Consider the following 72,089-nt stretch of genomic DNA (forward strand, 5'->3'; position numbering starts at 1 on the left):
GCTTATTGAACTGCATTCTCAGAATGTCTACCTGACGTAGCACCATGTATTGACCCAGTGCCGCCATTTTTCTTGTGTTCTTTTCCTTTCTTTAATTCCTTTCGTTTTATCACTGTGACAAATACATAAGAAAAACAAATTGGAAGAGGATATATTTCTTTTGGATCATGGTTGCAGAGGCTTCAGTCCATAATCCACTGGCTCTACTGCTTGGAACTGAGGTGAGCTGAGGTGAGGCAGAACATTACAGCAGTGGCAGGCTGTGTTGGAGGAGGCTTCTCAGCTCACAGCAGCCAGGGAGGTGAGAGAAGAGGGGGAGAGAGAGGGGGAGAGGGAGGGGAGGGGGAGGGAGGGAGGGAGGGAGGGAGAGAGAGAGAGAGAGAGAAGATAAAAACCCTTCCAGGGCATGCCACCAATGACCTATTCCTCCAACTAGGTCCCACCTCCCAGAGTCTATTCAGTTATCAATGAACTAATCTATCAAATGGATTAATCCACTGATGAGAACATGCTTTTAACCCATGCCACTTTAGTGGATATTCCAGATCCAAACCATTACACTTTCCTTTTCTTTCTCCTTGCCTTCTCTCCCTTTATCTTTTTCCCCTGTATAGCCCCTATATGACTATTTAAAACATTAAATTTTTGTCCTCAAGTCTAATTTATCTGATACACCCACATATGTACATGTGTACCTAAACATGCACATATACTCAAATAAACATGTATTTTTCTACATGTCTTTTTAAATAAATTTTTTCATTATAGTTATTTTTCATTCTTTTGTTTCAATATTTTTGAAAACTTTCTTATTTCTTCCGGTCTAGCCATTTTATATATATTTTCTTCTTACGTTTTGGCATTTTTTTGGTATTAATATTTTCATTTTTTCCTACTTTGTCTTGTTAATTATATGCTGTCTTGTTATTCTTTTTGTGACTAGCCCAGATATTAGAATGAACATTCTTGACAATTAAATTCCAGTATAAATTAGTACTTTTAACACCTCCAAGAAGATGCAGGGATTTTAGAATACTGAATTAAGTTTAATTCTTTCATGCTTTTTGTTATTAGTGCCATTGTTCTACCTATATTTGGAACCCTGTCAGGCATTATTGCTATGACTATCTTACATATTCAGTACTTATTTTGGTTTACCACACACTGGTTGCTGTTCCGTTTTATATGTAGTTCTGGCTTCCATCTTGGATGCCGCTTGCTCTTTCTGAATTTCTCCTTTTAGCATTTGACTTAGCTTGGTCTGCAGCATGTAAAATATTATTTTGATTCGTTTGAAAATATTTATTATTATTTTGTTTTCAAGATACTAGATATTTTCACTGGATAAAGTACCTGTAAATTGGCAGTTCCTTTTTTCATAATTTTGGAAGTTGCCATTCCATTTCCTTCAGGCTCCATTGTTATTTGCTAAGAAATCTGTTTCCTTTCAATAGATGAATGGATAAAGAAGCTGTGGTATACATATACAATGGAATACTACTCATCCTTAAAGAAGAATGAAATTATGGCATTTACGGGTAAATGGACGGAATTAGAGAATATCATGCTAAGTGAAGGAAGCCAATCCCCAAAAGCCAAAGGCCAAATGTTTTCTCTGATAAATGGATGCTGATCCATAATGGGAGGGGGCAAGGGAAGAAGGGAGGAACTTTGGATTGAGCAGAGGGGAGGGACTGGAGGGAGAGGAAGGGGGGTTAGAGAGTGGGGGGGGTGGTAGAATGATATGAACATTATTAACCCTATGAATGGTATAACTCTACATCATGTACAACCAGATAAATGAAAAGCTGTGCTCCATTTGTCTAAAAAAAATAAAAATTATTAAAATTAAAAAGAAGTTTGTTTCCACTCTTGCTGTTACTCATTTAAAAGTTCTCTGCCCCTTCAAATTCATTTATTATTATTATTATTTTTCATTTTTGGCTTTTGGCCACTTTGATATAGTGTAAACAGGTGTAGATGTTTTTTGCTTCTATACTGTTTGAGATTCTTAGTGTTTCTTGGGTCGTAACACTTTTTAGTGATGGAACTTTTTCATTTATTTCCTCTTTACTGCTTCTTCCAATTTCTTTTTCTTCTCTTCTTCTAGGGAAGCAATTATAAGCATGCTAGGCTTTTTCTGTGTCTTTTATGTCCTTCATATGATTTTATATAATTTTTTTCCTTTTTATTTCATCTGTGATCTTCAATCTACACTTTTCTATTGACTTATTTTTCTTTGTTGGTTGGTTTGCTTTTGGAGATTATGCTGAAAGTAAAAAGTGAGGCTGTGGACAAATGCAGTCCTCTCCCCTGACACTCTAATACACTCTGGTTTTAAATGTCCCTTCTCTTAATTATAATGAGATGGTTATAGTATCATATATTAGGACTATATATTAATAAAATCAATATAGGAGATAACCATATTCTGTATCTAATCACATTCTATATCTAATCTCCTATTAGTCCCTATTAGTTATTTATTTTTATTTTTCAGTTTCATAATTTCTATTTGATTTTTTAAAAATAGATTCTAGTATAAAATTATCTGTTTTCATCTACTTTCTTTAAACTATTAATTACAGTTATTTTAAAGTCTAAGAATTCTATACCTCCTTGTGCATTTGTTTCTATTTTCTGTTTATTTTCAAGGTTTTGGTTATTTGGTCTTATCTTCTGGCATGCCTGCTAATAGCAGCTGAAATTTGAACATTGTGCATAAAGAGTTTGAGAGCCAGTTGGCTGATCTAGGTGTTGGTATCATGCTCCAAATGGGCTGGTGAGGCTGTTATGATGGTGAAATTTCTTTGATCTATGCAGGGATCACTTACTTACCTTATTTAATTCAATAGAAATTGGGCTTCCATTTTATGGTGAAATCTTTTTAGTTCCAAGACCTTTCATAATTCCAAATAAAAAACTGAGATAATTATAAGAGCACCATTTCCTTCGTTTTCTCTCATTTTCCCCTTAACTAGATATTCCTCGCTTCTGAGCATCTCGGCCATCCCTTTCTGCTCCATTTCCAGATATCCAGTTGCAAATTAGCTGGACTTTGGTAAAAAAGAAGAGTTGACAACCAGATTCACCTATATGAACTTCCTTTCTCCTGAGGATTTTATTTCTTCAAGGTCTAACTGCCTGGGGAGCTTTCTAAAGCCTTCAAACCAATAGATTTTTTATTTCACTCAATTTCTTTTAGCTGTTCTCGGTAGGAGGATTTGTCCGCAAGAAACTTTTCTACAAATACTGAAATTTGAAATCCCTCAAGCATGACTTATTTTTGAATCATATAAGACTTTCACTCACATAATAGTAAGAGTACATATCTGCTGAATGAAAAATGTGAACGTTGACCAAAAATGAATTGCACAATGTTGGCCAAAAATATTATGTCCCAGCACTGTAAAGAAGTTCAGAAATAATCAGAAATTACCAAAATTATAATTCTAAATGGAGCCTATAAATAGACAGAACCTAAGGCCAGTGCCAATTTTTTGCCTCCATTTTCTTTTTAAAAATGCAGAGATGTTCAACAAAATCATTATAATATTTATAAAGTATTAATTTATGTCATTAACATAGATTGGAAGGCAAATTAGAGCTATTTGACAGACATACTTTTCTTTCAATACTTTCAGTGTATCTTTATGACTGTGTGTGTGGTTTTTGGTTTTATTTTTTTTTGGAGATTATGTTAAATGTTAAAAGTGAGGCTGTGGACAAATGCACTCCCCTCTCCTGACACTCTAATACACTCTGGTTTTAAATGTCCCTGCTCTTAATTATAATTAAATTAGATGATTATAGTATCATGTCTTAAGGCTATTGTTAATAAAATCAATACAGGATATAACCACCAAAATTATGAGGAGAAGCCACAGGGATACAAAATGATTCTGTAAATTTCATATACATAGATATGGATATATATTGCATATATATTTCTGTGTGTATATCCAGCTATCTATATATAATGATCTATAGATAGATAGATACCCACAAATATATATAGTATATGTGTATACATATTATAAATATGTAAATGTACATATATGCATATGTATATATATGTATATATATTCTTTTACCCTAAACACAATACACAGTTTATCTCCTACTTTTGTGTTTGCTAATATTACTAACTTGCTAAATTATTGCTAATTATTATCTTTTTTCCACCTTCATTCTCTACAAAGCTTAGCTCAAATAAAATAAACAACATCTGACAAATAATAAGAAACACCCCACCCTTAATAAATATTTCAGGACAGTCAGCCTTCCTGTCATTTTGCAACTTGGACTGTTCATCTTTAAGAGCTTGGTTTTTCAATGCTAGTGTGCTTGAAATGGTTTTGAGGTTTTGCAGGCTGTTGACACCCTGAGGAACTTGGAACACTTCAGCTTCCTTTTGTTGGGTGAGCTGTCCAGGGCCTTTGTGAATGCAGCAGAGCATGGGAGGGCTGCAGTGGCCCTGCTGTTAGCAAAGAATACTATTTGGAAGTCAGACAAGTAGCCCATCTCTGCACTCCACCCTGAAAAAACTGCTCTTCCAGGTAAGTGCAGGAGACTTGGGATAGGGACATGTGAATGACAGTGATGTCTCAAGAAGGCATGCTGAGCTGTGGGTCTGGTTTAATTCAGAATCTTCAGAAGCACTTGCTGTAAAAAGGAAGGTTATTTACTGTGACCATGACTCCTTTCATTAAAGAAAGAATTTTCTGTACTTCCAATCTAGTTTAAATTTGGACAAAAGTGGTTTCAGAAACTGTCAAAAAAATTTTTTTGCCTAAAAACATCATAGATAACCTGGTATTCATACAACTATTCAGATGCTTAACTTTTAAGTGATATGTTAATTTTGTTTTCATTATCAAAATATTTTAACTCTATAACTGGCAATATTGTTGCATGTAGTCTGAAATCATTCTGATAACCCGAATCAATAGAAATAAATAATTAATAGTAATCCTGGTAGTTAGGAAATTCTAAAGAACTGTTTCTAAAATAGCTTGTGGATAGTTATTGTAATTCTTCTCATTTGATTCTTGTTACTACATGACATAAAGGATCTGAAAATAACTTTAAAAATCACTTAAATAAAAATTAAGAACAATATTCTTTCAAATAATTTTACTTTACATAAAACGGCTTTATGCCATTATTTACTATTTATAGAAAGTAATGTTTCAAATATGTGGAATGAAATATAAAGTTTTAAAAATGAAATCAACAACACGCAACCTGAAATTAAGAGTTTAGTTTTGCTTCTTTGTAGTGTGATTTTTGATGAGTCACTAAATTCACTGGACTTCAGCTTCCTACACACCCGCATAAGCATGCTTGTTTATCTGAGAAATTACTTATTAAGCACTCCAGTTTTCTTTTCTTTTCTTTTCCTTTCTTTCTTTTCTTTTTTCTTTTCTTTTCTTTTTTTTTTGGTGGGTTGGGGGTACTGGGGATGGAACTCAGGGACATTCAACCACTGAGCTACGTTCCCAACCCTATTTTGTATTTTATTTAGAGACAGGGTCTCACAGAATTGCTTAGCATCTAGCTCTTGGCTGAGGCTGGCTTTGAACCCATGATCCCTGTCTCAGCCTCCTGAGCACCATCACGTCCGGCTATTAAGCACTCTAGTTTTACAACTCCTTATTTTCTTTTTCATTGGGTTTAAATCAATCAATCCATTAACTATCAATATTTTAGTTAACTAGTAGAAGTAATGAGACCATTGAAGGAGGAATCAGGCAGTATGAATTCTAGTACTGTTTTCTAGTAATTGGCTGAATAATTTGAGAAAAACCGAACTATTCTAGGTCAGAAGTTTGGCAAATTTTTTCAATAAAAGTCTAGATAGTACTTCAGGCTTTACAGGCCAAGAGATAAAATCAAGGATAATATATAAGTATTGCATAGCAATTTAAAAACATGAAAACCATTCTTAGTTCACTGACTGTACAAAAAAGGTGAAGTGAGCCAGGTTTGACATATGGGCCATTATTTTCCAACTCATGTTTTTGGAAATGATTTTCAATAATTATAAAAAGAAAGACAGACTAGATCTGATATGATCAGCTTGAGTTCATGAGATGCCAAGGCAGTTCATGGATGTCTTTAAGGAGATTCACCAGTCCCCTCACACTGTACACAAAAGTGTGAGCATATGTAAATAGTGGGGTTTGTTTTAATGGGGAAAAATTACAGATTACATCATATTTTTTTAATATGGTGCAAAATCTAATTTAGGTAAAGGGCCACAGGACTAGCTGATTTCAAAAACAATTTTTCAAATCTAAAACTCAACTTACTTATGAAGTGTTCATTGGTATCTACTGTGTATAAGCTATTGTGCTAGTATTGTAAGAAATGTAGCATGTTATGACTAATGTGTCAGAAATATTTTTTAAAAGATTAGAATATGTGCAAATAGGTGATATCCTTCAAATAACCTTGAGAAAATTCCATCATTAGGCAAATATTTCTGAAACATTGTTTTGCAAATTTTCTTCAAGGCTAGTTCATTAGGTAGACCAAATTGCTTGCCACGTTTTCTTATCTCCCCATCTTATTTTGTATGTTAGTGATGATTTGTGAGGATCATAATCAAATTTAATACAAACAGAACCTTCTTCATAAAAATATGATTTGCTTAAGGGCAGGAGCCATACCATTCCTACCTTTGTATTCTAGAGTAGTGTTTTGTGGACAGTAAGTACCAAACATCCTTGAAATAGGTATTTGTACAAATGAATGAAAAGATAAGAACACCATCGTGGAGATTGTGTGCTACACTTGCTGAAGGTCTGGAACCCCAAATACTTTAAAAATAGTAGTTGCTAAGCCCAAAGATTGCTTCTCTTTTTAAAGTTGAATGTAACCATCATTTCAAAATACTTGGTTGACTAAAGATTGAAGTTCCTGGGGATTAAGTCACTTTTCTTTAAGGAGTGACATCTGTTGAATTTAACTCATGAGTAAAAGAAATCTTTCCTACAAAGTTTCAGGTAACCCACTTTCTGGGATGAACTGGCCAGAGACTCAAGTTTTCTTATTTGCTTTCAGCACCTTAACATCTGAGCACTTCCTGCCCTGAGCTCTGGTAGAAAGGATTGCTGGCTGAAGGATTATTATAATTATAATTATTATTATTATAGACAATCTAAAAGTCAGACCAAATAGAATGGAGGGCACCACTGCAGTCCCTGATACAGAAGTTCAGACTGAGCTCTGTGGTCTCCTCCATCGACAATGCCAAAGTCAGAGTGCTATTGGTCAGGGATTCCCTCAGCTTTGTGGGGCAGGGGAAGAATCTGTGATGTGTGTCCCTTCTTATGCCAGAATAATCCCATTAAAAAAAATAAAAAGGAACTTAATCTATACTAGCTAGTTTATGGTTCTTTCACTTCTCAGGAGAGATTTAAATGTTCTGATTTAAAATCTTTAGGAAATGTTTATGAAAAGCCTGCACAGCTTTGTATATATCTTGTGTTAGGCCTGTCACCTCTTTGCATAAAAGAGTCCTTATCCCCTCCCCCATTCCCTTCAGAAGCTGTGGGAAAATAGCAATGTACTGCTTACTATGGGATGGAATTGTCTGGTGAGCCTGTGTGGAATCAGTGTAATCAATAACACCCTTTGCTCACCTGTTTAGCAATTGTACTGAGGACATATTCATAGGCCTTCTTAAGGACTGAGGTCTTCCAAGATATGGTCAAAAATCCAAAATCTTCATTGATGAGATCACAGATAAATAACACAAATGTGTCTCATGGTCCAAGGTCTCACTTAAGTGATGACAGGAAGCCTAGTACATTAAACAAGGATTTCAGAAACTCCCTGGGCAGGGTTTGTGGGTTCTTCAGGTCCCAAATGGGTAGCAAGTGTCCATTGCTGGCTGCTTCTCCAATCTCTATCTCCTGCCGGATGACCTGTATACCTCTCCCACGTCTTTCCTCTAAATGGTGGACAAAGCCCTTGTGTTTCCTCACAAACACAACTAATTAAATCTGTGACAAACTATTTTTCAAACGCTTCTTGGAGGAACATAGAGTGTATATTTTAGGTTTCACAAACCACACAATCTCTGTTGCAACCAGTCAGCTCCACAATCATAGTGCAAAAATCGAAAACAACCAACAATAAGTACATAAATTAATAGGAATAGCTATGATCAGATAAAAACTTTATTTAAAAAAACAAGGGCCCCTCTGGGCTGCAGTTTTCAGGCCTCTGAATTGTACTGAAGATTGAAGACAGCTTTTAAGATTTACAGCATAGTAGAAGGAAGTTAAACACATAAAGTTAGAGAATGCCTTCTACAGATATAAGCACTTCATTTTCCTGGAGTCTCCTCACCTCTCACTTTAGCTCTGGCCTGGACCCATGCTGCTGGGACTTACTCACTATTCCTGGTCAGAAATTCTCTCTCCTTTTTGCCTTTGTGTCCACACCCAGACCTGTGATGCCCCAGCTGGAGGGTGCCAAGATAAAAAGAAACTATACAAAAACAACAAAAAATCAAGCTCGTATTAAAATCATCTCTGACAAAAAGGCCCATTAAACAGAAATGTGGCTTCTCTGGGTCTGAAGTAGCTCCATTATATTAAAGTGGCACTTATTTTCCATTTGCCGTATTAAAAGCCTCACCCGAATCAACCTTTCTTTCCTAGAGAGGATCTGTCATGAAGGAAGCTCTTTGTCTGTAAATTTTTATTATTGCTGTGGGAAAGTGCACAAAGTTTACCATTTTAAACATCTTGGATACAGTTCAGGGACTTGAGGACATTCACTTTGTTGTGCAATTCCAACCATCATCCATTTTCAGAACTTTTTAGCATCCCCAAATGAAAGTATGTATTGAGCCACTGCTCTCCTTCCCCAAGCTCCTGGTAATCTCTTTTTGACTTTCAGTTTCTATGAATTTGACTATGTTAGGTCGTTTGTATAAATGAGTTCTTGGAATAAATTGCTGATTTGTGTAAAGACAAATTTCTTGCTTCTATTCTTGAAGTCACATGGAAAAGTAAATTACTCATATATTCTGGCTTCCAGCCACCTCTGGTTTGGAAGAATTGGAAACTAGTGTGAGAATGCTCCTCCATGTACTTTTCATGCATCATCTATTACTGTTCTCCAACCTGTTGCCCCTGAAAACACACTGCACATTCTGTCCTTTAGAATGTCATGATCAGTGCCTACAATGCAGCTACCTCTTTTTCTTCTGTGGAGCTCATAGTCATCTGCCCAGCACAAAAACCACTGATATGAGCAGATGGAGTTGCTGACATCTCTCTGTGTCATTCAGTACAATGATACTCACATGTTGCATCTATGCTGCCTTGCACAAAAGATAACTCTAGTGCAGGTCTTATCATCTTGTTGTAATCTCCTTGCAGAGGAGAGCTGGTATCTTCAGGAGTACAGCCTTTGTCCTATTCAGTGACTTCATGAAGACATTTGGATGTGAGATGCAAAGTAGAAAAAACAATGGTCACATTGAATTCACTCTCCTGCATTCTGTCTCTCTCCTCCCCATATCTGTGTTCCATGTATGTATAATCTATCATATAAACATCTCTACCAAGAGAAATTGTTGAATTGATCATTTCAGATCTCTTCCCAAGAAGCAAAGTGAACAAATACATATTTAGTTTCTTTTAATTGAGTTGTTAGGAAAAAATTACTTATTTTAATAGTAAAATAGGATTATTATTATATCAATTTTATTCTTTAAGGTGAATACACACACATGCATACACACACACACATACACACATACAGGGTGGGAAGGGAGAGATTCAAAGATTCATAATCTATGTGTCTCAGGAGACTGTAATCTTATTGGAGGGACACGATTTATGCCTGTAAAACAGATGTATAGATCATGTGTCATCATGAAAATCATACATTGTCAAGTGCTTTATGGTTTATAAAGAGCAGGTGGGTGTAGTAATTCTTGTTTACCTTTGTTCCCCCAAAAAATTAAATAAGAGAACATTCAAGTTTAGTGTTCAATTTTCTTCGCTGAAAAAGATCTGAAATGGGCCAATTCAAATCTTTGCCCTTGGCAAAGACATTTATAGAAAAGCAAAGTGGTTAGATTATCTTTGTCAGATTGACATTTGTTAGCATAAACTTGGTTAGCAAAAATATGAAGAATATAGAATAAATACCATTAGCCAAAGGAATGAGTGTGTAGCTTGTTTGTAGCTAGTTTTCTAGAATAGGTCTTAATACCATAAAAGTTTATGGGGAAGAAATCTAAAGCCTTTTATCAAGAATGTAAATTGCTTCCATAAGAAAGTGTTGCTGAGTTGAATTACACTGTACAGCTCTGACCCAGACCAGCTTTGAGACCCTTTTCCCTTTACATTACAAATGAGATCAAGGCTGATGGTCACCTGGCTGGTCTTGCAGATCAAGAAAGTGAATTGTGACTCCAAGTCTAGAGTTTTCCCTAGCAGCCCCATACACAGGCATGAGTTGCCCAATGCAGCCCCTGAGTGCTGTCATAGTTCAGTGAGGTGGGAGGTCAGCAAACAGAGTAGCTGGAGATAATGACTCTGTGTCTGGAATTATGAATGAACTCTGAGTAAACAACAAGGAATCAGACAGTCAGATGTGTCATGGTAGCATTCTTAACATACGTTTGTATCAAAATCACCTGAGCTACTTGTTATCAACACCCATTTCAGAGTCTTTCCATGGATTACCACAAAGTGGTCTGAAATGAGCCTCTGGGCATCAGTGGCTTGACTGTTTCCTCAGGGGTTACCAAAGCTGGTCGTTAGGTGGATGGTTCTCTCTCATCCCATTTTTTAAACCCTTCGTAATAAGTGCTATTACCAAAGATATAATTAATAGCTGTTCTGAGGTTTTATGTTTAAGATAAGGAGGACTAGACAAGTTTCTAAGATGTTCAGAGAGACAATCTTCATGTTCTGGTCCTAGTGCCCAACAGTGTGCAGTATACCAGAAGACACAAGAGTCACAGGATACAAGGCCAGTCCCTGTACTCTGTGTTGCCTGTCCTTTCTTTCTTAAAACAAAACAACAAGAACCAGTAGTGATTCTCTCTGCTCTTGTAAACTTCAAAGAAACAAAAATATCTGTCATGTCCCAGATAATGTGGCTTGGCCAATTTCATCAAACCTCTGCTTCCTGTGGACACAGTGATATCCAACTTGTGACAATTGTGATGACCAAAAGGAAAAATGTGTGAAACATGCCTAGAATATGGAATTATTAATCATTATTTCCCTTCTTTCCTACCACCAGTGTACAGTTAGATGTTTTGACACCTGCAAATGTAATCAAACTGAAACATCCTATCTCACTTTTCTGACCATCAACAATTTTCAGTTAAAGACCACAGGGACACCAGTAACTGAACAGGTAAGGGTTTATTCTTCATTGCAAGAAGAGAGAACACACACTATGGGAAGCCATGGGGCAGGGGGGTTGGCAGGATAGAAACAATCTACTACAGAATTGTGTTTTCAGCTGGGTGAGTTAGAAAAGTAAGCATTCACTCTGTATTGGATGATGTCAGAAAGCAGAGACGTTTTTATGACTGGGTAAAGAAATGGCAATCACTGCTTTTGACCAAGAAAGGAGATATTTGGTCTTTTATGGATGTCCAGTAATGTCATTTTTTTTTGTCTATGCTTAAGATAAAAGTATGCTATGGCCTTGTTTGAGCTCATTTTATCATGGGCTCAGACTGACCTTACCTGAGCTTTCCATACAGCTGGACTGGACCAGAGTGTAGGGAAAAAGCAGCTATTTACTTAAAATTTTAGAGGTAGAGAAAAGTGGAGAGATTAAACATTTATTGAGCTGTTACTGCATCGATCAAGCTAAGCTTTGATCCTCCCAACGGTCTCACAAGTATATAATCTACATAAGGTGGGATTTGAAGCCAGATCTAGTTGACTTTAGCAACAAAATCTTCTAGCCGATGCCCTGTGGAGCTGTACTTTTAACACCATTTGAGCACATGGATGAATTCCCACCTCTCACTAGCAATGGCTTGCCTTTGACTTTACTTAACAACCAGAAAAAATAATTAGATCTAGAGCCAAGGACTGAGGATTGTTTTCTGCAAAGAGTCACAACTACTCAACTGCCCAAGTCGCAAGAAAGCAGCCATAGATCATATATAAATGAAAGGGTGTGGTTGTGTTCCAACAAAACCTTATTTACAAAATCAGGTGGCAGATGTGATGTGGTCTTGGGTTGCAGTTTGCAAACTCTTGATCTAGATTTTAAGTAACCAGAAATTCCAAATCAAGAGGGATGTTTTTAGAACGGTATTTTACATATTTAAAAGATGCTTTGAATAATTAAATATGTGTAAATTATGAATATGAATAATAAATGTGAGTAAATATAAATCTTACAGGCTTTTATTTATTCAAGCCTCAATTTATTTATTTTAGATAAATGGCTTGTTTCTAAACATGGCAGAAAATCAGGATGGTGCCTCATGCCATTTGCTTCTCAGGCTCTGAAGAGTGGCCAGGGGAGCTAAAATGCCTATCTGATGGTTATTCTGTGTTTCTGTGCCCCTTCTTTTCATTATTCCTTAAAGGACAAATCTTGTTAGTGAAACCGAGGCTCTAAGAGGTTGAGCAACTTGCTCTCAGTTTTTCAGATATTGTGAGTTAAGCCCCACATCCTTTCCACTACTCTCTAGACCTCAATTTTAATAAATGACAGAATCTGTGGATGGTCTAAGGGATCCTTGGATTGCCTTCTGAACCATCAAAGTGAGATGACGTGCTCAGAATAAATTTAGTGCAGAGTATATTTTGTTACATCTTAACTTTTTGAAAAATTAGGACAAGAGGGTAATAGTTGAGGTTGAAATTCAATACTGGAGCTCTTGAGGCTCATGGTCTGCAGGGCCTCAGCAGGACCACTCTCTTTTTACAGATACCACTTTCACCAAGCAAAACATAATGTCCCAACTGAATGCAAAGAGCACCTGCCATCACCAGGACAGATTGTCTCCCCTTCTGCCCTCAAGTGACGTATGTCCTGGGAGAAGTTCACTCAAACTCTCTGACACATGCTCTGCTACTTCTCTTAGTCAAAAGGAATTTTCAGTTAGAATCTCCCCATTCTTCAGACGTGGAGAACCAGTACAAGTGTATATTTTTAGGATTTAGAGTTGAATATTTCCTAATGACATTTTTCATGCAAATTAAACAAAATGATGCAGAAATTAAAAACATTAAATTAAATGCAAATTAAACAAATTCAATGCAGAACTTACTCCAACAATCTTACATTATCTACCTAAGATGGGATTTGAAGCTAGATTTTCAAATCTTTGATATTGACATTAAGGTAAAATACTCTGTTATAGGAAATCCAGCTCATCTTTTTCTCCTATCATTAAGCTTAGTTTAAGCCTCACTTGCTCCAGCAAATCTCTGATTAACCTCAGCCTGGATTGCTTTACACTTCCAGTCCAGACAGAATTTGTGTCCTTGGTTTATGCTGCAAAGCAAATAGAGACCTGATGGTACATGGAACTGTCATTGTGGTGGGACAATGTTATAGTGAATATACTCCTGGAGTCCCGTTTGCAAACTTAAGAGCAGTAAAGCTTGTTATTCACTGTGGTTTAAAGAGGATAAACAAGTCTTCTAATGCTGAAAATGGAATATGGAAGAAGGAATGTATGAATATTTTGCTATGTCTCTTTCCTTCTCTAAAACCTTAATTTATGACATATTAGTAATATTAAATAATAGTAATAATAAATATAAATAAACAATCATAGGAAAATGGTTGTGTATACATAAATTTTGTACATAAATGCATATACATGTACATGTGTGTATATATTTCTACTTGAGTGCTTTGTTGAGAGAGGCGTGGAGGAGGGACTTGCTTCTTGACCCAAGCGGAGATCTTTCAGAAGCATCATTATATCTCAGCTCAGCTCTGTCCTCTCTCTATTTCACCCCCTGCTCAGTGCCAGATTTAAAAATAAGACAAAAGGACTTCCAGTGAAATTTGAACTTCAGATAAATGTTAAATAATGTTTAAAATGAGTATGTTTCAAACATTGCATGGGATACTTGCAGAATAATAATTATTTGTTGCTTGTCTATATTTTAAATTTAAACGGAGTATCCTGAATTCTATACAGAGATCTTTAAGGCTCTGAGTTTTTGTGTGGCAAATTTTCTGGCTTGACAAAATTGCACTCAATTTCCTGCTCGGGCACATAGGAAGCTTTCGACAACCGCACAGCCTGGAGGTAGTAATTCATAGCCTAGTGTCATCAGAGTATTAAAAGGAGAGAATGTAAATAAATCCCATAGATTAGGGCCAGGAATAGGCAGATGCTAAGTAAACATTGGTCAAAAATTTTTTCCCCCTGCAATTTATTTCACTTATTGACCTTTTTAGGAAGAACTGTTTTCTGTTCCCCTGACAACAGACCATACCTATTTCTATATCTGCGGTTGTCACATGTAGTTTAAGGCCTATTCTATAATAATGACAATGTAGACACATCAGCTACTTTACTTATTTATTTCATTAGTACTTGCCAGGCATAGTTTTATATATATACACATACATATGTGTGTGTGTGTGTGTGTGTGTGTATATATATATATATATATATATATATATATAATACATATATATTAAGCTTTCTAAGTCTTTTTATTTAAGATGCTTCTAAAGCATGGATTTCTAATTGAGATTTAGACATAAAAGTCTGATCATCTTTTTAAGAAAAACTATAGAAGTTTGTCTACAAATTACGTATTAATAAAATATGCTTTTATTTGTAACTTTTAACTTTTGGCTATTTTATACATTTTTGTCGGTTTCATTTTCTTTCCCTTCCTTCCTTCCTCCTCTCTCTTTCCTTCTTTCTTCTTTCTATCCTTCATTTTCTTTGCTTTTGAATTAATCTAATTTTTTTCATTTTCTTTTGTATTTGTGTATTTTAATGTTTATATGATACATATTTTATTTTTATCCTTTTAGTGCTACCAAATAAATATGAAATTTATATAAATTTATTTAAAGGAAACTGGAGTTAAACAATGTCTTAGTTTCTTTCCCAGTAATATACAGAACTTAGAATCTATAACACTATGGCCCAATATTTTAGTATTGTATTTTAATCCTATGAGGAAGATGTTATTATTGTTAATTTTAAATAAAATAAATTTAGATTAATCCATATATTTGTAGTTTCTTTAACTTATTTTCTTTATAACTTAAATTTTCCTTTGTGCCCAGCGACTCAGAAGGCTGAGAGACTAGAGGATCCTTGAGTTCAAAGCCACTCTCAGCAAAGGTGCGTCACTGAGTAACTCAGTGAGACCCTGTCTCTCAATAAAATACAAAATAGGGCTGGGGATGTGGCTCAGTGGTCAAGTGACCCTGAGTTCAATCCCTGGTACCCTCCCCCCCAAAAGATCTTTTTTCTTTGTGTATAACTTCCCTTCTTTCTTCATATGTCATCTACATCTTCCTCTAATAAGGGCAGACTGGTTTTATTATCCTTCCATTTTCCTTGCTTTAAAGATACCATTCCACTGCCTCCTGGCCTGCATGCTGCTTTTAAGAAGGCAAATGATCTCTCTGCAAATGATTTCTTTTTAGTGATCTGTCTTTGTAATGGGCAGCCTTTATTATTAGCATCTCTTCTTCTTTAGGAGTCTACAGCTTTGCTATGCTGAATCCGGGTATGATTTCTTTTTGTTCATTCCACTTATGCATTTTTGACCTTACTGAATCTGATGACTGATGCGTTTCATCAATCCTGGAAAATTCTCAGCCATCATTTCTCAAAAATATTTTTTTCTTTATTTTGCTCTAAGATTTATTTGGGGACAAATTTAACCTCTATGCAACTCCCCTTTTGTGATTTCCATTTTCTCTACAGGAACATAGCACACTTGTTAAAAGGCAAAACTAGAGAGAGCCAACTCTCTGGGTTGAAATTACAGCTTCATCTCTTAGTAGGTGTATGAATTTGGGCAAGTCACTTAACCTTCCTGGGCCTCAGGGTCCCCTCCCTTCTAAATGGGGACGTAACAGCATCTACTTTACAGCAGTATTGTAAGGGTTGCAAGAGAAAATGTAGCATGTGTCAAGTGCTAAGGAGCTGGTACGGTGTGCTTACCCCTACTTTTTTTTCTGTGTTGTGTCCTGAGCAATTTTTTTCATCTCTGTTGTACATTTTGCTGATTTTCTCCCAAAACCCCAGAGCCTTCATGCTATTGATACAGGAAAAAAATAATGACTTCACTTCACTTTCCTCCTCAAATTGTCATTGTGTCACCTTTTATTTTTGGAGGCATCAAGAGTAAACCCGGTGGCTAGGAATTCTAGGGGATGCATAGAAGGGTAGAAATGGTTCAAATCTTTCTATAGATGGAGGACCACCTGCTTTGGGATGGGTGAAATTCCAGGAAATTGCTTGTCCTGACCTTTCCTTAATGTGTTAGGAACTATTTACATAACATTACATAACTCTATTGTACAGTTCACTAATTTTTGTTTTATTTGTCTAGTATGTCCTTTGAAATTCTAGTTCTATTTGTATATTTTTCATTTTCGAAAGCACAAATTTCCAAAAGTATTTTTTTTATTTTTTTAAAAGCCTGATCACTTAAAAATAATTTACTTTAAATGAAAGTGTGTGTGTGTGTGTGTGTGTGTGTACGCACACACGCTTCTACCAGGTACCTTCTGCCAGATACCCAGAAATCCTGAGCCATGTCAAACTGAATTTTCAACATGAAATTTTGGGGTCCCACTCATTGTGTAGTTTCCTCTCTCCAAATGATGATGGTGTTGGCTGGTATTGTTTGGGTCGAATTCATTTCCCTTCCACCCAAACCTAAAGTTGGAACAAGGAAGTAAGTATACTTTGTCTTACTCTGGGGTGGGATTTTCTCCAAGAATTTTTCTTTCTTTAGGTCATGTGTTTGTGTGGTTGAGTGCAATCTGAAATACACCTTGTGTGGAACTCTGACTCTCTTTGCTATGTACTGTGTACACACTGGACTAATAACATGAGAGCTCAAGGTTCTCAGGATCTCTGAGTAATTAGAGTATCACTGCCTTCAGTCTTCACTTACTAGCTTGCCCTTCTAGATTTATGCTTTATAAAATTATTTTTTCATCATTAAGACTTTTTAAGACCTATTTTTAACTCATCCATCAAATTTTAAAAAATGCTCTTTATAGACTAGAAATATAGCTCAGTGGCCTAGCATGTTCAAGGTCCTGGGTTCAATCTCAAGTAGCTCAAAAGTTTAAAATGATATGTGGCACTTCAAGTTACTTTCTACTGTGAACTAAGATCTACTCTTACTACCCTGCACTACAAATTCCACAGCTGAATTTTTATTTTGTTCTCGGTGACAAGCCCAATACTTGGTAGGAATAGTTGCTTTGATGATATTTGCAAAATAAATGAATATGTATAGTTGAACATAATTTTAGTATTATTTAGATACTACTTTAAAAGACTGAGGAATGGGACATTCTGTCAAAGCTCTGAACAGAACATCTCAATCTACAACTTTACGAATGTTTATTGATTTAAGATAGACAGCCCACAAATTTGGGATAGAATAAATCCTCCAAATTCGTCTGAATTTGTGGTTTGCTCTTTCAAAGGATATTTTCCATAGAAAAGGGAACAGTTGGTTATCCAAACCTGCAGATTCTACATCCTTTGATTAAATTGGAGGCAGGTTGAAAACTGCAGGGAAAACTATAAGGGAAAAAACTTTGTACTGAACAGGTATAGACTTTTTCTTGTCGTTGTTTTATAGTATAATATAAAACTATTTACATAACATTTACATTGTTTTAGGTATTACATGTTATCAAAAAAATGATTGTATATGGGAATACATGCATAGGTTATATGCAAATACTGTTGAATTTTATATAAGAGATCAATAGTCACAGATTTTGATATCCCCAGGAGGTCCTGGATCCAATTCTCTGTGGGTAACAATGGAGGACCATATTCTGCATGTTGTTATGATCACCAAACTTGTATCACTGATAAATTAAATTGCAGCATAAATACATCTAGTAAATATACTATATCCATTTATAATATTATTTATATGACCTCAGTAGAGAGGAAATTCTTGGAAGAATAATATAGCAAGTGGATTCAGGTTTGTGTTAGTCTTCTTAAGGAAGGTATATCCCTAAATCTAGGGTTCTTACATTAGAAATTGTTTTTCCTGACCTTTCCTTAATGTGTTAGGAAGACATATTGAGGGAAAGAAATAAAGAGAACTCTCTGACTTCATAAACCTGATTTATGAGATAAGAATTCTACAGAAAATAGATCAAAGCCTGGGACTGAAAATTAGAATTTGAGATTGAGAAGATAGTTTACATACATGAATGTCCATGGAAAGTAATTGGAGAGCTTTTAAAAACTCATTGTTATATAAAATTACATATAAGAGGAAGTGAGGGGAAAGGGAAAATAAAAAAAAAACGAGAGAGAAATGAATTACAGTAGATGGGGTAGAGAGAGAAGATGGGAGGGGAGTGGAGGGGAGGGAAGATAGTAGAGGATAGGAAGGGCAGCAGAATACAACATACACTAGTATGGCAGTATGTAAAAATGCGGATGTGTAACTGATGTGATTCTGCAATATGTATACGGGGTAAAAATGGGAGTTCATAACCCACTTAAATCAAATATATTAAATATGATATGTCAAGAGCTTTGTAATGTTTTGAACAACTAATAAAAAAAAGAAAAAGAAAAATGTGAACTCATAAAAAAATAAAAACTATGGGTGGTTGGCTGGAGTTGTGGCTCAGTGGCAGAGCACTTGTCTTGTACATATGAGGCAGTGGGTTTGATCCTTAGCACCATATAAAAATAAATAAACAAAATAAAGATATTGTGTCCAGGTATGACTAAAAAAAAAGCTATCTATCCTTAGGCCACACTCTCAGATGTGAGAACCCTATATAAGAATTAAAAAATTTCCCATGCAATTCTACAGTGCAACCAGCATTAATGTATCAGCCGGGGAGAAAACAAAATTCAATCCAGGTATTTCACACAGGAAGGACTCTAACATTGGGATTCATAGGCTGCAGTAGTATTGGGAGGGTCAAGAGAGGGGAGATTAGGAAAAGCTATCCCTCTTGTTTGGAAGTACAGGAATCTAGGAAACCACCACTGAAGATTATAGTTTCTTAGCTTCAACTAGGTGGTTTGGAGGAGATCTGAAACCCACCAGCAGAACTGCAGGTCTCCTTTCTCCCAAACCCCAGAGCCTTCATGCTATTGATACAGGAAAAAATAATGACTTCACTTCACTTTCCTCCTCAAATTGTCATGTGTCACCTTTTATTATTGGAAGCATCAAGAGTAAACCCTGTGGCTAGGAATTCTAGGGGATGCATAGAAAGGGAGAAATGGTGCAAATCTTTCTATAGATGGAGGACCACCTGCTTTGGGTTGGGTGAAATTCCAACATTCAGAGCATTATGGACTTGGGACTATCAGTAACCTCAGAAAATTGAAATGTTTGTAAAAGCATTTATCCAGATTCAAGAAGACTTCAGGTTAAACTCTCAGTGGAGAAAATGTTGTTCAGTTTTCCATATTTCTGTAAGTACCAAGAAGAAGTAGGAATATCTTTTTTTTTAAACCTCCTGTAGCTCCTTTATGTTTTATGTCAGTGAACTTTATTTAAAGTTCACAGATCAATGGCAAAAGAATCTGTGCGAAGATTCTAGTCAAAAGAATTAAAGGCTACACTTGGCAGAGTCTCAGTTGAATCTGTTATCCAAAGGGAAAAGTTTTATATTGGGCATCATGAAAATTTAACTGTGAAAATAGGAAAATATGTTATATTTTATATCTGGTTATACCAAAGTTCATGTTCTTTGTTCTCCACACCATTGTGTCTCTATAAGCAATTGACAGCATGAATTTGGTGGATTCTTTTTTTTTCCTTTTCATATAAAGACCATAGACCCTTGCAAAGAGGCAGGGCATATGTGAAGGGAAGTAAGAGATACCCCTCTGTGTAGGGGTGGCTCTCTACCTGCGCTCAACTGAGAGCAACCATTCACCCACCGGGTATGTTCTCCACTTCTCCTTCACTTCCACTCCCTCTCCTATTCCCTTCTTATGCTTCCTTCTACCTCCTTCCTGTTAAAGGGTCTGGTGGTTGAGCCAGGCAGAGCTGTGGTCAGACCCGTGTGAGATTTCTCAGAGGCAACACAACCTCAGGCACTGTGCCTGTGGGGAAAATATCACCTGACAGGCATCATCCAGCTGCACTCTGTACCTTCCAGAACGTCTCACAATAATATCTAGTGTTTAAAATTAAAATAATGTTTAAATTTAGTACTTAGTACCTTGAGTCTCACATACTTACTACCTTACAGAGGAGATACTCATCATCCCTGTTCTTTACATGAGGAAAGCATGAGATAGAGAGATCAAATACCTTGCTCAATTTCAGCCAGTTGATACCCAAATGATAAACATTCCACTATATTCTGAGATTTTCTAATTACCACATTTGTGTGTGTATGTGTGTGATGTTGATGGAACCCAGGGCATTGTGCATGCTAGGCAAGTGCTTCACCACTGAGCTATATCTCCAGTCCCCTAATTATAACATTTTTATGTTTCTAGTTTTGGCATTATAATTTATGAAGGTCATTGGAAAACTCAAGTGTCCAAATAGCCTGGTTATATAATGGAAGCACTAGAAATCACATTATCTTTATCACTCTCATAAAAATCCATTGAGTGTGATGTCTTTGCAAAGTTCTATTTTGTTTCATATAGATTATCCATATGTATATAAGATAGTACAACAACTATGAAATAGGTAATCCTATAATTACTTCAATTTAAAGATAAGGAAAATGTTAACTATGAAAATATTAAGTAACTTGCTCAAGATGATCCATCTATTAAATGATAAAAGCAGGTTCTAGAGCCAAAGCCTATAGTAATAAACTATGCTGGAAACCTTAGTTACTTGCTTGAATAAGACAAGTTATCAGGGTCCAGAGGAAGACAGTGGCTGAGAGCAAAGAAAGAAGATTGGGTGTTCAGTTGATGAGCAAAATATTAGATGTAAAGAAACAACATTCACGTTGTAATGCTCCTAAAAACAGGATTATAACAATAGTAGGGCTGGATATACAGGAATAAATATCTATATGATGTGATACAAACCTTTACAGCCTTATTTTTGTTTAGCAAGACCACAGGTAGCCTCTCAAAACATACTGTGAATACTTTGGCCCTGAATGTTTCTAGACATTAAAGAAATTTCCTAAATTGAAGAGAACATTGGAGTGTATATGACCTCTAAGCTAATAAGTGATCTCCAAGATGCTTTGGATGCACAAGTTAGCTCTTTTGAACTATCACAGTAGCTGAAGAGATTTAAAGATATAATTTTTAAGTGCTCATGTTGAAGCATAATGAAGATAAATGGTTGGATCCAGGTAAAGAATTAATTTAGTCATTGAGCTGAATTTAGTCTCCGCATTTCTTTCAAACCATCTCCTAAAAAATGTCTTAGAGACAAAGCTGGCCGAGAGCAGTCTACATCCTAATTAAGTAGAGAGTTGTTGTTCTTGAATTTATTTTTGTACTTGGAAGACACATTTCTTCCTCTGCAGCTTAACGGAAGTACTGGTGAGGTGGCAGCAAAGCAAGATAACCATTTTCAAGGAGTAGCAAACGCTAAAGCTGACCTTGTAAGATCTGGAAAAGTGAGCAATTGTGTCATGTTTGAAAGCTGTAATCGTGCACTGTGTATGCAGAAAAGCCTGGATTCCTCCTCAGAGAAGGCCTATTGCTTCAGAGAACTAGTGAGGGAGAGCATGGAGGGGCTGAAAGGTACTGACCCCATACAGCTCAGGTCCTTTCCTTGCATAACCCTTAGCTTCAGTATGCAGGAGCTCTCCAGAATGGTGGGGCAGTTAGAAGATGTCAAAGTGCAAAGTTTCAAAGAACACATTTGACTAAGTCTTAATAATGGCTCCTGGGCTGAGGCTGTGTCTCTGCGGTGTGGTGCTTGCCTAGCACCTGCGGGGCCCTGGGTTCGATCCTCAGCACCACATAAAAATGCATGGATAAAATAGGGGTATTGTGTCCATCTACAACTAAAAAATAAATATTAAAAAAAACATTTCACAGAGTACAATGCATGTTTAGGATGGCATCTCATCTAAGCCTTCTCAACATTTGATACACAAGGGAAACTCTGACTTTAAAGGTTTACAATGGTTCTTTCATAGATAGTATCTTTTTATGTATCTTCTAAATGACCCTGAGATGGAGATGTTATTAAACCACATTTTTAACTGAGCTCAGAAAAACTATGTATAGATTTACATGCTAAAGCGTCTATGCCAAGTGAATCTGGGCCTGTTGTTTTGTTTTTGTCATCAAAGTTATTATAATCAATTGAGAGATACAGGGCAATTTTGTATAGTAGAGAAATATTGGGAGAACAAATAGTTTAGAAATATTTTAATGATTATATTATGAAAATAGTATTCTGGTTATTGCAGGAAATGTGGACCACATTGAAAAAAAGCCTACATAAAGAAATAAAAAGCATTTATTATTCAACCAAAGAAACCATACTTAAATTTGTGGTACAGTTACTTTCAATAAATGCATACATTCAGATTATATAGTTGAGATCATAATGTATACAATGTTATCTTCCTTGTTTTTCATGGGAATTTTCTATTTTATTTAATATACTTGGTAAGTATCATTTTAATAAAAGACTAGAACATATGAATATAGTATAATATACTAAACTTATTATGGGCAAATCTCCTTGCATGAAGTGTACACATTTTGTATATATGGCTGGTATTATTCTTTGTAATTTCTGGAAGAGGGAATGCCTATAGCAAAGAGCACAATTACTATTAATGAACTTTCCACACATTGCCAAATTGATTTCTAGCAAAGTGGTACCATTTCATCTTTGCAAACATTGAAGATTGTCGCAATAGTTTAATTCACTGATTTGATAGATGAAGATCTTATTACTTGTTTTAATGTTTGTTTATTTGAAAAATAAACAAACATTAAAAAAATTATTTGACAGCCTGGTCACTGTACCTTGTCAAGACAACTCATTGAAGACTTGAATGAAAGAAGTATCTGTCACGGGCAGTCTGCGATACGAATTTCCCTCCAAGGGCAGAGACCCAACAATCACAAGTAACTCCCAATGGGCCAAGGTAAGTACTTCAAAGTGAGGGAGATTTGGCTATTGAATACAGGGCAGGGAGCATGGCAGGGGCCAAAGCGTGCCTGCCCTTTGTCAGCTTGTGTCTCTTTCTTCCACTTTGAGTATTTTTTATTGAGTTAAGCAGTTTCAAATGCCTTCTGTGTGCCCTGCATGCCTGCATCAAGCATTCTTCCAGCATTTATTTCACAGCATGGATTCTCTGTTCCAGAAGCCTTGTCTGCACAGAGCAAAACAAGAATGGGTTCCCAGTAGAGAAACTGCGGATACTTGGTGACCCTGAGGAAGTGCCACAGCCAGTGTGTCTTTGGAGGCACTGACTTCAGTCATGTGTCACTTTTCACAATAGAAAAATCCAAGTGTCATTAACTTTCATCATTATTTGCTTTTTTTCTTTTAAATTTGACAGTTTTCTGCCCTTATTCTTATGTTTTCAGATTAGTAATTTTAAAATGTTATTATGGAAAATTTTAAATACGCAGTAGAGAGTAGTGAACTCCTTATACCCATTACTCAGCTACACTCAGCTACACACATTCCACTCAAGGGTGCTCTGGTTTGATTTATTCTAGCTCATCTCCAACCCCCACGAATACATAATTTCATTCATATATATCTCTAAAAGATGACTTTAAAAAATTGTAATATTATCTTGCCCCAAATAATTCTTTAAAATCTTCCAATAATTAGATACTCCTTAAATTTTCCCGATTATCTCATTTTTTCCCAAGTAGAAGTCAACATAAAATTTACACCTTACAAAGTTGTTGATTTGTCAAGGACACGTATTTTTAAAAATTTTTATTAGGTATTGATGGACTCTTATTTATTTATTTGTTTATATGTGGTGCTGAGAATTGAACCCAGTGCCTCACACATACTAGGCAAGCACTCTACCACTGAGCCACAACCCCAGCTCCAAGGACATATATATATTTTAAAAGTATAGTCTCAACTCTCCTTCTTTCTGGCAGGCATACTGGGTACTTTCAGTGGGAAATGATTTTTAATAAATGCTTATAGTGTGAATGCCAAGGGTGCTTATTGTCACTGTGATGGTTATTATTTCTGGATAGAACTCACAAGTATTAGAAGGATATTTTTGTTTTGCTTATACAGTTTTAATTGCTATTTATTTATTATTTATATAAGTCTTTTATTCCTCCCGCTGGGCATTAGGACTCTGTACTTGCTTAGTCCAATAGTCGGTGTGATTGTTATAACTAAGGGCATTTCAGGTCCTTTAAAGTGTGAGAGGGGGAATGTATCACTGTATGATATGAGTCTCAAAATATTCCTTTACATTCTGCAACATCAATGAATTAACAAGAAAAAAAAGAAGGGAAGAAGAGACTGATATTATTTGGAATAACACTGAGGAATAATGGAGCTACAAGAATCTATTGAAATCATTCAAGTTGGCTTCTTACTTTTTAGGCAGATGCATCATGGCCAGAGAGATGACTGGCTCAAAGTGACCTACATCACTGATTCTTAAATTTTAACATGGCCAGGATGTACCTGCACCATATATTTAATAATACCAGACTGTTACGCCTTGCCCCAGAGCTCCTGATCAGCAGGTCTGGATGAGACTCTAGTGATGTTGATGCTGCCAGCACATTGACTGAGTGCCACTGGTCTACATGTTGTCTTACGAACAGCCACAGTAAGTTTTCTCCTGAGCTGAAGTCTTGTTCAAGTACAGATGAACTCACTTTATGCTACCTGGGAGAGGATGCTGGAATAATCAAGGGAATCAGGAACAGATAAACAGTGGGTTGACCCAGTGCGTACCTTTCTGGAGTGACTTTTTAGGGAGAAGATCTGCCTGCTGTTCTGAGTCTAAATCTACTTGGGATCTTCAATTTTCCATCCCATATTCATTCCTTTGGGTCAACTCCTCTTAAAAATCAAGCCCTTTAGAAAAATTCTACCTCTCCTGGCCAATTTAAGTCATTGATCTCAACGTCTGCCTGTTTCAAACTTCTCCTGGGAGCTTCCTGCAAGTCTCCTAGCTGCAGGCAATTTTTCTCTGAAATCCCACAGCCTCTGCCTGTCTCCTGGTTTTTGCCAGAAATACTTCTTACAGGATTTATTTAAATGTTATTGAATAGGAAGTGATCTAGCAAACTAGGTGTCTCAGAGATGCAAATTTTTAACTGCAGACAAAATATTACACTGAATTTTCTGAACAACAGCCCAAGGGTTTCATTAAATGCAGCCAGATTGCTGGAGGTTTAAGAACTCAGTCTTCAATTCCAGAATCCCCAACTAAAAACCACTTTAGGACTTTGAAGTTTCTAAATATTTTGTAACTTTTTCCAGAAATCTATCTTTCATATTTCTTGTCTATTAGTTAATTAGTGGTAAAATCTCAAAACCAATGGGCAGGTCTTAGGAAGACAGACTCTGCCCTAGAGAGAAGCACCAAGACAAAGAGTGGGCAAGACACTGACTGGCCTTGGGACACAAGTGAGCTTGCAGTGACTGGGGTCCTGCCTGTGACCCTCTTGGAAACAAAGGTTTATCTCCTACCTTTCCCCTGGGTTTGCCCTAATAGGTGATGTATGCTGCTGTAGAGAGAAGAACCAGAGGATTGAGAGTGGTTAAGGGACTCAAGACGTGTATGCATGGGGAACACATGGGACAGATAATCCAGATGATGGAAGGAGCAAAGACAAGAAGGATAGCAAGAGGATTTCTTTTGCCTACTTAATATTGCTTTTGTTTGAATCACAGAAGTTAGAATGGCATTCAGCATACACCCCATCTCTCTCTCTTTCTCTAGATATATATCAGTGTGTCAGGTCATGCATCAAAGGCCTTTTTTTTTTCTTTTTTTATTTTAAAAGCAAACCTGATATCTGAAAGATGACAAAGAGTGAATGCCCTTCTGGGAATTATTCATGAGCAGATGGGGACAATAATTTAAAAATCAAGATGCCTCTTAAGAACATTGTGTTCAGTTAGCTACTGCCACCAAAATGCTGTGTAATAATTTATCCCAAGACACAATAGCATGAAAGAGCAATTATTTATCTTCATAGACCTGTGCCTTGGCTAAGGGTCAGTCATTTGGTCTGGCTCAGCTGGGTGGCTCTGCAGATTTCAGCCTGCTCCCATGTCTGGTATCAGTGGACTGAGGCTGGGCTCTTCTGAATGATGGAACCTCACTCCCTGAATCTTTTGTCTTCTCCTGGGACCATGGCTAGTCCAGCATGCTTTTCTCATGGTAATGAGGGAGACACAGGGGTATGTGCACAAACACTAACCCGTAAGGCCCATAACTTCCACCTTTGTCTATTGGCCAGAGCAAGTCACCTGGCAAACACAAAGCCAAGGGCCAGAAGCACATGCTGTTTCTGAAGTAGGAGGAACTGCTAAGTCTCCTGTGGTGGTAGTGGTCAAGTTATGCAATCAGGGATGGATAAAGAATTGGGCAAATCAGGCCCCTGAGCACAAACGTACACAGGTTTTATCAATTAAGTTCAACTTTGTTACATTTAAGGAAATGCAGATAGAATATCATTATATTCTAAGCTAATTAATAATGCTTTGATATGAGTAAACTGTTAAAAAAAGAGAAGTAACTTTTAGCCCATCTGTCTATATCTGTTTGGTCTTTGTTCAAATTTCTTTTCTTCTTTTGCTGTTTAGATCGTTCTAATTACTTTTTCTGTGTTCCACATGCTTCCAATGCTGTACTTGCTTGCCTAGAGTGTTATTAGTCAATTAAAATTCTCAGGCACTGTATTTGTCATTGCTTCATCACATTAAATATACACTGTCTTCAGAGTTGCTGCTAAAGAGCCTTTAATTCACTCTGTAAAATACCTGTCAATCACATATTTGTATAACTGACACCTTATTTCTCTCTCTCCTTGACTATTCTGTGTAATTTGTTAGTGTTTATTATGGAATTTCCTAATGCAAGTTTCTAAACTGGATCCCTTGCATCTCTTTATTGTCTCCTTTAATGATCACAACAATCCTGCAATATTGATAATGAATTTTCCTTTGCACAAACTATACTTAGGGAGATTAAATGAATTGCTAAGACCAAAGAGGTAATAGCATTGAAATTCAAACACAGATTTTTCAGCTGCAAAGTCAATGGCTTTTCTACTATTTTTCCATGTTTCTTGCTTCATCTTCCCCCACCTCCCATACACATTTCGTTTTCTAGATAGTCCGCTGAGACAGAGTGCTGGACAGATTTTTATGCCAGATATTTTGGTAGCAGATCCTTTGTACTCTCTTAAGAGCCTATGGGTTTGGCAAGGCACACATTATTATTATTCTCTCCGAAGCTGAGTGTACTAATATTTTGAAATGAAGAGATTTACACAGCCATTAAGTGGTGAGGCTGGGATGCAGGCTCAGTATATTTTTCTACTTTATCATTTAAATTACTGTATTTAATCATGGCAATTGAAAGTATGAGAGTCCACAATTTTGTTAATGGATTTAGTCAGTTGGTTTGGACATTAAAGGACTACATTTTCTTTATAAGATTCTATAAGAACTTGAGAATAATGAAAAAGTGGCTGTTCCTTATATTTCAACAACCTAAAGATATATTAGTAAAGGAGAATTACTATGCAGTCACATAGTCCACTATGTTCTATAGCATTAGATTTATTATAGGAATTTTTAGTACATTAGCAGTCTTGGTAAATTGTTGCTGATTGCATAACTTTGTGAACAACTTAAGTTATAAGAACAGTCTAGATAACTTAAATTTATCTAAGTAAACTTCAATAAAGAAAATTGCAGCTTCTTCCCTTATATTATCTTCATTTTCCAATGAACACTTTGCATTGTAAAGATATAGCCCAAGAAACCACAAATTTCTTTTGTGCTGTTTTGATCTTCTACTAGTGTAGAAAGCAGTGTTACACCATGCTTTGCTACTGTGATGTGTAGAAACAGGATGTAAGCTGTTAGATTTTTTGCAACACCTTCCCATTAATCTGTGTCTCAAGCATTAGGAGTTTCAAAGAACCCAGTAAGTCCTCATTTGAATTAGTGTTATCCTCATGAAATTTAGAAGCTGTTTATCCTAAATTCTTCAAAACATGTTATTACCAGAACTTTTGGTTATTGATACATTTCTTTCTTTCTTTTTTTTTTCTTCTTCTTCTTCTTCCTCCTCCTCCTCCTCCTTCTTTTTCTTTTTTTGACAAAGACCTCTAGATGTGAAGGAAACGACAGGGAAACTATTTCTGTTTATGGAGTGGCTGCTTTACCTATTTTATCTCATTAGTGGTTCCATATTCAAATATTCCTGCGTAGGAACGAAACATGAACTGGTATTAGAATCCCATCCACCTCCATTTAAGTCTTGGCTTTTCTGAGATCACAAGGGTGAGAAAGAGTATGAAGATCTTTCTGGATCACTGAATTGTAGCTAAGGGGTCTTGTTAAATCATAGCATTTCGATTAATTAAAGCTGAACAGACTTTATTTTAACCTTATTTAATCAGAATTTTAAGGGTTCAAAACTTGGTAGATTTTCCTTCTTATTTTCTTCCAGTTCTTAGATACCTACATATCTGCAACCAAGAGATATTAGCATCATGAAGTGAGTATTAGTTTAATACTAAACTAATACTATGTTTAATGTTATGGTCATAACATAACTGACTGCAGCCTTGCTAGGCTTCAAATATACATATCCCACTGTTTTAAGACAAGAGAATGTGTCTTTGTGTAGCATTTCCAGAGAGTTCTGATATCATTCTGATTGGATCACCTTAGGTCATATATCCATTATAAGTCAATAGTTATGATTATGATTAGTGGTGAGGTGGGAGATAAAATATTGTGATCAATTTAGTTTAGTCCAAGTTGAGTACCCATTCATGGGGCTGAGACATGGACTCCTTCAGAACGACAGGGACATATTAAAATGGAAATGGGTTTTGAGGAATTATGTATAAATTATGCATAAATTATGCATAAATGGAGGCTGAGGAGACCAACAAACACAACTGTCTACAATATCATTTATTATTCCATTGAATCAAAGAGATATCTGTCCCGCTAAGAATTGTGGGGGAAATGGAAAGAATAAGACATAGTTCTTACCTTGGGTATCTGTATTTTGTTATGGAGAAGAGCTAAATTAATAGCTGTAGTCAAAACTTGAAATGATATGATATAAAAGAAGTATGACTAACTTTTAAGGCAGGTAGGAGAGTTACTTTTTTGGGAGGAATGATGAAATGTTCTTGGAGGGGTGAAATGATAATAGAGCATGAAAAGCTAATTAAGAATATTTTGGCCACGTGTATTAAGTTGGTGAGGGAAACTGGGACACAGAAAAAAATAAATCTTGTCAGGTAACAGGATAGACAGAGAGTTTAGAAAAACAAATAACGCTCAAGTCTTAAGTAGAAAACAAAGGACTCCAAAGAGTCAAAATGACTCTTTTATTTGGAATCAGTTCACCTTGTAGGCATAGTAAAGAAGTGAAGAAAGTGAAGACCAAAGTATCATTTCTTTTTTAAAATGTTTTAATTGGTATGTTATAATCACAGTAGCAGGATTCAGTATCATATCCTCATACATGCACATAACATAATTTGCTCAATTTCTTGTTGGCTGAAAGTGGTAACTTCTGTATTTTTCGGTGAATTAATACCATTTGTTCAAGAAACTAATGCACTGCAATGTTTGGGGATTTTTTTTTCCAGTTTATGTGGTTTCCTCTTAAGAATTTCTGTTTCTAAATGATGTTTCAACTACTTTCCTTATATCTCTTTTGTTCTAAAATGGAACGTGACAGCTAAGTTTTCAACTGACATTTTTTATTTCTAAATATTTAGGGGAACGTTTTCCTTCATATGCTGTAGAGGGATAACATGCCTGCCAAGAGGCTGAGAATATTGTGAACACTGACTAGGGTCTAGATTTATATAAGAACAGTCTAGATAACTTCCCAGGAAGACATAGGCGAGTTCCTTGGCCAGAGAGCCTCAGATTTCCATGATGGGGAAAGAAGGCCATGTTCAGCCCATGACTGTCTGACAATAGATGGGCCTTGCTAATTATGCATGTCTTCAACTAAGGTTCAGATTTACTTTATATCTTGAACATAGAGTAGATATCATCAGGGAAAACATGGATGAGTCTTTGTGAGAAGAAGAATAAAAATCTGTTTCCAAGTAAATGAAAGGGAAAGCTATACTTTCTTTGAGTCTTAAGCAGACGGTCTAAAACAGAACTAAAAAGAGGAATAGCAAATATATTTCTCACGGAAATATCTCTTCCCCCACAAAAGTTAATTGGATTGAGGATGTCTCTGAAAAACTAGGATGAGATAGTCAAAGTCTACATGGAGATTGTATATTTGCTGATAGATATGCTTTAGACTGTAACAGAGAAGATCACATTGATCATTAACATGCATTTGGTATTTGCCCTATGAGCTAATTCAGTGCCATCCCCTGATATTTCCTGTCTCCACTTTCTTTCTCACCCTTTCTCTATCTGCCAAGTCCTTTCCACCCTCCTGCTCTACTTTAACATCAGCTTCTCTTCTGAGGCTTTCCTGGGTTACTCCTTCTCATAGGTTGGCTTATTCTCCCACCACTCTGCTCTCGTGGCATGGTCTTATGCTACCTTCATGTATTTCTACTCCATGGGTCTGTCTCCCTCACTAAACGATAAACTGCTTGAGGATAGTTGTTCTTCTTTATTTTGTATCCTTCATTCATTTACTGTACAACCTTTACACATCAATTAGGCTAACACACGTATCTTAAGTAAAATTTTTCATATGGTTCCTGAACATAATTGTGTAATAAAATATGCACCAGGAAGTGAATGCTCTGGTCTCAGCCTGAGAAAGTACTTATGTTTCTCTCTCTCTCAGCTAAAATAAATCCATTATATTGAAAAGATTATAAATAGCCAGGGATATGAGAAGCCTTAAGCAAATAGTCAATAAAATATTTAGTATTTTCTATGTGCCCAGAGACAAACTAGTGATGGTCTAAACGGTCATGGTCACCTCCCTTATGAATGTTCTAGTCTAATGATGAGAATTTCCACTTAATATGCAAATCTACAAGTATATTTATCACTTGACATCATATTAAATGCCATGAAGAAAGCAAACAGTGATTCAAGATGAAATAGAAACTTTAGAGAAAATATGAGTCAGAAAATTGTTTTTGCTGATGAGCTTGATTTAAGACAGAGAGAGTGACTTCTGTTCATGCTGCTTCCTGAAAAAGTAGCTAGTTGTCAAAGGAAACATTTCTCAGCAGGAATGATAGATGAACTGGTATTAGAACCCCATCCGCATCCATTTAAGTCTTGGCTTTTCTGAGATCACAAGGATGAGAGAGAGTATGAAGATCTCTCTGGATCACTGAAATGTAGCTAAAGAATATTGTTAAGTTTTCAATGCAGGCAAGTAGTACAGAATTTGAGGATGCAATGTCTCAAACAGGGCTCTGATTCACCGTACTCTGCTATCTTAGGCTTCCCTGATCAGGGTGTGGGGAGCAAGCATTTTGGAGGCATAAAGAGTAAGCTTTACAGTTTGTATATGGGGAGTTTCACCAGATCATCTGAATTTTCTCCTATACTCCAGAAAAGCTGTGATATAAGCATCAGCAATTTGTACTTCAAAATGTCCACATAGCCTTAGCTGGTTCAGATGTTACAGAATCAGAGGTGGGACCGCGAAACAATGCCTTTGGCTTCTTGCTAACTAGCATTATCAGACAATAGTTCTGCAATTTGAGTACAAGATGGAAGTTGGTATGAGCTAAGAAAAAGAGGAAGACAGGGCTACAAAGTCCAGGCCTTTATCATGTCATAGAATCTCAGCATTGGCCACCTTATCTGACCATCAGATTTGGTGATAAGTTTTCTGTACAAAAATCTGTCAAAAAATTTTCCAACCCATGTTTGAATATCTGCATAGAGAATTGATGGTTGTTAGCTCTTTTAACCATTCTATCATCTAATATGGATCTCACTGTGTTTAATAATGGATCTATTTTGGTTCTGGCCTTCTTGTACAGAGGCCAACATGTTCCTAGCAGCTTAGTTACTTTCTGCAAAAATATTGACATGCACCCCTCACCCTTTGCTGCACATATCTGTCAATCATGAGTCACTGTTGTCAGATGAGAACACACTGTCTAAACTGAGTTCACTTTGGCTATGTTTAGAATGTGCAGCTCAGAGGCAGCTGGAGTTGAGAATTCAGTGGGAAATTGAAAAAAATTAATGACACAATCCTTCTTGTTTCCCAAGATTTTTGCCAGAAAAGACTCCAATTCCTGTGTATGGGGGCAAGAGCTAAATTTTTGGAGGGAAGAGGTGAGGAAATGCTCCTGAGAGCATCAGAGCCAGGCTAAAACCAGTATCTGAGGGGTGGCTGGTGTTGGGATGGTCCTTGGTCAGAAAGGAACATCTAAGCTATGGCTGGATCCATGAAGTAAGAGAAAGGAGTATAGATTGAGGGCAGTTGGGTGAGTTTCAGTGAGGCTGATGTTACAAAAGGACCCCGGGGAGGTGAACCAGGAGCCAAGAAGAAGGCAGGAAGAGGAAAGATGACACGTCTCAGGTCTGGAACTTCCATAAGGGGGCCATATCTGGCCACTCATGTGTGGATGGCTGGGCACAGGGTAACAGTCCTTGTGCCTCTCTGTGGCTACATGTGGTCCTCCTTGGACTCAACCATCTGGGGCTAAGCAGGTGGGTAGGGCCTATTATAACAATCTCTCAGCATGATTTCCAATCTCAAACAAGGGGAGACAAGGACCTAATGTTAAAAAAATAAAGAGAAATTAAGAAAGGCTCAGTGTTCTCTCTAGGACAAATTTAATTTTGGTAATCAAAATTTTAATGCAGTTTTGTTTTTCTTCTTACATTGCAAGCTGATGAACTGCTTTTCAAGACATTTATTGGCTTTAGAGAATACCAAGTGAACCAATTCTAATTATTTCTCCAAGACTCCTGCTAATATTCAAATTAATTGCCTTTAAAGATCCTTTTAACTGGTCATACAGAAATAAACACTGCAGTGAGAAACCAAGGACTGATAAGCTGAGAATTCTCAGCTCAGACAGAGAGTATGGATGAAGCAGGGAAGGAATGTCCATTTCTTTCTTTTCTTTTTTTTTTCCCCCAGCAGGGGATGGCAATGTCAGTGGCTCTGACATTGTACCTGTCAGGTGATACAGAACATAGGCTTCAGAGTCAAATATCCTGATGGTCTCATCTCAGTGCTGCCAATTGTTAGCTGAGAAAATCTGGGAGAATTGCTTAACTTCTCTGAGCCTCAATTTCTTCATCTAATATTTTGGATGAAAAGATGGTTTGAGAGGATTCCAAGTAACATGAAATTCCATCATAGTGTCAGGAATGGACAAGGCACTCAGGACCTGACACTCTATAATTATCAACCACTTATGCTGCCACAGATGCACTCATTATGGGTGAGAAATGATAAACCCAGAGGTATCTGGGACTAGGAATGGAATAAGAATGATCCTCAACAGATTTACTTGGCTACTTTCTCGGGAGCTTTGATTTGAAGAAAGTAGCTTTGATCTGAATGAGCTGATTTATCAAGTTCACTTTGGGAGTGTAGTGCTTTCCTATCATGGATTTTGGTTAATTCTCCAAATGGAGTGCCTTCTTTCCCTCAATAAAGGGGTTCACATTTGCTAAAATCACTTTCCATTTCTGGTCCTCCTCAGCATTTCTGTTTGCATGACATCTAAACTTACTGGCAGCTTATATTTGCCTCCAAGATGGAAGCCAGTGGTACTACCTGGGCACTTTCTGGGTGTGAAAGAGAGGCACCATTTGAACAGAAAAACACCTTTAGAACTTTTGTTTACCCTTTGCTTAGCTCACTGAAGCCTGAGAATTTAATGTATGTCTCAAGGGCTGATGAGTTACTTGAGGATGGTACTTTCCTCTTGCTCATTTTAGAATTTTTCCTACAAGAACAGGGAGTAAAGACTGTTGGCTGATTGAAGTCATCTGGGTTACATATTTTAAAACCACTTAATATGAACAACTTAAATTAGAAAGCAGGAATAAACTTTTGACTTTAAGTCATATTTTGTATTTTTCAATGGAAATCTGGCACTATAAATCTATATCTATAAATATTTCCATGCTGGATGACCACACTTTTCTTGGACATTACCTTCTGGAAATCATCCAAAATATGTAAAATGCTTAAATTGCAAAAGCATTTATCATAGTTCCTTATAACAACAGTAAGTTGGAAACACACCATCCCTGCCAATTTGATTAAATAACTTTGGAAGCATCTACTTGATGAGATATTATGTAATCATTGAAAAGTACAGGGACATCAAGGCTCAGTACTTTGATAAATTGCTAGTGAAAAATATTTGGTTGAAAATTGAGGTACAATGTGATTATAACTATCAGACTAACATGCTTAGAAAGAAACTAGCAGGGAATATACGAAAATATTTGAAAGAGTGGAAAATTCTTCTGCTTATTTAATTTTTCTTTATTTAATTGTGTTGCCTCGTTTTGTAATAAGATAAAAGACAGAAACACTGAAAAGAAAAGGAAATAAAATTCTGGGAGTCGCTAAGGGGAGATAAAACTGCTGTTGAAGCAGATAAGCAGGTGGACAGGTAAATGCATGAAATAGTCTAGTGATGAGTCTAGTGAAATAGTCTAGTAATAGTCTACCATGATTCTGTGGATGCTCATGAAAATAGCATTCTTTCGTGATTTCCTGTTCTTGCTTCATTATGTTTTGGTGCCTCATGGAGTTTATTGCTGAATACAATAGTCCCCTCCTGAGGGGATTCGTTTGGAGGCTCCTCCTGGCTGGCTGAAACTGCAGATACAGCAAACCCTATAACTTAATGCCTTTTCCATCTTAACCAAGTCCTTGTCACTCACTGTTGCAATATATTTTGCAGTTTGAGGTGTAACAGGCAGACTAGTACAATATTTGTCCTTCTTCTTCACAGTTTCAGAGAGTGAAAATGTTTTCTAACCTTAGATGTCAGCAACTTCAACCTTGGCATAAGTTTTTCTTTCTATCCTTCATAGGTCAAGAAGTTTCTTCTTTTTACTTCAAGGAAGCACTTTATGACCTTTCTCTGGCGTATGCAAATTACCAGCATCACTTTTCTTGTGATTTGGAACTGTTATTAGACAAACTAAGGGTTACTTGAGCATGATCACTGTGATACTGTGACATCTGAAAGTATATATAACTACTCAGTGACTAAGGAGTGGGTAGTATAAACAGTATGGACACATTGGACAAAGAAATGATTCATGTCTTGGGAGGGATGGAGTGTAAGATTTCATCATGCTACCTAGAGTGGCATGCAATTTAAAGCTTATGAATTGTTCAGGTTGGAAATTTTCCATATAATGTTTCTGGACCACAGTTGACTGTGGATAACTGAAACTGTGGAAAGTGAAACCACAGAGAAGGGAGGAGTACTATATCCACATTTGTCTGTCTGAAGCCCTTCTCCTTTAAATGTTTACATAAACATGTTTCTCTGGCATATTGCTTCTCTATCTTTTGAGATTGGGGATTAGGTAGGCGAGACGGTATGGCAAAGCTGGTAAATCTGCCACAGCATCACAGGTCACCCAAGAATTCCAGACACCACTTCACAGACTTATTTCTTAAGAACAATTCACAATCTCTGGAAATCAAGAAATTAATTTGAAGCAATAGTTCTAGTAGAAGTCTATTTTAGTTAGCTTTTTTGTCACTGTGACCAAAAGACCTGACAGAAACAATTAGAGGAGGAAAAGTTTATTTGAGGCTCACAGTTTCAGAGGTCTCTGTCCATAGATGGCCAAATCCATTGCTTTGTTCTGAGGTGAGGCAGAACATTATGGCACAAGGGTGTGGCAGAGGGAAGCAGCTCAAACATGGAATTCAGGAAGCACAGAAAGAACTCCACTCACCAAGGACAAAATATAAATCTCAAAGTTATGTCCCTACTGGTCTGTCTCCTCCAGCCACACCCTACTTGCCTTCATTTAAAAATTAATCCACTGATTAGGTTACGACTCTAACAAACAAATCATTTCACCTCTGAACCTTGCACTTGTCTTATATATGAGCTTTTGGGGGATACCTCATATATAAACTATAATGGGCTAGGGGACATCAGTGAGGATCAGAAGTCACTGAACATCTCCATACTTCTAGACCAAAGATCTGTGCAAAGCTCTTCCCAGGAATGGAAAGTTCGTGGACTGGTCCTTGTAAAGAAGCAGGTGGTGAAACAGGTGTTAGATGTGTCTTGCCGAGCAATTTAGGCTTCTGTCTATAAAAACACAAAGCCTCCGAGTTTCAACCTCACGGAGTTTAGACCTCAACTTCTGCTTCTCTTCTAGTTAACCAAAAGACATCATCACCAGTTACAAAGTCAGCACCATGTTTAACTCCTCAAGTGATAGGAGAAATAATAGAATTGAATAGAGAAATGGTAGAATGTTGTTCTTTGGTGGAAATGGGTATTTTGATTAGCTGCAGGTCTTTCATTCAAAGGTGCCTAACTAAGCAATTGTTTGCCACTGTAGTGGAAGACCCAAGAGATTCCTTTCAAACTTCTGTAACAGTCTGTGAATAGGAAGATGACTATGACAGAGTGCAAAAAGGAAAAGAAAAATGTCGTGTGTGGGGGGAACTTTTTGTATGCTACTTAGGCATATCATTCTCTCAAATGGATTTCTGCAGTTGATTTTTATTGTTGTATTTCACCTGTTCCTGATATTTTTAGACAGCTTTGTTTTTCTTTCTTTCTTTCGTTCTTTTTTTTTTTTTTTTAGCTACCCTGAGATGGTCCTTAATGTGGGAGCTGTCATCCCAGAGTCTTTTCTCAATACATTTTGGATAAACTGCTGTTTGATTTTCCCATAGTGAGTGATTAAAGTGACTGCTGCTATTCTTTTTCAGCAAAAATAACAAAATGTAATTGGCTGTAAGGCTATTTTGAAGGCAGGGTTGCCGTTTATCCACCAACAATCTCATGTTAGGAAATCTGTTCTGTCTCTTCTAGCTGTGTTGGATATTCATCCTGGCTCTGTCCTGGAAGGGGGAGTATCAGGGTGGACTTAAATCAGGGCTCTGCCATATAGATGCTGGCTTCCACCTACAGGTGGTCTCTGGAGTCCACCTGTAGCAGTGCCACATCATGGGAACAGTTCTGGAACGGAACCCAGGACCTGAGATTTAGCTGACATCCAATTGTGTTAAGGTCCTTGCATGGGCTCAGTGTCTTCCTCACTTTAACAGCAGTTGTGATCACCATGCTTCACTCTATCACTATGCTTCTGTGATTTTTGCCTTCTGATCTATGGGACAATTGTCCATTCTGCTTTGGAGACACAGTGGGAACAGGGATGGGTCTGGAGAAGGGTGAGAAAAAAGCAAGATGATAGTGGGAAGCACTGTGAAGACTATGAGTAGGGTTGGTTCCCTTGTATGGAGTGCTCAGGGGTAGGATCCATGGGCCCATCTGTTCAGCGTGCAGTAGGAGAAAAGGAATCCAAAGACAGAGTCAGGAGCAAAGAAGAATGAGTGATAAGTTCAGAAAGACCTTTTATCTGGGTCTCCCAGAGCTCTTGAGTACTGCCACTGAGCTGTCCAGATAGTACTTCTCTGCTCTGCCCTGAGGGTAATCATTAGTACTGTTGAGTCTCTGTCTTTTGGGGGGGATGTGGGTGCAGGAGTGCTGGGGATTGAACCCAGGGCCTTACGCATGATAAGCATATGATCTACCACTGAGTTACCTCCACCTGCTCTGTCTTAGTTCTTTATATTTTTTCCTCTCCTTCCTCATCACCAAGGTTCAGGTTAGACACAGTCTCTCTCTTTCTTTTTAAATGATGACTTTACTGAGATGACTCACCAAATATAATATTTATCCTTTCTTTATTTTTAATTTATTTTTTATTGGCACATTGTATATAATAATGAGATTTGTTACATATTCCTACATGCACGGGGAAAGAAAACTCACCCTTTTAAAGCATACAATTCAATTGGGATTTAGAATATTCACAAACCTGTAGAGATAATTTCTCCTTTTTATAAGTAGAAGAAGGAACAAATTATAAATCATTCATATTGAGCATAATTTCAGATGTTGACTTTGTATTATTTTCTTTTAAAACTTGTTTATGCACTATGATTGCTTGTTTGTTTTCTGTTTTCTTTTTTCCTTCCTGCCTCTGATTGGATTGATTGGGTTTGCTGTGCTTCATTTTTTCCTTTGAGTAATTTGTAAGCCAGATACTAGCTTCTGTTCACCAAGCAATTGCCCTGAAATTTTCATCAAGAGTTTAATCTCACACTTTCCGATTTCTCGACAATTAAATGGGAATATCAACTTCCTTCCTGGTAAAACAAAAATGTTGGCATACACCCTTTGTTTTATGTTCCCCACTCTCACTATGTTGAAACCCATAGGAATTTTAATTTTGTGTTGTCATTAACATTTTAGATTTAGTTGTGTTGTTTCATTTACACTTTAGCTTACTACTGTATTTTTTGGCATCCTATATATTTTCTTTTTGGGTTTTTTTTTCATTTAGCTGGAATATATATTCTTAATTCAGGGGATATCCCAGAGAGATAAATATTCTGAGTATTTGTGTGTCAGAGCATGCCTCTCTTCTTCACTCTCTTGAATACTAGTTTGGTAGAAAGGAGAATTTCCAATTCAAAATAGTATTTCAAAACCATTCAGATATTTTTCCAGCATTCAATATGTCAAACTCTGATGACTGTTTATAATTTTTTCATAGATTTTCTGATGTTTCTGTGCTCTCTGGGAACTTGGAAGAAGTCTGGTTTCGTTCATTCAGCAATTGTTTATCAAGAGGCTCTTACACAAAGGCACTGTTCCAGATTCTAAAGGTAAAAATGTGAACAGAGCAGATGTCTTGTCCTCATGTTGCTTGAATTCCAGTGGAAGGAGCAACAAGGAAAACAAACACAGGAGAAAAACCATGTGCTATGTCATTAGCAAGTTTATTTTGGTTCTTGGTTTCAGAGGATAGTCTGCAGTTAGCTGAGTCCATAACTCAGGGCCCAAGGTGAGGCAGATCATCATGGCTGCAGGGAAAGATGGGGTGTAGGGAGCACAGGAACAGCCACAGGAAAGATAAACCCTTCCAGGGCATGCTCCCAGTGACCCACTTCCTGCAGCCATACCCACCTGCCTACAATCACCACCCAGTTAGTTCATTCAAACTGGGATGGATGGATTCAATTCTTTAGATGTAAATCATTGTAAACGATTGTAAAAATACAATCATTTTGATTCCAAACATTCCTTCATTAACCCAGGAGCTTCTGGAGAACACCTCATATCCAAATCATAAGAGGTGTGCTGGTTAGAAGTGGCTAAGTATCAACATTAAAGAAAATTACTGAAAAAGTGATCTGTGACTGGAGGCATGAAGGAGGTGAGCATGTAAGTAGTGTGATTTCTGGGAAAAGAGGAGCCACATAGGAAGAACTTCATGTGAATAGAACCTGAGGCAGGGCATGCCAGTCCTGTTTGAAGAAAGCAAGTAGTTATCATGTTTATTTGGCATATATTAATGAAGGGGAAACTTATAGGAGGTAATATCAAAGACATAGAGAATGAGAAGGATCACTTACATCCAGAAGGACTGTATAGACCATTTCTAAATCTTAATTGGACTCTGAGTAAGATGAGAAGCCATTGAGGATTGGGAGAAGAAGGATGGCATTTTCTGCTTTACCTTTAGAGAGATTACTCTGGTTATAGAGTTGTGAATACACTGTAAAAGAAACAGTTCAGTAAGAGTAGAATAAGAGAGGATTCCTGAGTTTGCTGTTATGATCCCAGGAATCAGTGATGTGACTTGAACCACAGTCATTGCAATGTGCGTGGTGAGAGGTACACCAATCCCAGATTTACTTAATTTAATATTTTGTAATATTATAATTTAGAGATAATTTTTACACAGGACATTTACAGAAATGTTGTAAGCATGGGTATAAAGAACTTCAATGCCTGCTTTGCCTAAATCCCCAATTTTAATTTTTACCACATTGACTTTTCATGTTTATATACATATTATATGTAATATGTATATTATAATTTCTTGGATCAATCTGAAAAGAAACCAAGAACATGATGATTTTTATCCCTATGATATGCAGTGCACATTTTTCTAAAGACAAGATATTCTTTTATATAACTGCATACAATGATCAAATTTAGGAGAGTAGCATAGATGAAATTCTATTACTTAATCTATAGGCTCTGTTAATATTTTGCAATTATACCAGTAATGTCCTCTACAAAAAAAAATCCTACCTAGAGATCCTATGTGGACTATTATGTGTGACAGGGGATAGAAATGGTGGTGAATTTGGGAATAAAACAAAAAAATCAGGGAGGAATGCCAAGCTTTCAATCAAGCAACTGGAAAATAAAGTCACTACTACCAGAGGCTGGGAGGACTTTGAAGGAACAACTTTTGTGTCTCTCTGGGAATGTGGGAGTGGTATCCAGCTTTGAAGTTTGAGATGCTCATTAAACATCAATGTAAATATGAAAATGTGTTCTCTGTGATTTGACATTCCATCTTCATTTGTCTAAATATGAGAATTTTCTATTAGTTTAGCACACTACTAGTAGGCTCTTTCAAAACAAAAATTTCATCTTTTTATGCATAGTAAATATTCTTACTTAGTTAAGTATTCCACTTCATTTTTCTGTCTCCTGGTTGTTGGAACTTCTAGTTTTGCCCTAGGAGTTTCTTACCTTTTCTTTTTATCTTTCATCCCTTGACCTTGTTGTTATTATTATTCCGTCTTTGTAGATCTCTTTGAATATTCTTGTAAGCTCACTGATTGTGAAGTAGGACATTTAAAAAAAAATTCAATAACAACGGAGTCTTTTTTTTTTTTAACATCATTCTCTTTCCTCTGAGGGCATTTATAGATGTTTTGTCTTTTTAGCTTACTAATTAGTCTTGGTTCTTTTGCCTGAGGAATTTGGTCTCCATCTAATGTGGCATTTATTTTCCTAAAACATTTAGTGATTATTTCTTGTCTTTTTATGTTTGTACTTGATCTGATGATCTCACCACTTGCCATGAAGAATCTCGAGCACAATCTTTCCTTTCCAACCCGTGTTTTTAATGTTTGTTTGGTTTGGAACTGGCACTGACTGATGCTAATCCTTATACTATTTAAACTTGACTGACATAATGGCCAGCTAATGATATCATGCTTCTGTCTCGCCCTTCTCTAACTCTTCCTTTATTATCAAAATGTTTTTGAAGTTGAAATGTTGAATGCTATTTGAGATTATAAAATCCACTGCATCTCATATTTTTTCAGTATAGAATAGGAAATCTTGAGTGTGGCAACATAGTGGGTAAGCCTCATTTGCAGACACTCGTCTGTATTTCATTAATATATTTTAAATTTCAGGTGTTTCTGGCTGTTGGTAATCCCCTAAACATGCATCCACTCTTTACTCTGACTCTTTGATTGAGTGCTTTATCTTGTCTCTATGTCCAGAACTTCAATTCATCCTTCAAGATTAAGTACCCATCAAATACCTGTACCCATTTTGATACCTTCACTGTGACTAGATCTTAAAATAACTACCCTCTTTTCTGAAATTTTACAGCACTTTTTTACTTCCCTATAGGGGTTTCTTTAATAATCTACGTATCCCTATCTCTCTTGCCAAATGGAAAGAGATATAAATGCAATGATGTTTACTCCATTTCTGAATCTTTCCTACCTACTATACAATAAACATTTAAAAATTATATTATTTGTTTAATAAGTGAAGTGAGAAATCCAAGATTATAGGTGCTCTTTTGTTTTGAAAAGGGTAGAAGTCCTGGTAACTGTGGTCTATACACTTATAAGGATGTGGATTGCTTAACATTATTTTGGAGGATTCTGAAAACTTTGTAGGACTCTAAATTAGTAGGCTGGTCTCTGATGTTGGTTCTATCGTAGATTTTTGTAAAACAACCACAGAAACCAGTTCCATGTCTCACTTCCGAGATTGGGGTAGTCTTTGGGCAATGGGGAATGACCACTGAGGCCCAAGAAACATTGTGGGCACGGCAATGGGAAGTGAACTGGCAAGACACAAGGAAATTGCCATTAACCAAGTCTTAGGTAAATCCGAGGAGCTCTCCTGTGTGTGGGTTGAAGTTAGAACAAAACAAGAAAAAAATCATGCAGGCAAGATGACAGAATCCTACTGCTCTACCAGGATTGGGAGAGGCTGGTTTAGAGCTACAAAAACCAATGGACCCTGTTCCAATATATTGTGCTAATAGGTAAATCAGGAGATGGATCTATCTATCTATCTATTTATCTATCTATCTATCTATCTATCTATCTATCAAGATATATACAGAATTAAATATGTTATTTTAGAAACCAAAGTGTTTTAAGTAGGAAAATGAGAGTGGACGGGACTCAAGCAAACCTGAGTTTGAGGCAAGACTTAATTCTAGACTTCTGAATTCAATTGCAGAGAAAAAGAAGAGATCCCTGCCTAGGAGGGAGAGGTTCATGTCTAGGATGAGGTGGTCGACACATTGCCAGAGAGGTAGCCATGCTTCCTTGGGAGAGCTTGCTCAGGACCCATCATTTATTTCTGGGATCCTGACATTAGTTACTGGTCTAGACCCAAATGTGGCTCTATCAAAGAAAGTAATGAGGTCAATAATTTTTTCATCATTATTTTATTCATTCAACTAACAACCTGTGTCCACTATTTTAGAAAATTATGCTAACATTGAAAGAAATTCAGAATCAAGAGGTCCATAAGGGACTAAAATATGAAATAAGGAAGGAAGAAAGCAATTGAAAATGTCTGCAAGGCTAGGCAAGGGCTCCTGAAGGATGTGGAATCTGAGCTTGCACATCAGGGATGTAAAATAGCATGAAAATAGGGCAGAATATTTTGGAAAGAGGAAATACAATGAAGACACATGGGTGAGATATCAAAACTGAATGATAAAGTAAATGTTAATGTTTTGTTTTGTTTTTTTTAAAATCCCTGGTTCCTTGTATTGGTAATAGATTGTTTCTAAGACATCCATTGCCTTCTTACAAGTCTTAAATGAGTTGGCTGCCTTTGTTGGAGAATGGTTCATATTGTATTAAACAGCCAACTAGGTAAATAGGTAAAATGTTTTCATCACTTCTTGGTGTAAAGACCCAAATCCAGGAAAATACCATAGTTGGCTCAGAGCCTGAGAATGACAACAGCATTGCTGCTGGGACCATCAGAGCCTCTCTTCCTCTATCCTCTTCCTCCTCCTTCCTGCCCCTTTCCTTTGTTTTCCCCACCTCCTCCCTTTTTCTCTTGTCTTCCTTCTCTTTCCTTCCATCATCTTCTTGACATCCTATTTTTTTCCTTTCATGAGTTTGTTGAATCATTACAGAAACACTAACCACTCACCTTGTGCCAAATACTGGGTTAGTGCATATGTTATTATTATTTTTCTATGAAAATTGGGTGTGAGGTGGAGTTTTTAAGTAATAAAAGTATGTTTAAAACATTCTATTCTAGATGCCTCCTAGTTTTTTTTTAATTCCCTTTTTTTCCTCTTCAGAGTCTCTGTATCCCAAAGCTCAGGGAAAATAACAAAATTTGGGCCTAAATATTGAAAAATTAAAATTCATATAATCCAAACTTAATACCCAGGAGAAGAAATGGCTTCTCATTTAAGAGAGTGTTTGTTTCATCACAGTTGGCAAGTTTTGCATATATTGCACTTATAGTTGTTCCGAGTACCCAGGTCCTGATATTCATCTCTCAGACCTGTCTGTCACATACCCAGTAAGTCACTGCTTCACAGCCCATGGCATCTCTCAGACATTGTGGCTTTCCCACAGCCTCGGTGCCTGTTCTCATTTGCAAGCTATTATTCTGAAGCGAAACATTGAACACATTTCTGAACAGCATTTATTGTTTTTGTGTGTGCTCAAATTATTGTAATGAAGACGTTTCCTTCCAAGGTTTTTAAGCTTTGAACTTTCTTTTATGTGCAGATGCTTGAAGTTTCCTCCATCCTTTGTAGGCATCCAAATCTATCACACACGCAAAGTAACAGATAACGTAATATTTAATAGTTTAGGTTCAAACGAACACGTTCATTTTGGTTGAATTGCTGTTGTTATCAATTGCTATTGAAAATGTCTTTGTATCACTGTACAAAGAAATTTGACCTTCAAGATCAATATAATGCAACTAAAATAAAAACCCAGATTAAAATTAGTTTTGTATTTCAATGTTTCAACTTCCATGTGGAAAATACAATTCTTCAAGGCAATATTGATAAAATAAGGTTACTGTTAACACATGCCTATTTCTTCTTGTGGATGAGAGAAGAGGCTTATGTGAAAATGTAGCAATAACCTTGAATCTTCACAGGTAGGGAGGTCACCATCCAGCTCTGTTAGTGTGTTCTTGGACATGCTTAGTCATGGCTGCAAGCTAGTCATCCATACAGAAGATTAAATCATCTCTGAGAAAGAAAGAAGAGAGAGTAATTTCAGGTCCAGTAATTAAAAAGTCCCATCAATCCCTAGATGCAGAGGAATACTTTTTGCACATATACGTTCTTGTTTTTTCTCCTGTGGAAGAAATTGGGCTTCAATCCTTATCTGGCTTCCCGGACTACCTGTGATCTCCATAGCTTTTATTGCATCGTCTTCCTCCTTTGGCCCTATTCTACTTCCTGCTTGGCTTTCAAAAGCTTGTGAGTCATTTTGGATGTAGGGTGTTCATTATATAGGATAAAGTTGTCTCCAAGAGAACAATAAAAGAGTAAGTTCCTTGTAGAAGAGGCAAAGAAGAAGAGACTTCTTTTTTTATAAAAAAGGGAACATGCTCTAGGCAGAAAGGACTTTTTAACTTCCCCTCTTTTTTCTCACTGTGTTACCTAGGAGAGTCAAAGCCTGGCTTCTTAGGAGTGATGTGAAGTGAGAGTATGCCCCCAGCAGGCAGAGTGGAAGAGCGCAGGCCCAGTTTAGCTCAAGGATTGTTTTAGCTGAGATCTACCAGGCAGAATGAAGAAGCTGACTTGGAGGCAGATCATCTGGGAGTTTTACACAATGTCCTGATTAAGTGTGGGCAAAACAACATAAAAATAGAAATAAGAACATAGCAACAAGCTAGGTCCATTCAGGTTCATAGGCAGCATCTGGAAAAACCTGTCAGGACCCAGCCTCAGGGGAGGTGTTCACAGGCAGGTGGGATCAAGGAGCTTGGCCATCAAGATTATAATTCAGGGACAAACAATAGGTTATGAAGATCATGATGGCCCTTGTACAGGTAAACAGAACAGCTAATGGGTACCAGTAATAGAAATGGGATAAGGAAGCAGAGTAAGACTTTTTTGCAAGAACTGGATGGGCCATAAGGACAAGATTGGAATAGCAAATGGCTCCTGCAGAATCTCCTGAGATGTGTATAAACCCTTCCTGATTGGGAACTGGTTGCTCCAAAATTGGGGGTGGAACTGCAGCCACAGGAAAGAAGCAAGAAGGAATGTGGAAGCTGAGACTTGAAAGGAGTATTATCTAGTAAGATAATTTTGAGAGAAAGTACCGACAATAAGTTTACTTGGGAAACACTCAATTGTGAGGTGAGGATTGCTGAATCTGAGTCAGGGTTTTGGTGGGGAGTGAGCCAGAGTTTGTCAGGTCAATCAGAGAATAAAACCAGATGTTGGGTGGCAAGTCAACAATGGGTAACATAATATGTGGATAGGTCTGGGCTGGAAAGATGTGGTGCTGGTTCCAGGTAATTGGCTAGCTGAATGGTTAGCAAATATGGCCATACCTGCTTTTATTCTCATGCTGCCTGGCAAGGAATGTCCTAGGTTTTTGGAAAGGAAGACACATTAGATCCTGGGAATTACTGTGAGTCACCAGAACACATAGCATTTATCCTTGCACATGAACTAGGGACATTGGTGGGGACAGCCACAGAAGGATGGTGTTGTGATTGGCATCCATGACTGTTGTTGTTTCAGCTGTGTCAAATCAGTTTTCTGTTCCTCTCAGGAGAGCAAAAAGTTGCAGGGTTTTAGCAGCCAAAGAGGATAGTTAGGCTGGAAGATATTTCCGATTCATACTTTGGGTTTATTCTTATTTCATAGAGCAATTGATATTAATCTGTGATCATGTTATATATATTTTAACTTTGTGCATAAATTATCTAATTTGTCTCATAATTCTATATGAGATAGGGATTACATTTTAGATGAGCAAAATAAGCCTCATACAGATTAAGTAATTTCCTCATAGAAACAATGCAAACAGTAGCAGATATAAGAATTGAAGCAGTACACTGTGCTCTTAGATGGACCTTTAGTTATTCCTTCACTAATAGTTAGGGACCATCTTTTGTGTATTGACTACTGCTATGAAAACAAAAATGGGAAAAATGCACACTGTTCTTCTCTTCATGGAATTTATAATTTGAGGGTAGGGGTGGAGAGATGCCAACAACCAGTACTCATTTACTTATGTAATTATTTACTTTTAGAGAGAATTCTGAAAGAGAAGGTCAGGCAGACCTGACCTGGTATGTGTGTGACACACAGCATTCCTAAGGAATTAACAATAGCTTTAAGGTCTTTTAGATAGCTAGGTAATGGGGTTTGAGAGAAGAGGTAGTACTCCTAAGGCAAAGAACAAGGAGGAGAAGGGAGAAGAGGGAGTGAGGGGGGATCGGAGGAGGAGGAGGTGAACGAAACTTGAGGCATTGGAGCACCTGGAACAAGATCATTGTAACCAAAGCTCAGAGAGTGAAATGAGGATGTTATAGAGAATACTTACTGTATGCAGGAGATAGTATACTTCAAATTTCCAAAGTACATTACTATAACCTATTCATTTCATAAAATATAAATTTTATGAAACTTTGAGAACTAATCTTTGCATGTTTGCATGCAAATTACCTTTTTTGTTGAATTCTTGAGTTCAAGACTGTAAGGATTTATTGCACTTTTAAAACATTAAAATTTATATTAATTTCTGTATCTTCTTGGGATAGAATGGCTATTGGCTGATGAAAGCTTCAAGCCAAAATAATCTTAAAAGCTAAATAAAATACAGAAGTTATTTGCTTGAAGACAGCAGGCAGCGGAGGCAATGAATGAAGAGGTTGATTCCAGAACAAAGAAAACCTCAAACAGGTGAGCTGCATTAAGCAGCTCCTTTTTACAAGAGTGACATTTTTAAACTCAGGGCTGTGATTGGAGAATTGAAGTTGTTCACCAATTTGTGGGGACATTTTGATGAATTCTGGAACTTTTTGGAGTGGGAGACTAAGATCTTTGACCTGAAAACTTTTGGAAAGCATAGCAGAGACATCGGAAATTTTATAAGAAAATGATTAGATGCCAGTCCATATCTATCAGAAAACAGGGATCAAGGACAACAGTTTTAATGACAGTTGAAAATATAGGATGGCCAAGGAGACCTGAAGGTAGATTAAAACTTACCAGGCCTGCAAACAAACCTTGATTCAAATCATCTGAGTATATTGGAGAAAAGGGTGATCCTTCCTAGGAGGAAAAAAATATTATTTGGAAACTTTATCTTATTAGAAACATATTATGCAAAACATAATAGTGAATTACTAGGCGTGCCAAAGGTAAGATCAAGAGAAAAAAAATAGAAATACATCTACAGATGCTATTAACAAAGCTTTTAAATAAATATGGTTCACAAATTTAAGAAAATAGAGGAAAAGATAAAGAAAATGAAACAGATTATGAGCAAATTCCATAAGCAAAATAAAATTTATAAAAAGTAATAATTACACATTCTAGAACTGAAAATACTTTATATCTTGTATTATGAACCCACAAGTTGGTTTTACAGCAGCTTAGCCACAACCAAAGACAGGAATACTGAACAAGAATAATTGAAAATATCCAGGGGAAGCAGGGATGGAAAAATGCATTATAATTTAGCAAAATGTAGGGGTTAGAGAAAGAGTGAAAATCTAGTATAAATATAATTAAACTCTGATAGGAGAAAAGAGATTGGGGCAAAACAATATTTGCAAAGAGAGTACTAAAAATTTCCCCAAAGTGACTAAAGACATCAACCAATAAATTTAAGAAACCATGAGGACCTCCAAGCAGCATAAACAGAGAAAAACACTACAAGCACAAAACAACATAAAACACTATATATATATATATATATATATATGAGCTAAAGTAAAAAAAAAGACAATCATAATAGAAGAAGCAGTAGCAATGTTAATGACTGAAGTCTCAATGGTGAAAGCTAGAGGATAATGTAATAACATTTTCAAAGTATTGAAAGAAAGTGTGAACCTAAGTTTTTATACCCTGCAATTAATCCTAATAATGTATATAAAATGAAAAAATTTTCACAAACACACACACAACCTGAAAGAATTAACTTGCATTAGACGAAATAGTGAATGGAGTTCTTCAAAATTGTCCTGGATGGAAACACAGAAATGCAGGAAGAAATAGAGCAATGAATAAGGACTAAGTGGGAAAAACACATGACTGTGGATTAAATGTCAATATGGGGTTTAAAAGACATGTAGAATTAATATGCGTGAAAACCATAAAATGGAGTGGTGGGATAAATGACGTTAAGTGATCTGAATTTGTAGGACTTGTGGGGGAGAGGCATAAGTAATTTTTGTTTACAAATGGCACATTTTAAGTGTAAGAATCATAAATACTGCTATTAGAAGGATGGAAAAATATGTAAAGTATGAACACTAAACAAAAAAGGCTCAAGTATGTTAATAAAAGTAGGTCTTAAAGAAGAATCACTATTAGAAATAAATGTGACATTTTATAATGAATCTATTGCTTTTATTGTGATTCTTACATTTTAAATATCTTTTGTAAACGCCATATAGCTGGATCCTGATTCTTGAATTCAGTCTACAATCTTTGTATTTTAATTGGACTGTTTACTCTATTTACATTTGATATAATGTCTGATTGAAGTTATATTTAATATGTTATCTTAATATTTGAAATCTGGGCTATATACTAACGAATATAAGAATTATGCCATAGCTGTCCCAGAGTAACCAATTTCACTACTATCTTGCCAAACAGTCTAATCTCTCTGCACGTTGACATTCTCATTTGGCTGACATCGGCCTCCATGTTTTGCAATCCAATAGCTGACCAGTAAATGAAGTCATATGCAAGCACTAATGCTGCAAAAAAAAAAAAACTATAACAAAAGCAGGCAAGAAAGAGAATGATTTTGATTGAGCTAACCTGTGGGATCTGCTAAAAACCAAGAAAAAGGGGTAGGAGAGTTAGGAATCCAAGAAGCAGAAAGAGCTGCTCTGTTGATATGTTGGCAGACAGCCATGCAAGCAGAGCAGTTTCTTGATGGCCTTCCCTCCTGCTTATGTTAACATTTAGAAACTTGGAATTGGCATATTCACAATGCTTCTTCATGACACACAATAATGTTTTGGAATGTGTGTATCGTGTGTGTGTGTGTGTGTGTGTGTGAGAGAGAGAGAGAGAGAGAGAGAGAGAGAGAGAGAGGCAGACAGACAGACAGGCTCTGAAAACCTTAGTCAAATGGCATCCTTCCCAGGACTCAGTTTTATCACCTAGATTTCCATATGATAATACATTTCACTACTCACAAGATTATCATGAGGGTTAAATTAAATATGGCAATATAGTGTAGACTTAGCAGAGACAATTATTTAACATGTGTTTCTGATATATGTGAGAGAGAGATTGCAGCAGTTTACAATAAAGAAAGAGGATTTAAGTGATGTGCTATTGATTTTACTCCCTTCTTTCAGAAGTCAGTCTGACTAGGCCAATGTCTGAAGGAAATGGTGAGCAGAAGTCATGGCGGCACAGCCGTTCTGACTCAGAGTTTAATGCAGGGTAATCCCTACTTGATGAACTATTTTTCCACAGAGAAAAATGAGAGGCAAAGTAGAGATGACACATCACATAGATCAAGTCTACCACGAGGCAACCCCTAAGGAAATACCCAGTCATGATTCTTTGAAGTTGTATTCCATGCTTACAAAAATAGAAGTTTCCTGGAGTTAGGTTATTATTACTTAAAAAAAAATGTATTGAGGTATAAGTATATGCAAACAAATCTCTCAATTTTAAGTGTGTAATCTAACAAATGTTGTCAAGTAACTGTGGTGGTAACCAAATATGACATAAAATATTTCTATAACCTCATAAGCCTCTCCACCTGCTTGGAAGCGGATCTCTTTCCCCATGACCTGGGCCAGGGCCTACATGGATTTGTTTTCTCTCACATTAGTTATGCCTTTTCTAGAAAAAGAAATCAAACAGTATGCACTTTTTGTGGCTGGTATCTTTCATTGAGCACAGTGTTTCTCAACTGATTATAAATTACTGTCCCATTAGACAGCACTTTTAGGTTTTTTTCCCCTAATTGTCTCTCACCTCCTTCTGAAATTTTAATATCACAGATATACCTGTGTGGTTATGTGCCAGGTGTGTGTGTGTGTGTGTGTGTGTGTCTGTCTGTCTGTCTGTCTATACATATATGTACATATATACATTTCCATACTTTATATACATAGAATGATATTTTCTCACACATTGTTTTAGTTAGCTGTTTCACTGCTGTGACCAAAAGATCTGACAAGAACGATTTAGAGGAGGAAAAGTTTACTTAGGGCTCATGGTTTCAGAGGTCTCAGTTCATCAATAGCTGACTCTGTTGCTCTGTGCTGGAGGCAAGGCAGAACATCAAGGCAGAAGGGCATGAGGCAGGAAAGCAGCTCAGGACATGACAATAAGGGAGCAGAGAGAGACCTAATCTCTGCTCACCAGAAATAATATATATACCCCAATGGCACAATCCTAGCAACCCATCTCCTCTAGCTACAACTTACCTGCCTACAGTTACAACCCAGGTAACCTGTACCAGGGAATTAATGAACTGATTATGTTAAGGCTTTCATGACCAATCATTTTACCTCTGAATGTTCTAGTATTCTCACCTCATGAACTTCTTTGTTTGTTTGTTTTGTTTTTGGTACCACGATTGAGCTCAGGGGCACTCAACCACTGAGACACACCCCCAGTTCCTTTTTGTATTTTACGTAGAGACAGGGTCTCACTGAGTTGCTTAGGGCTTGCTGAGTTGCTAAGGCTGGGTTTGAACTCCTGATCCTGCTGCCTCAACCTCCTGAGCCACTGGGATTACAGGCTTTCGCCACTGCACCCCACACTCATGAATTTTTGAGGGACACCTTATATCTAAACCATGAAATACATCAAGGACAATATTTTTTGCACCTTTAGGGCACTGTCACCTTCTTGAGAATATATATGATTTAATATGTTTTTGTGATTCATCAGTGTTATGTATATCAAAAGTAGGTTCATTTGTATTGCTGGGACATATTCCACTATGTAAATGAAGAAAAATAATTGCAAATATGTTCCAAAGGTGAAAAATTCAATTTGAATTTATTTGAGTTTCCCTGGTGTCAGTACATAGACCTCTACCAAGGCAATTGTTCAAGTCAGAAAGCTGGGCGTGATTAAGGCTCTTCTGTACCACTCACGTCCCCATGTGCATTCCATCAAAGTTTGATTATTTCTTGAATCTGGTCTCAAAGGATCAGACTTTGCCATTGTAACCCAGAACATTCTAGACATGGAAAGATATCGATATTTATCTTAAATGGGAAGCCATTGAAGGCCTTTAAGTAGGAAATGTGATATAACTTGTTAGTGAAATTGAAAGACTTCTAAATCTTTAATAATAACTAAGTTGAAGATGGAGTATGAGGGTTTGAATAATTTGGGGGGAGGATCTTTCAGGAGTCTGGAGGAGGAATGACAATTGCCCTCTTATACGTTTGAATGCAGGGACTAGGAGAATGGGAAGGGCATGCCCATTTTGATAGGGGCTCTGTTAAATTTAACAGTCAGATCTCCCGGTTACATGAAAATATAAGTACGATGAAAAGTTCAGATAAATCTTCCTATTTCTTGTTGCTGCCTTGACTTATCTAAATTTTTCTCAAATAAATCAGTATCATAAATGAATTAAGTGTGAATATTCTCTGGTCATTTAAGAGCAAGTTAGAAGGATTTAAAGAACTAAAATCATGCTCTTAAAATATCTTACATCATTTCATCCATCCATTCATCTTTCAATCCATCTCCATTGTATGAGGAGATATTCAAAGAATGAATAAGAATAATTGCAAATGTATTACAAAGGTCAGGTACTGAGTGAACAATTCAATTTGAATCTCTTTGAGTCTCCCTGATGGAAGGATTTAGAGAACTAGAATCATGCTTAAAAATATCTTGTATAAAAATATTTTCTATTGATTATTATAATACTAGTATTTCCCCATGGTCTGTAATTCTCTTAAGATTTATGCAGATTGCCTTGTCCGTGTGTGTGTGTGTGTGTGTGTGTGTTTCTGGTAGCATCTATCATAAAGATTAAGATTAGATTTTTATTCCTATTAAAAATTAAGAATCAATGACTGTTATGGTTTAGATATGGTTAGTGCACATTCTCCAAGGTTTCACGTGTTCAAATTTCATCCCCTTTGTGAGGTATTAAGAGGATGGAAACTTAATCCAATCATGTGGTTCAGAGGTGGCATCTTTGGGGGGGATTAGAGTTAGATAAATTCTTTAGGGTGGCATCCCTATAAATGAATCCTACTGGTGCTTTATAAAAGAGGGAGAGAGACCAGGAGAGGCATAGACATATATGCATGCTCCTTGTCTCCGTGACACCTAGAAAGTCTGCAGCAAGAAGGCCATCACTAAGGGTAACACCTTGACCTTGGACTTTCAGAACCATGAGCCAAAATAAACCTAGTTTCTTTATAAAGTCACCTAATGTGTGGTATTGTATTAATAGCAACAGAAATGGACTGAAACAATGACTTGCTGTGTTTTAGGTTTAAGATACACAAACATGCATATGACATAATCTTCATTCTTAAGGCACATAAAGTTTACATCATGTAAATAGATAAATTGCAAGCCACGTTGTTGTCAGTGCCTTAAAAGTACTCTGAATGAAACTCTGGAAGTTTATCAGTGTTTTTTCTTTTCCAGGCAATGTCTGAAGAATGGCTGGTTACAATATCTCCAGGAATTCCTCTTGTGATCCTATACTGACTCCTCATTTAACCTGGCTCTACTTTGTAGTGCTCATTGGCGGACTGACAGGTGTCATCTCCATTTTGTTCCTGCTGGTGAAAATGAATACACGGTCCGTGACGACCACAGCAGTCGTTAACCTGGTGGTGGTCCACAGTGTTTTTCTGCTGACAGTACCTTTCCGCTTGTCCTACCTCATCAAGGAGACTTGGACATTTGGATTGCCCTTCTGCAAATTTGTGAGTGCCATGCTGCACATCCACATGTACCTCACGTTCCTCTTCTACCTGGTGATCCTGGTTATCAGGTACCTCATCTTCTTCAAGCGCCAGGACAAAGTGGAATTCTACAGAAAACTACATGCGGTTGCTGCCAGTTCAGGCATGTGGCTTTTGGTGATTGTCATTGTGGTACCCCTGGTCATTTCTCAGTATGGAAATAATGAGGAGTACAATGAAAACCACTGTTTTAATTTCCATAAGGAACTTGGTCGTGAGTATGTGCAAGCCATCAATTACATAATAGTCATTATTGTCATAACCACTGCAGTGATTCTCTTGGTCTTCCAGATCTTCATCACTATATCCATGGTGCGGAAGCTAAGCCACTCCTTACTGTCCCACCAGGAGTTCTGGGCTCAGCTGAAGAATCTATTCTTCATAGGCATCATCCTTATTTGTTTTCTTCCCTACCAGTTCTTCAGGATCTATTACTTGCATGTTGTGGCACAAACCAAGGGCTGCAATAACAGTGTTGCATTTTACAATGAAATCTTCCTGAGCGTCACAGCCATTAGCTGCTGTGATTTGCTGCTCTTTGTTCTAGGGGGAAGCCATTGGTTTAAGCAAAAGATAATTGACCTATGGAATTGCCTTTTGTGCCGTTAGCCATGAACCACCATAGTCATTTCTTTGTATTGGGAGTGAAAATAGTCCAGGGAGGTAAGTGGAGGGCTATGGAAAATAATATTCCAACCAGATAGCCCCAGAAGAAAAGCGGAGAGATGGTTCAGCTCCAGAGGAGGGAGAGAAAACTAGCCAAGCATTAACCTACTGGTAAGTCCTTTCCCAATAACAATGGGCCCTGAAGGAAGGGAGTGGCTTCTGAATGCTGGGCTATGGACTTGGACCTTCCCCCATTGCAAATTAGTCCTAAATGGAGACTCAGTAAATATGGAAACTCTGGGAAACAGTGAATCCCAGAGAAAGAAAAGCAATGGGTGAGATTTGAGGATACATCTCTCAGGATCTGGACTTCCATCCCTCCAGGTAACAATGAGTTTCAACCTTTTTAACCACTGCTTTCCTGAGTTAAAGTTTTAACCTGCACCACTAGCCCCTGACTGTCCAAAGGGCACATCCACAGTTTCCAATGATTAAACCACCCTCACTGTATCCTCTGTAACTGAAGGCCACTTTCTCATCCAGAAAATGAACCCCTATGGTGCCTGAGTCTGTGAATGAATAAAAGGCATCTCTGAATCTTTTGAGGTCTGCATCCATCATTTTGTGCTTACAATAAGAATACCATTCATTATTTGCTCCAGCCAAACAAAAGTAGTATAAAATTACAGAGCACTCATCTCAATCTTTACTTGATCCCTGTGGTCTCCAAAAGATGCCCATACAAAGACCACTGATGATGACTCCACATGGAGTTGCAATTATGCTTTTCTCTCTATAATACTGTGTTATAATAAAAGGCTGACTAATGGGGGCCTACAGAAGAAATATTACCCAAACATGAAATTGCATTATTTTCTAGCATGAAATGTTTGCTTGGTCTATCCAGGCAACATAGGTCTAACGGGTACTAGTTTCATTAGCTCATTCTAATTTCCTCAGCTAGAAGCATGGTCTTTTCTTGGGGTTTGGACTGGACTCAGCTGTCTAGTTCTTTTCATGCCTCTTCACCTTAGGTAGGTTAATCTTGGTTATAATTTAGCTCTCAACACACCAGACAAGATGATCCATCCAATTCATACTGGCAAAAAGAGATGAAGGGAGAAATAGTATGAAATTTCTCTGGGTAATCATAACTGGTGAGAATTTCAGTATTTAGACATGAAGAGAAACAGATCTCGTGGACTACTGCTAGAATAAGGATTTCTAGATATGTCCTTTTTTTCCTAGAACATCACTTTATTTATTTATTTTATATTTGTTTTAATTAGTTATACATGACCGTAGAATGCATTTTGACACATTGTACATAAATGGAGCACAATTTCTCCTTCCTCTGGCTGAACATGGTGCAGGGTCACACCAGAAGTGTCATCATACATGTATATAAGATATAATGTTCATCTCCTTCCACTGTTCTTCCCATCCCTCTAGATTTGTCTATTGAAAGGTCAAGTTTAAGGTCATAGGGGTCTGTGTTCAGGATCACCAATTGTACTGTTCCTCCAAAAATCATTTATAAGGTTACTGAATATATCTAAACAATGGTGAAACTGTAAAGTAGAGAATATTCCTGATCAATGTGCTGCTAGGCATTAAAATGAGTTCCCGAGAGATGATTAACATTTTTTCCTTTTCTGTATTTTGGAAGAATTTCTAGATGTCTTGGGCTACAGTTAATTTAAATGTTCTTTTGATACAGAAAGTTCTATTGAAATTTTTGAAGTTCATTTCATTCTTAAAGTTATATATATTTTTTAAAAATGAAAACTACATTCTTAAAAACTTTTGGTAAATGTATGGAGTAACCATTAATTTAGACTGTATGAGATAAGACTTTATCAAGAAAGTTTTCTGAATTTGAGGAATGAATGAACAAATGTACTGAAAAATAATAAAAAATGTAACCTTCAAAATATTAAATAATTTGAAGTTTTTGCAGAATTCTGATTAGCATTTTGCCATTGTTTTGTAACTTGTGATATGTGCCACATTTTATTTCACGAATGTCTATTAATGGCTAGGTTGATACTATGCTCGTGGATTTTAGTTCCTTCCTGCTGATATTTCTATTGCCTTCAAAATTTTATAATCTAAATTTGCCAAGAAACAAATCCAGTTGCATGTTTTTAATGCTGCAGAAAACCTGCAGTAACTAATGGTAAGAATAGAACTACTATTTTGGTTATAATTTAGCTCTCAATACACCAGACCAGAATGAATTGAGAACTTTTTTTTTTTTCAGCAAGGTATATCTTCATGATTTAGCAGTTTTCCATAATTGGCTGTCACCTTATGGATCCACAAATACATCAAGGGAATAAGAATTAGCTCTGTGAGTTTCTAGCATTAAAATTGCGATTCATAGAAATTAATTCTGAGGAAGAAAAAACAGCAACATACTGGGAACATTTCTAGTTTCCAATTTTTTTCCTATTTTAAATTTCTTTTATCTGTCATGTTTTTCCTCTTTTTAATTATATTGCTTTCATTTATTATGTGATTTCTCTTCTAACTGATTTTCCTAATTTTTTATTTCTCTCTTTGTTCCATAACATTTACGAGACAATTACTAAGACATGAACACTTTAAGAAAATTAATAATGTCCAATAAATGTATAAGAAAATAAAGAAATAGAGTAAAATATTTTACCTTCAAAAATTATTTGTGAAAATTTCATTATGTTTCTCTTCTTATATTATTAGTATCATAATATCTTCTACCTTACAGTTTGTGTTATGACCTTTTCCAGATTTTAGATATGTTGAGGTCAGGCAACTATGCTTCTCTCTATTATAATAAAAGACCTAGTTATGTGGGCCCATAAAAGAAATATTATCCAAATATGAAAATGCACACTCTGTAAAATAAAACATCTTATTCATCAGTGTTAATGAAATAAATAGAATAATTTCAAGTTGCCTGTTCTTTGTCTTTAATTGGTATAAGAGCTGATCTAACCCAGGTATGGGGATTACATTGATCCCAAGGACCATTTTTGGATATCATCATTTTAAGAGAGGATTACTAGTACTTGAAGGTGGAGCCAAGGACAAGTATCTTAGCTTGGATACAGTTGTCTACATAGAAAAGAATTGTGTAGGTCTTGCTCTCTCTCTATTTTTTTTAAACTTAATGGTTATACTTGCTCTCTATTTGAATGATCTGTCAAAACTTCATAAATTGAAATGCACTGAAAATAATCAGAACATTTGATTTTTATTGTTTTATAAATGCATAGTATTTTTTGTATGGTAAGAATTTTTTGAAGTTAGAATTTTTGAAGTTTCTGAAAATCTTATGTCCAATGTGGCATTAACTTCAGCCTCAGATAGATCGTCAGGTGGTTCTTTAGATTCTATCTCCAACTGAGGTTTAACTTCTCTCAGATAATCTGGATTTTTTTTTTATCATGGATTGAATCCAGGGGTGCTTAACCACTGAACTACATCCCCAGTCCTCTTATTCTTTATTTTGGGACAAGGTCTTGCTAAGTTGCTTTGGGCCTTCTTAAGTTGCTGAGGCTGGCTTTGAACTCACAATCCTCCTGCACCAGCCTCTTGAGCCACAAGTGTGCCCGAGTACTCCTGTACCAAATCCATGAGTTTTGAGGAAAGATTTTATTCTGGTTCCCCCAGAACTTTACCAATAGTTGTTCATTCCTTGGAAATTTACACAATTGATAGCAATGTTATGTATGACAATAAATACAATGCAACATACCTGCAAGCATTAATTTCAGTTGTATTCGGTAGGTATTCCAATGCAGATGACAACATCAGGATGCTTTGCTTTGTCTGTCTTTGTGATTATGCCTGAGTATACACTGACATACATATTATTTTATTATAAATCATTTTCCTCTTATCACTCATTTGTAGTTAGAACACTGTATATATAGTATATATATATATATATATATATATATATATATATATATATATATATACACTGTGTACCTTATTACTATAGGAAGGTTACAAAATTCATTTTTAAATGGCAGAATTATCTATTAATTTCATTTGAGAATGGTGCAAGTGTTACTTAATATTTGTGGTAAATAACAAGACATCTGAGAATTTTGAAAACAACTGAGCCACTACAAGCAGGGTCAATTTAAAAGGGAGATTTACCAACTTTAACATGATGAACAGGGAAAACATTCTTATATTTTGAGAATATTTACCTCAACTTGATTCGATTCTAAATTATTTCTTTTGTTTCTGAAGTGACTAAATCCATTTTTTAGGAAAATGCAAAGAAAACATGTATGTGTATTTTCTCTTTTGATGAGTAAAAGACGTTTCTCTGAACTGAACTATAACTCTTAGATTGGCTTGAGGTCAGTATCAATCAGATTCTGAACCCAGGGATAATGACAGTTTTTGAGGTCTGGGCAGAAAGATTGCTTCTAGCACCCATTACAAGATTCTCTACCCAGCAGTTCATTTTTTAATTTCCTTGTGAAAGGGTCAGTGATTACCCCCATCATGTCTTTCTCTTCAACTTCATATAAATTACAGACAAAGGAACTCTCTTCAGTTGTAAAAATTGTGAAGTGACTTTTGTGCAGAGTGATTCAAGAGATGCCAGAAAATCCCTTCTGGCTTCCAAATTCTCCTCTATGAAGCTGCCATTGAAATGGTATTCCTGGTTAAGAGGTTGATCTTCCTGAAGGAAGGCATTAAGCTAATCCATCCTTGGTCATCAACTCTGGGGTGGGGTGTAAGATCAATGAGATGAACAACTGTGATGCTGTCGTATCTTAGGTTAGATAGACTTTGCTCACTTACTTCTAATAAAATAAGGCCCAGGGAAAGGATTCTCCTACCCACTGGTACCAGTGGAAACAGAAAATTCTCATTGTGAGAGGGGCTGACTATTCCAGCATTCTTAAAGTAGTCAGTGGTACGAGTTCTATGATAAAGGGGCTCAGTGATGGCAGATATACTTGGATAATGCCATAAGAGCTCAGCGTGCAAGGGCACCTTCAGCTATCAGAGATGAGGGGAATCTGGATAACCAGCAGGAACTTTTGCAGAAATGAGACCCAGGTCCCAGGAGCCCTGGCTGAGAGCTGGAGAACTTCAGTGAGTTTCCTTCAGGAATTTCCAGCAAGAAGAAGTCAGCTCTTGGCAGGCAGATAAGGCAATAGAGGCAGAACACAAGAAAGTTTTGAATGGGAGGTAAGAAGATTCTAGAATCCATTCTTTTTGTTTCAAGTCTCTCCTAACTTTTTTTGGTAGCCTGAGTCACAGACCTCACCCAGGGCAGGATGTAGGAGCAAAGACGTGATTGTTGGTTGCCTGAACAGTGATTTTGGACAAGCTCATCCCTAAATTAAGTAAGAAATGAAAAAAAAAAAAAAAGGAATTTAGAAGGAAAAAGTTTTCCTGTTTGTTCTCAGGAGGGTATCACCTATTTATCAAATATAGACAATCATCAAAGTCTACAGCAGCCTTCTGCAGGTCTTCTTAAAGTCTCCCCACCTTCTTGCAGGTTCACAGGATTTCAAATTCAGAAGGGCATAGAAAGACTCTAGGCTAGCTCCTGCCTGAGGTGCCATTCTACACACAAAATACTTCTCACCACAGTCCAGCTGGCTGTCACTCTCTCTGATCTGTCCCCTGTCTTTCAAAATTTCATGACTTTAATTGCATTCTGCTTGGCAATGAGACACACTACCCAACTATACACCTAAAAATGGTTAAGATGGAAAATTTTATGTGTGTTAATGATAGTCAAACTTTTTTTATTAGAAAAAAAATAACGTTGTATCTGTAACAGGAACATAAATAGGCCATGAACTGATGGAGAAAAAGTATAGAAAGAAAAAAGATATTCGAAGACATAGAAAACTTCAGGTAGTCCTCTTACTCAGTCCTGTTCAGAACCTCAGGGTAACCTACCAAATACAGGGCAAGCAAATGGAAAGACTTACATGTCCTAGACAAAGTTTTAAATTTTAAGGACAAGGGCTGGGGATGTGGCTCAAGCGGTAGCGTGCTCGTCTGGCATGCGTGCGGCCCAGGTTCGATCCTCAGCACCACATACAAACAAAGATGTTGTGACTGCCGAAAACTAAAAAATAAATACTAAAATTCTCTCTCTCTCTCTCTAAAAAAAATTTAAGGACAAAAAAAAAAAAAAACAATTTCACAAAAGTCAGGCCAGGGAAATGTTTACCACTAAGAGGAAAATAATTAAAAACAATTAGGAAGGCATTAAGAAATTTCTTTCACCATGGAAATGGCAGAAGATGAAGCATGAAGGTGGGTCAGGGAAGGTCAATACCTATTAAATTTTGATGGAAAATACTGTGCCTGTGAATTTCATAAGAAGACAAATTATTGCGTATTCATATCTGTGTAAATAAGGGAACTTCAGAGGATTTTCCTCTCAAATTCTGAGATCCAGAACCATTGCTTCTCAAACACCAGCATCTTCCCCAGGTAGAAGAGCAGCTCTGCTTTCTCATCTTGGGTCCAAGGCATCTTTTTAGGAGGTGAATTGCTGGTGAATCTTGCTTCCTTTTAGAATAGGCTCTATTAAGCACTAAGTCCAGGAGACTGTTGTAGTAGGAAGGCAGCCGGCTCCAGCTCCTAGCTTCTTGTACTCATCTTCTGTGCCTCCCCAGCTCCCATTATATATAAGTTAATATTTCCTTGGTCCTTGCAGTTAGAACTGGAAGAGAGCCTGTTTTGAAAGAGTTATCTTCCCTCCTTCCCTTTTGAATCATCTTCAAAATTTTGGTTTGCATTTAAATTTTTATTGCATGTTGACTTTTACAACATTATGACCTGAAATTTCTTAAAATTCATTTTTTTACCTCTTTCATTATTTTCATTTTTATCATAACCCATCGACCTGTTCCTTTACATCTAGCTTCTTTTTGTATAGGAAACGTGTGTTTTTAACCTTATGAATGCTTCACTATTGACCAATATGGCCCACAATTTCTTTCTATCTTGTTCAGACTTCTTTTCGAAAGTGATTTTTTTTTTCTCTGCTACTTGGTCCCACATTGTCTTTTGTCCCTGTTCATATATTTCTCTGTGATAGGAGATCACCCAGGTCTTCTCTTCCCTGTGTCAGGGATTTCTTCCTAGCAACTGCTTATTAAGGTGGGAAGCTGATTGCCAGCTTCTGGAGTCAGCAGCCCCAGGGCAGGTGAGAGGCTGCAGGGATTACAGAAAACCAGAGCCAGCTTCTTGATTATGGTTACTAATGCTGTTGTGTTAAATGACCAGCCCTGTGTACTCACCATGCCTCTTGGGGGTGGGGTGGGGGAACTGCCCTATCCTTTTGTATAAACTTCCTCCACCAATGGTAATGAACCTCTGGGTAACCTTATCAGTCTACAGATGAGTAGTGCTGATCCATAATAAAATCTTTATTTATCCAGGGCAATAAGAATAACAATAATAACATAGTGAGTTTATCTTAAAGTGAAATTTATTCAATGTTATATTATGAAATATATTTTTATGATTAACTTTATTTGTATTATATCGTAATAGAAATATAAAAAATGATAATTATAAGGCTAGAATTATGTCCTCTTCAAGATGATGTTTGTGATAAGAACCACACAGGGACAATTTAATTGACAGTATTAGTCAATTTTCCACTCCTGGGTTTTAGATACCCTTTGGCCCATCTTGGCACATTTATAGAGATAAAAAGAGCCCTGTGTCTGCTGTTGCTGTTGGTAACATCATCCTGGATGACACATTGTTTCATGAAGATCTGCCAAAGTTTAAAATTTTTTTATTTGAGATTTAAGTGAGTTGTGAACATTCAAGAAGTGAACACACATTGAACCGCTCCAAAAGCACTGACTTGTGACATATTTAATTTATAAGATGAAATCTGCCTTTTATGGATGTTTAAAGATTAAGAATGCTAAACGTGTCAAAGTGAAGTTCTTTCCAGCTGGTCTGTTCAAATGTTCTTGAAAAAACCTGACAGGGTAAAACTGTGCATGCCCTGAATGGTGTTGTAAGTTCACAGAATGGCATGACAAGAATAATATCCAGCCTGCCAATGAAAATCGTATAGAGTGACTAGGAAATATGAGAGTTTGCATATTTGATTCAAATGTACTGAGCTAAATGAAACTATAAATGCAACTGTAATGCATGATGTAAATGGATTTTCTCTACCATGCTGTTTTGAAGCCACAAAACCTTTTAGGACATTTAAATATAAGGCACTTCTTTAAAAGATCAACATGGATCATCTTTTTAAATAAAAATACTCCAAAATGATAAAACTGTGAGTGTTGTGACAATCCCCATCCTTTCCTGGATCCCATCCCCTTGTCCCCTCAGGACTTTACCTTTGCCACATCAACCTGCTGTAGAGTCATTTTCTCTTTTTCCATGTGTTATCTACAACTGGGTAAGAGACGCTGGAGTGATGACACAAAACCTCTCCCAGTACTCTGTCATTTCTAGCAGAGGCTGTGGCATTGCTTTGCTAAGTTTTGCTTAAGGAAACTTTTCAAAAGCACTGTCTGCCATCTTTGCATTTCCTCATCTGCTACTTCTTTGGTCCATTCCCATGTTTCTTTTATACCTCACTCTACCATGCCAATCTTGTCAAGTCATTAATGATATCAGTCTACACATCCAATAGTTAACTGTGAGTCTTCATCTTGCTCAGTCTCAAAGAAAGATATCATACTGTTGAGCAATCTCCTTTGATTGAAATACTTCATTTATTAGAATGCCTCTTGCTTTTAGGTTTTCTCCTACCTTGTGAGTTATTCCTTTTCGATTTCTTTATATTTCTTTCCTTCTCTCCTCCTCAATGTCTAAATGGTGTGTCATAGGATTCAGTTCCCAGTTCTTACCTTTCCATAAACTTCCTGGAAAAATTCTGGACAGTCCTGTGACTTTAAATTCATCTATATGCTGATTTTCCCAATTTATTTCTCTGTTCTTTGTCTTCTTTCCTGGATTCTGGCCATGAATACAAAACTTCCAACTTAAAATTTCCACTTATATTCATAAGCAGCTTCAATTTAACTTACCCAGAGCAGAACCCTGATTTCTTTCATTCGGGAGCCTTGCTCATTCCAATAATGACACCACATTTTTACCCATTTGCTCAGATCAAGTACCAAGAGATTATTCTTTCTACTCTTTTGTATCCATCAGTGTCCAATCAGGAGACAGAAACTACATGGTAACTTGAGCAGGGAAGTTGAATGTTATAAATCACTAGCTATGGCAGGAGATTAGAACAATAAGAAATTACCTATTAAGAGGTAAAGAGAACTCCGAAGAATACAGGAATAGAAGATACAGGAACAGTCACTATCTTCAAGTGTAAGGAAGAGCATGTGGTTTAAAAAAAAAAAAACAAATGTGGATAAGGGTACCCCCCCCCCCACCTGCCACCACCTATGGCTGAAATGTGGACCTTGTTGGAAAGGTTACAAGGGGGACCCATTGGACAATGGAAAAGTTTACAAAGCCTCTGTACTGATGGAACTCTCCACAGTTCCACATAAAGGTGTTAGAACAACCTGCCTCAGGGTAGAAACTGCATCTCAGACCATGCTGGAAATTTGCCCAAGGAGTTTTGTGCTGTCAGAGGCTGCTTTCTAAGGTGCAGGGGAAGTTGCCTACAGGGAGGTGGCATATATGGTGACCTCAAGAGACTGCTAAGCAAGATTACATAACCAGGGAGAAGAGCCTGCTCCTCCCCAGGTTCTCTTCAGCATCTTCTAATTTAGAAGTTTAGTAGCCTCATGCCTACTGGCAAGGGAGAAATGCTGGTTTCACAGCAGTGCATTTGGAGACAAGATACAACACTCAGAAGATCTGTCTGTATTTCACACCCTCTTGTGCTCAGCCGTCTGGCACTGATGAGTCTACTTTTGAAACATGCCTCTTATCTGACCACTTCTCCCCGTGTCTGCTCCTACTACCTTCTTGGGCCACCACATAGCTTCCCTCTCCCTGCTTCGATTTTTGCTGCACTACAGTCAATTCTTCACACACAAGCCAAGCCATTTACTGCTTAGAAGTACAAATTAGATCTCATTAGTGTCCACCGAAAATTTCCCAGTGGCTTTCCAACCACTCAGTTTAAAAGGTAAACTCTGTGATCAGACCCAGGCCTCCCTCTCAACTTCTTTCTGTTTCTTTGTTTTTGCCTCTGAAATTTTGCATCTGCTGTTCCCTCAAACTGGAGGCATTTCCTCAAATGGCTGGTTCCTTCCAGATTGTCCACATCTGCTCCAATGTTGTCTCAGAAGAGACCACTCTGATTGCCCCCTCTAAAACTAGTTTCTCATTGCTTACCTTTCAGATTATCTCATATTCTTTGAAGCATTCATCATTACCCTAAATTATTATTATTTATTCCTTGTTTTCAGACTTACATTTCCTCTCTCCTTCACTACAATTTAAATATCACAAAGGAAGCTTCTTCCTCTGCCCATGCAAACCTTGTTTGTTACTATGAACTAGGGCTTAAAGGCATTCAATAAATATATATTGAAAGAATGTGTGTATAGGTGAGAGAATGAATTCCTATATTTCAGCAAACTCACTCTGATTTATATCCTCGATCTGCTGTTTATTAGCATATGAAATTTGAGCCAGTTTCTGAATTTCTCAGAATCTCAAATTCCTCTTCTCGAAAATGGCAGTTTAAAACATTCAACTCTCAGAGGGTTACTGTGGGAATTCACTGTGTCAAATGATAGCTCTTCAAAACACCATCAGAAATACTTGCTGATCAAGCAAAGTCAGCTCTTGAAAGGGTCTCAGTAGGGTTTCTAAAGGGGAAATTTGGGCACAATGTTTATTGAGCCTTAAAGCCTGGGCTGGGTGGTTTGAAAGGTCCAGGTAAAGTGGGGAATTGATTGGGATTGGGTAGTGTTATGAAATAACTTTGCTTCAGTTGACATAGAAAGTCCAGGATATTAAATTGAGTTTAAAGGAGGATTCTGTTAGCTCTATTAAATAAATGACTGGGTTGCTTCACAGTCTCACACAGTAGCCCCCATCCCCACTCATGTCTGTGGGTTCAGCCAACTGCAGATTGAAACTGTTCAGGGAAGGGGATTACATCTATACTGAACACATATAAACTACTTTTTGTCTTGTTATTTTTTTCTAAGGAATATGGTATAAAGATCATTTATGTAGTATTTGCATTGTATTAAGTATTGTAAGTATTGTAAGTATTGTAGACTAGACATGATTTAAAGTACCTGGGAGGATGTATGTGGATTATATGTAAATACTGTACCATTTAATAGAAGACTTTAGTATCCTTTGGTTTCAGAATTGGAGGGAGGTCCTCACATGGATCCCATGGATCCCAAGGATCAGTTGTACCCCTGGAGCAAGTATTTTAAAGAGCAATCAGCTGATTTACTTCTGCTTGTCCTCAGCATTGGTTAGAAAGAAAGAGGAAGAATATTTTGCCTTAGATTTGGTTAGTACAGGAGCAGGAAAGCCTACTCCATGGCATTGTTCACATGGAACTCAGGACTATTTGGGTTCCAGATATCAAGAGAGATGGTATATGTGAAATGTGGAGATAGTGCCCGCCACTCTGGGCATCATGTGAATCAGCAGGGGTATAGATGTGAATCACCCTTAAATAGACAACTCAGCATGTATTTAGATAAAACCATTATGCTTAGATTTCTTTGGAGCGCTTTTTCCATTAACAAAATGTTCTTCTGTTGCTTATGAAGAATGGTAAGATTATTCTCTCCAAGATGATAAGTTGTTTTCTTGGAGAAATTCTATAATTCTGATGAGTTTATAATGACTCTTTTTGACTTTCTGCGTTGGTCCAGTAGAGCATAAATCTGAAAAGTGCCCCAGGCCTTAATAGACTGTGTTCTACCTTTAATAATTTTGACAAAATTGTTGAGAGCATTTTAATTAGACAGTCTCTCAGCAAATTTGATTAAATTTTAAAATTAATAACATCTCCAGGTAAATGAAAAGTAAATGTAATAAAGCAGAGAGGAGAGCTCATCCCTGACTAGGCCTGCCTGTTAGGAAATGAGTTGATGCGCAGCCTGTGTTATGAGGCTGTATGATTTCATCAGCTACTCAGGATATCAAAAATTTTCATTCAGAGAACCTGTTAAGTCAAATGGACATTGTTTGCCCAGACTGCTGTTTTGAAGGATTATGTTTCTCTGAGTTTGAATCGGAAAGAGAGCTGAGGAATGTGGGTGGTGGCACATAGTATATTTATTTGTCATAAGCTAAAATTTTCTCCTTTTTACTGGTGGTTTTCAGAAAGAGGAATTCATATTATAGAGAAGTCAAATTGAGAGAATGCAAATGAGTTCATAATACTAATACATCTCCAGCCTTATAGATGAAGAAAAAAAATGAAGCCACAGAAAAATTAAGAAATTGGCTTATAAATGCCAATGTTGTTCATTAGAAAGTGTTTGTCTAGTTTTCAAAAATCTGGGGTTGAAACATTATCTCTTCCATTGGCTAATTGCAGGATCTCGGTCAGCCACCTAACATTTCTAGACTTGGGTGGGTCCTTCATCTGTAAAATGCTGCCTATCGGATGGGAGTGGTTACCATAGACACAGGTGTATTAATAAGGAGTGTTGTGTAGGAACAAGGAAGAGGTGGGATCCAAAAATTGGCCTTCATCTGACTCTAAAGCAATGCCAAGTTCTCCTGTGTCACTTCTCATCATGCATTGCAGAAGCTTCCTCATGCAATTTGGAATGGGGTCTTTCCCAGCGGTTTCATGGACAACCAGAAACAGCTGACATTTTCTAGGCACTCACATGTGCTAAGCGTTAGGAAAGGGATTAATTTGATATTTTCAAAAGCACTTTGAATAGGGGCTAGTACAACTCCCTTTTTACAGATGAAGAAATTGGGGATCAAATACTTTAAATAGTTTTCCCTTGGACACAGAGCAAGTAAACCTAGCAGCAGAGATTTGAAACCAGTACATCTGAGCATTCAAACTCAGGGAGCACATTTTCAGAGATACTATGTTATATTGTTTCTTATAATGACACACATTTATTTAGTTTTAGATTTGTAAATGGATTCAACATGACTAGTCATTTGACCAGTTTCCCCATTTTGATTACACTTTTTGTTTATGCAATTTCATTGATCTTCATTATTCCTTGATTTCCTCCAATATGAGAGAATATTTGACTCTTGCATTTAAAGGCAAGGCTTTGAGAATTTTGATCTGTGAGAAGCAAGAGCCAGCAATCTGTTCAGAGAAGGACTAAGGGGCTTAAAATAAAATTCTGATCACTATGTCCACTCTTCTACTTGGATACTGAGTTTGGGGTGCTTAGGGGAAATGATATAGATTATTTAAGTGCTAATGGGCCATCCTCCCATGATCATTAGGTACACTGATTGTTTTTATGCCTGAAGAATAACATGAACGGGCATACAATCTGTTGATAACTCTCCTTTGCCTCTCAGAACTTTAAAGATAATGTTCCATCTTTCCCCTTGAATTGAATATTGCTATGAATAAGAGTTATACAAATCTAAACTTTCCTGAAAGTTTTTATGTTGTGTGTGAATGTGTGTGTGTGTGTGTGTGTGTGTGTGTGTGTGTGTGTAGGAAGTAGGTCAAGAGATGTTGTCTATTTTTTTTTTTTTTTTGGTACTGGGAATTTAACTGAGGGACATTTAACCACTGAGCCACATCCCTAGCCCCTTTTTGTATTTTATTAGTGTCTGAGTCTCACTGAGTTGCTTAGGCCCTCAATAAGTTGCTGAGGGGAGCTTTGAACTTTCAGTTCTCCTGCCTCAGTCTTTTGAGACGCTGGGATTAAAGCCTTGCCCTATGGCACTCAGTGGAGATATTGTCTATTGAGACATCATATTCATTTTTTAAAATATTGATTTTGGGAGGGGAAGGGGGATAGGAAGGGCAGCAGAATAAAATAGACACTAGTATTGCTGTATGTATATACGTGACTGTATGACCAATGTGATTTTGTAACCTGTACACTCAGAAAAATGAGAAATTATACCCCATTTGATTCAAATGTATGATATGTCAAGATCATTATACTGTCATGTGTAACTAATAAAAAAAAATAAAAAAACATTGATTTCCATAAGTTTACTGGGATAATTCTTAATATTTGTAGATCAGGACTTTGTTTTTACTTGAGAAATGTAATCTTCAGTTTTCATGTTCATACCATACCAAATTTTACTTCAGAGTTTCTTTCTTGTGTATTTAATTTTTTTTTTTTTTTTTTTTTTTTTGTGGTGCTGGGTATTGAACCCAGGGCCTGATGTGTGCCTGGGAAGCACTCTACCACTGAGATAATCCCCAGCCCTTGATTGTTATTTTTCTCTTCATTTATTTCACACCTTCAGGAACACTAATTATATCACCATTGGATAATCTTTGCTTTCCATAACTTTATGTCTTTTAATCTTATTAGATCCTTATTCTTTCCTAACTCATTTAATTTGATTTCCTTCCACTTATCTTATACTTGATTATCTCCTTATCCATTTCATTTTTTAAATTGACACATGACTTTCATCTCGTATTTAAAATTCTTGTCTTTCACTTCTTTTCTAAGATCTGAAAACTCATTTTTTTCTCCTTCCACTTTATAACAGCATTTTATTTGAACTTTTAATTTGAGAGTTTTTTTTCATCTAAAATTTCTGTGAGACTCATGAGTAATTATTTATCTGATTCTTTCCTCCATTTTTCTTTGGAAATTTCTTTGTATGATGATGTTCTTCCTTTGCCTTGTTTAAATGCCTTTCCTCCTCCCTGCTTATTTGATATTTATGCTAAAGTCTAATTCTGCTTTCTCATGCCTTACTTATCTTTAAATGGGGCCATCTGTTTGTTAAAGAAAAGCGTGGGTCTGGGCTGGAACAGAGAGCTGTCTTAGTTTTGATTTCCCCTTGTCAAGGAGTCTTCCTGGATTATTGCTGGCTTGACTGTTTAGATTTGTCACTTTGACTTTGTTGTCTTATGAAATATTTCATATTTTGAGTACATTTGATCCCTCACTTTTTAGGATTTTAGCAAAGTGCTCGTAATCATAATTTCTCTGTCATTGTGTTTTTGATGATGACTGCTTCCCCACTAGTCAGCTACCCCAAGAGGGATAAAAGTGAGCTTGCAGAACTTAAAAATATGTATCAGCTTAGTTTTTCCTGAAGCCCCATATTCTTTGGAATTCAACAGGCAAACGTTAAGATGATCTGAATCAGATGCTACCTGTAATCCCAGGGGCTCAGGGGTATGAGGCAGGAGGATTGCAAGTTCAAGGCCAGCCTCAACAATTCAACAAGACCTTCTGCAACTTAGTAAGACCTTGTCTCAAAACAAAAATTAATACAAAATTAAAAAAAAATTGGGGATGTAGCTCAGTGTTTTTGTGCTGGTGGGTTCAAACCCTAGTACAAAAATAAGAAAGAAGGAGGAAGGAAGGAAGGAAGGAAGGGAGGGAGGGAGGGAGGGAGGGAGGGAGGAAGGAATAAAGGGAGAGAAAAGAAAGAAAATATGGCCTGATTATGAGAAATATAAAAGCCCTAGCTGTGTAAGCTGAAAGTTGGTGCTCACAATTCTAGCATATAGAACTTGGTGACATGACTGTACCTAAATGCAGAGGAAGCTGCAAAGGCAGGAAGTGGGGATCAGGGTGACTGGTAAGCATTAGTGGTCTCAGCAGGCTTCATGTTTGTGGATTGTTGTTTCTGTTAGTGTTTTGTTGTCTCCTAGTTCATTGATGATTGGAATTTTTGTTTGTTTGTTTTGTTTTGTTTTTGATATCGGGGATTGAACCCAGAGGATTTTAACCACTGAGCCACATCCCGAACACTTTTTACTATTTTATTTAGAGACAGGGTCTTGCTAAGTTGCTCAGTGCCTTGCGAAGTTGCTCAGTGCCTTGCGAAGTTGCTGAGGCTGGCTTTGAACTCTAGATCCTCCTGCCTCAGCCTCCTGAGCCACTGGGATTAAAGGTGTTTGCCACCGTGCCCAGCAGGAGTTTTATTAAAGAGCTGTTGGGTCTTATTATCTACTCATTCCAGTGCTGCAAGTCAGAGATGTTTAGTGACTGGCCTAAGAATACACATCTAGAACATAAAAGAGATGTGATTGTATCCAGGTATCTGTGGCTGAAAGCTGAAAGTCTCTATGCAAGAATGTAGAAAAAAATCTGTCACTCACACACACACACACAAAAGACAAACAACAAAGCAAAACAAAAATAAAATCTCTTTCTTGGTGAGACCTGAACATTGCAGAGAAATTGAGAGAATTACAAACTAAGATTGGGTGAAGTATTTGGATTCTGAACATTGTACACTCTTCAAGATTTTACTTTTCTTGGAAGCAGAAATCAAACCCCTCTTTCCCTGTATCTACATGATTGGAAGACTGCTTTGCTGGATATTCTATGGATATTTATAGAGGATGATTACAATTAAAGACAATTTTTTTCCCAGAAGATACATAGCAGAATTAAAACAATTAGGTTAGATTTAATGTATTTGTTAAGTGTAAGAGAAAAATGTCTCACAGTGTATGTGAATTTCTATTTAGTAGAATCAGATCCTAAATTAAACATCACTGGATAAAGTTTCATTAGAGCTTACATGACATGATTACTCTTCTCTTTTAGTTGACAAAACTTTTCTAAGAGAAAACATTTGTGCACGGGATTGTGGAGAACTCTGCCAAGCATAATTACTAGCACTCAAGCAGGTGGGGAGTCTAACCTTGTCACTCTCCTGCCAAAAATGCTTCACTGCCTTTTACTTCAGAAGCCTAGGAATCTCCTGAAATTAGAAATTATTCTATATACCTTGTTTGCCTGTGTTTTCAGGGTCTAGAACCTATAGTTTTCATTGGGTTTTCAAAGTGGTCAGCAACCCAGTGGAGGTTCAGGAAGCACAGACATACAGGTTGCATCCTGCCTTCTTCATCATGTCCTGCATAACTTCATCATGTGGCCTTTTCCTACCTTTATTTTTTAATTATAAATTGAATGTATACAACATAATATTTTGATATAAGTAAACAGAAAAATGATTACTAATCAAGAAATCAAGATACTTCTCCTCTTCTTCCTCTTCTGCCTTATCCTCCTCCTCTTCCTCCTCCTCTGTCTTCTTTTGTAGTGAGGGCACCTAAAATTATTCTTTTTGAAAATGTTCAGTGTACAATGTAATGATGTCTATAATGCTCCTAATGTACATTAGCCATCTATACTTCTATGTAACTGCTACTTTATATCCTTCCACCCACATGCCCAACATTTGACCAATTTTTCCATTCCAAATGCCTCCCCAATTCTTTTTCTTTGGGTTCATATTTATTTTATTTTTAAATTTTAATTTGTTATATATAAAAGCAGAATGCATTACAATTCATATTATACCTATAGAGCACAATGTTTTCATATCTCTGGTTGTACACAAAGTAGAATCACACCATTCGTGCCTTCATGTATGTATTTAGGGTAATGATGTCCATCCCATTCCACCATCTTTCCTACCCCTATGCCCCCTCCCTTCTCCTCAGTCCCCTTTGCCCTATCTAGAGTTCATCTAATCCTCCCATGCTGCCCCTCCCCCAACCACATTATGAATCAACATCCTTAAATAAGAAAACATTTGGCATTTGGTTTTTTGGGATTGGCTA

The 72,089-nt window shown here is 36.9% G+C and overlaps 1 protein-coding gene across 1 annotated transcript; it reads left to right on the forward strand.

Annotated features, from left to right (window-relative positions):
• Positions 1 to 20,791: 20,791 nt before the first annotated feature.
• On the forward strand, positions 20,792 to 57,311 carry Gpr141 (G protein-coupled receptor 141). The gene is made up of 3 exons (XM_015490369.2): positions 20,792 to 23,286; positions 39,108 to 39,219; positions 53,463 to 57,311. The coding sequence occupies exon 3, from the start codon at positions 53,477 to 53,479 to the stop codon at positions 54,392 to 54,394; it is 918 nt and encodes a 305-aa protein (XP_015345855.1). The 5' UTR covers positions 20,792 to 23,286; positions 39,108 to 39,219; positions 53,463 to 53,476; the 3' UTR covers positions 54,395 to 57,311.
• Positions 57,312 to 72,089: the final 14,778 nt, after the last annotated feature.

This window comes from Marmota marmota, unplaced genomic scaffold, assembly GCF_001458135.2.
Source record: "Marmota marmota marmota unplaced genomic scaffold, marMar, whole genome shotgun sequence".
Classification (NCBI taxonomy): domain Eukaryota; kingdom Metazoa; phylum Chordata; class Mammalia; order Rodentia; family Sciuridae; genus Marmota; species Marmota marmota.

What these genes read in the sequence shown, in the direction of transcription:
- Gpr141 (XM_015490369.2), top strand. Translation starts at nt 53,477, where the DNA reads ATGGCTGGTTACAATATCTCCAGGAATTCCTCTTGTGATCCTATACTG.